This window comes from Musca autumnalis, unplaced genomic scaffold (assembly GCF_047663935.1).
Source record: "Musca autumnalis isolate F117 unplaced genomic scaffold, ASM4766393v1 scaffold_1, whole genome shotgun sequence".
NCBI classification, from domain to species: domain Eukaryota; kingdom Metazoa; phylum Arthropoda; class Insecta; order Diptera; family Muscidae; genus Musca; species Musca autumnalis.
In genome coordinates this window covers 155,224,938-155,297,026 of record NW_027411644.1, presented here as the reverse complement: position 1 = coordinate 155,297,026, position 72,089 = coordinate 155,224,938, and the positions used below count along the sequence as shown (strand labels likewise).

At 35.3% G+C, this 72,089-nt stretch overlaps 1 protein-coding gene across 2 annotated transcripts; it reads right to left on the bottom strand.

Annotated features, from left to right (window-relative positions):
* Window positions 1–12,023: 12,023 nt before the first annotated feature.
* LOC141390906 (uncharacterized) lies at window positions 12,024–67,860 on the bottom strand. Of its 2 annotated transcripts, none has more exons than XM_073963840.1 (5): window positions 67,621–67,860; window positions 41,486–41,782; window positions 41,030–41,387; window positions 29,633–29,815; window positions 12,024–13,172 (listed from the first exon to the last, which is right to left on the bottom strand). In XM_073963840.1, the coding sequence occupies exons 1-5, from the start codon at window positions 67,624–67,626 to the stop codon at window positions 12,304–12,306; spliced, it is 1,713 nt and encodes a 570-aa protein (XP_073819941.1). In that variant the 5' UTR covers window positions 67,627–67,860; the 3' UTR covers window positions 12,024–12,303. The 2 variants fall into 2 exon arrangements, with proteins under 2 accessions (XP_073819941.1, XP_073819940.1); XM_073963839.1 differs by lacking the exon at window positions 67,621–67,860 and adding an exon at window positions 50,508–50,587.
* Window positions 67,861–72,089: the final 4,229 nt, after the last annotated feature.

The following is a 72,089-nucleotide window of genomic DNA, read 5'->3' as shown; positions in this document are numbered from 1 at the left end:
AAAAAACTTGGATACTGAGAGGAGTTTTTGGTCGCGCTTGTGGAGTAGACATATCATGCGTCTAGTGGAAGGATACAAAATATGTTCGTTTAGTACCCACGTATGTCGGAATTAAAACTTTTAAAGAACGGAAAAGCAATTCACAACCATTTAAAACATGAAGTTATGATCGGAAAAATATCGACATATGCGTGGTGTTGATTTGATGGACAGCTTACTTGGTCGTTATCACATCAGAATGAAAACAAAGAGATGGACTTTGTGTATATTTTTTCACTTGATAGAAATGCCATTAGTTGACTCACATCTTCCTTACCATCGTATTCTTCGAATTGACGGTAGCGACGCTATGCATAAAAAATAGCAGATTTTCGTACGGAAATGGCTGATGTACTTTGTCTTTATGAAAACCCAAGAACTACTGGCGGGTCCCAGATCATAAACCCACAGATGACATCTGTTTTGATGGGATTGGGCATATACCTGATATTTTAGATTGCAGTTGTGAAAAAGTATGTAAACTACAGGGATGTAAGTCAGAAACACAAACGTATTGCGTCTATGTAAATTAAACCTATGTTTATCAAACAATAAAAAACGCCTCCAAATTTATGATAAAAAAGAATAAAAATAATTATAAATTAAAACATTCCTTTACTACGATTTTTTATTACGTTACCAGGCAGGTCTGCCATTTGGCGGTCAAAATATTTTCTAGACTAGACGATCACTTTTAAAATTTCAGCTTTTATTATTAACATACATATCGTCACCTGAAATGCCCAAAGACGTAACCCTCTAAGAGTTACGTTGAGGGTTACGTATTTGGGCATATCAGGCGACGATATGTTTTATTTGCCAAAAATATACAAAAACAATATTTTTTAGAGGGACAATCTTGTAGAGAATTTTAAAATCTATGGGACATTATTATATGCTTTCTTTTAATACACTATGCAACACTGAAAATGCAAACAACTTCTAGTATGCATTTTTTGAAAGTACATATTTAGACTACAAAACCCCTAGTAGGGTTTTGTCCTGTCAGATCCAGTTCGGATTTTATGGCCTCATCTAATCCGGGCTAAATCTACACTTTTTTGCATTTATCAGGCCTTTATCTCAGAAACGAATAGGAATTTGGCTTTGTTGTCTTCAGCAATATTGTAGCCCTAAACTAGTAGAACTTATCTTTTGAAAAAACCACATAAGGAAAACTCCATCTAGGGCATCAAAATCTATAAAATATAGAAAATTTTACATAACTGCTGAAATTCTGGTCAGTATCAGTAAAGTTCTCAACAATTCTTTAGAACATTCTGAAACTCTAAAATGCTTACTTCATGTTGTTTCAGCGGTATTTTGCATCATATCTTTTACAACACGTATTTCAAACACAGTTCACACCAACATTGACATTTTTATTAAATCGTCGTTGAAAAATGTACTGGAAACAACGGCATAGAGTCATTTTACAACAATGACATGTTCTGAAGAGTTGTGTATTACATTCCAGGGAATATTTTTCCAAAAGATAATATTCAGAAAAAATTTACGGGTTTGGAGATACGGTGCGAAATGTATAAAAATTGTGGCATTTTTGCATATATTTTGAAATGTGAGGCAATAAATGTAGTTTTTCGAGTTCATTATTTCTCCAAATATTTTATTCTAGTCCTTACCTACAAATTTGCTTCAGAGGTCAAAAGAAGATTCGCATTGGTTTCAGAGATATAGCCCCGAATTTCTTCAAAAACTCAATATTTAACCATGTTTAGATGGGGCCATAAAATTCGAGCTGGATCTGACACAACTAAACCCAACTAGGGTTTCTTGTCGTTTGGGTCTGTACTTTCAAAAAATCCTCAGTTCGAATTGTTTGCACAAGATCACCTTAAAAATGTTGCACAGTGATATTGGATGGATTTGAAAAAGCAAAAAAGACAAATTTTGAGGCATTAACAATATAAGTTTGACATTAAGTGTTAATGGCAAGAAGGTCGTCCTTGAAATGATCACTTTTAAGTTTAAGTTAACCGGAACACTACAAATCTGTTCGTATAATCCAACCTTTAACAAAACTAGACTTGGGGTATATCTTTTGCTTTTCTCACTTTATTGTAAGGCTTACCGATATTGTTAAAAAAAAACTTTAAAATTTACATTAAAACCGAATAACTTTTTTTGTACATTTGGTATCGACTAAAGTTACTGGTGTCCATTTAGCCATGTCAGACCGTCTGGTGCATACTATAAATCTCTTTAGGGACATTTCGGGCCCACATCTCAGAATGTATTCCCTTCACCTAGGAAAAATTGGTCACAACGACAACTAAGTATAAAAATTTAAACACCATCTGAGGAATGGCCTTAAACCGGATCAAAACGCAAAAATGTTGAACGTTAGCATCTCGGAACTGGATCTAATTTTTGGAATCATTCCTTTTTATGTTTATAGTGCCCACCGGCACACTAGTATTTTTAAAACTGCTTTAAAGCGAACTTTTGTGAGGATGTTCGGATGTGCAAAAGTGGAAAGAATATCTGTCGTTCCTTTTGATTATCGGGACCGCAAGCCATTTATAATGTCTCCTGCAGGATTATTTTAAAGCTTTTGGACTAGAAACTATGGACTTTCACCCCGAAAAATGTACCGTCGTAATAGAGGCCATGAGGACAAAAATTCAAAGCTATCTGAGTCATTTTCTTACACTACGAACATTTTTGATTTTTTTTCTTAATTTTGTCGCATCCATAGGCCACAGCGCACTATGGGTTGACATCAATATCTGGAGCGAGAAAAACAATTCTAAAACTGACTAAACTTGAAAATCTCTTCGCAGCAACAACTTACCATTTTGCAAAGGTTTTAAAATAAAACTCCCAAGACGTTATAAAATAACAATATTTTTTTATTTTTTACAATAGACAATATAAAAAAGTAATTATTTAACAATAAAGGGATGATTGCAATAGGAAACGGGATGCAATAAATACTTAACTCGTAACAAACGAACTGCAGCTGGACTAAAGCTGGGTACACATTGTCAGTTTTGAAGGTCGATATTTCGCAATAACTGTCAACCCGTCCAGCAACCACAAAACATTTTGTGGTTGCATTATGAATGGCAAAAATGAACGGCCACACTAGCAAGCAGCAACAAAGCTGTTATTCAAAACTGACAATGTTTACCCAGATTAAGGGGTAATGCTTGAGTGTGTTGAATATTATTATCACTAAAAATAATCCACCATTCCTTATGTATTTCCTGTTTTAAACTTATGGGGTTTCCACACGGTATGTTTAATATATGTTATGCATAGTAACTGTCACTGTTTTTTCACTCATATGTAATTCCTTCTGCACGGCAAAATTTTATTTTTTATTCGTTTTCTGTTATTTTCGTTATTTGTAATGTGAACACACAAAACAGCGGTGTTCCTTTTGTTGTACAGAATAGAGCGCGTTCTTTTCGTAAAACTGCATATGTATACCCATATAACTTTGAGGCATTGACATTTTTGTATGGTTCACACCATGTGTATAAAATTCAGATCTGTAAAGAGTGACAGTCGTTATGCATAAAACATACCGTGTTGAAGTCCCATTAGAACGCCAAACGAGACTTCCAAATGGCATAACATATGCTGCATACTTTTCGGCTTACGGCTTAACACTAAATTTTCGAAATAATTATTGATCGCAACATCGGATTCACAAACCATGCTAAATTGCTTTAAATTTTATGATTAGATAAAAATAGTTAATAGATACGTTTGAAAGTGGGATGGGAACCGCAGACTTCTGGAACTCGAGTGCAAGGAATATTTACTTAATGGTAGAAATAAGCTGAAAGAGAAGAGGAAACAAACACATATTTTATTTAATTAATGAACAACATTTTAAATGGTAGGAATAAGTTGAGGCAAATTTGTTATTAGTTTTACAATACACTAATATCACATTACGAATACTGTGCAATAAAAGAGGAGAGAAAAGCATTTGGTAAAAGTTTCTAGAATAAAAATATAATCTGTTGAGTCAACAACAAAGCTCTCGAATTTTTATTTAAAAATTTTAGCAAAGAAAACTTTATAAATTCTGCTGAATCGAATAGGAGTTGCATAGCCTGCAAAAATATTTATTTGCTTGCCGTATATTTTTATTTCAATTGAAGCCACAAAAACGAGACACTTCTATGAATTGTATGTCCATCTACTACTACACGTGAAAATAAATAATACAGAAACAAAATATATACAGCATATGTATACGAAAAGTTTTTATATTTATATATTTGTTTGTTATTATTTTTAATATTTTTTGGAACTGCACATAAAGCCTTGGGAAGATGTATATATGTTGTATGTACTACTGGTAATACATCTCAATCTTAATGTGTTTACATACATACAACAAATATTATTTATATCATGTATGAATGCATAATCATTTCCAAAATAAAAGCTATGTTGTAACTATTTTGTTTTTAACAGTCGAAGTCGTTAGAAAAATTTAGTATGTATACAAATTGTAAGGGCCTGTTTCACTATGTCGAAAGAAAATGAATGCGAACGAAAAACACCTAAACTTTGCTTTTCATGGTAATATTGACTTTGTTTTTGCTTCGAAAAAACTACAAAATTTGAAAATCGTACACGAGTTAAGCAGTTTTTCTTTCGTTTTCATTTTCGTTCGACATAGTGAAACAGGCTGTAAGTAATAATAACCAAAAATTTAGCTATTTATGGACGAGTAGGAACCAGAAAAAGTACGGGCACCCAGAATATGTTTTAAAAATAGTCTATTAATTGTGAATGAGTTATGTCCTCTAGCTTTGCTTACTTAACCGTGTAATCGATCAAGTTTGACAAAGGGGCATGGTCGGTCAGAAATCGTTAAAAGAACTATTATTGAGAACTGATAGTGTCAATTTTACGTTAATTATAGAACGAAGTTATCTGGGGAAAGCACTATTATATTTGAATGACAGTCATCACACTCGTAAAACAATTTTATTGAAAATAAAAAATTGTGTTCAGCTAAAATGTTTATATTACAATATGTAAACAAGTATTGAAAGATTAGAAAAAATAATTATTTGGCTAAAGCTTGAGGTTTTTTGATTATTATTATTATTTTGGAATCTAAATTGTTAAAATACCTGAGCCCGATTGCAAGGTTTAGGTTTAGATTGACACCGGACGGATCCAGAAATCGGAGAAAAGTCCATGGCCATAATAAAATAAATTATAAAAGCATATTATCGCTAGATTTTAAACAATACATCGTTTGTAAAAATTTAGTTGTCTAACTAAATTGTAAAAAATATAATGGATGTTTTATCTTCATAATTTTTTTAAAATAAATATCTCCTTTTTCACAAGAATTTATCCTTATGTATTTCTATAATGCTTATTAATATAGTGATAAAGTTGTATTCAACCCGAATACGAATTTTTTCCACTGTACTCATACATCTTATCAATTATCTTCCTCTTTATTCTGTGACAGGACTGTGCCGGTATTATTGACTGGACCTGACAACGAAAATCTCTACCACACACACTCTCGGCATATCCTTACCTACTGTCACACGCATAATAAAATACTAACAACAGCCTATGTATATACATTGAAAGCCGATGCGAAAAGGACAAAAAAAAAACACAAAATGCCGGCAAATTTCCAATGAAACCTAACAAAATATTATTAACAAATAATTTAATACACAAATAATCAGGTTGAAGTAAGTTGAAATCGCCCCCTTTTTTGTAACTATTGACATAATCATTTTTTGTGCATGCAAAATTTTACAATGACACAATCATTTTTTTTGTATGCAAAATTTTACAAATTACACAATCATTTTTGGCAGTTGTTGTTTTTCAGTCATTAGATATTAACTAACACGCCTAAATGTATGCACTGTTTTTATTGCCAATATAATGTTAACTCTAACACCAGTTTATTTTGGTCTTTGAAAAACTAAGACAAAACAATGCATAATTTTAGGCTGAAGATTAAACTTTATGTACGAAGTATAAGATTTGTAAATATGAAAATGTTAATTTTGTGGAGGGTATTTATATATAAAATGGGATACATGTGTTCACGTTTTGAGGTAGCCACTGTAACACAGTACCATCATTATCTAGCCGAAATTGCAGAAATCTGATTTCAACATAATTTATGGTGGAGGATATAAAAAGTTCGGTCCGGCCGAACTCAAAGAAGTTTTTACTTGTCAAGTCAACGTTATGTTAGGTATAGCTATATACATCTGCTTGTTAGCACCATCTAGCAAAAGGAACGAATAGTCGTGGTTGGAAAACGAATAACATCTATAAATATGTACTTACCATCTCTTAGGAAGCTACCAAGCAAATTTTGACAGCCCTTGAAAGTCTCAAATCAAACACACACCATTCATTCATTCATTCATCATTCTTTGAACAGACAATGTAGTACAAAGCAAAAAACTAGCTCAGTACAAAGACTTTATATAAAAGACGTGTAGTTTTGTTATATCACTCAGAAGCATCGGTGTTGGAGAGAAAATGGAAGAAAGAAAGTAACATTCGGTTTTGCCAACAGAAAATGTTAATGTTGGATGCTATCGTTTATTATTCTTACAAGTTCTTTTTAGAATTTTTCTAAAAGAAAGTTTGGTTGTATATTATTCAGACGAATTTGTATTCAAATCATCTTAGTGAAACAGACCATTAAAAGAAACTGGTGTTTGTTATTAAAGTAATAATAATATTGAAATTTTGTATTTTATGAATGGAAGACTCAATAAACAATCCCCTGTATTCCAGGTAAGGCAAGGGATAACAAAACATCACATTTAAGATGTACATAAGACTTGGCCTTAGCCCATAAAAGTCGCTGTTTAATATTGTCACAATTTTTAATTCAAATGCATGAAATATTTTCTAGTTTTAAGTGCATTTATAAATAAGACACTTGCAAAACGGTGGCAGTCTAAAACTGGATATAATCCCAAAATTGTGGATATATATGTGGATATTTATACCCTAATGATTTAACTTAAACAATAAACGGACAGGCCGAATATCGGATACTCGAATAATATACTAATTCCCCAATTTGTTACAAAACTAAAAACAACATTGTGGGTGGTGGATTTAGGGTGATTGCTATTATACCTCCTGCGAAGCACAGTGTGTCCAAATACAAATGTTAACAAAATTTTACCAAAATACTCATGCGATAGAAAACAATCTAGCTAAGAGAGAAAAAATTAAAATTTTGTTGGTGATGCCGTTATATTTGAAGTAATGGTACCTATAACATGTATTTAAAAAAAGTTTAAAAAATACACAAAATCGTATTGAATTCGTCGATTTTGCGTAGACATTTTTACCACAAGTTATTGGAATTTTTAATGGTTATTTTTACTATCCGATAATTGTAACATGAAGCTTGACGTATGTACTAAAATGTACTTAGAAGTATTTGTATTTGCGTGCAGTTCCATAGTGCAATCGGATTTGTTTTGGAGCCTTTTTAAGTGCATGTTTTTAATTAGTATATTTTTCAATAGGATATACGATGTCTGGCATAATTATTTTGACAAAATCTACATTTGTCTTAAAAGGCATATAATTATAGTCAGAATTCGTAAAACGGGATATTAACAGCTTAGGGCTTTTCTTTGACTTCTCAGCTAAATAAAAATTAATGGATTAAAGAAATTTCAGCTTAATTTCTGATTAGGTAGGGGAATGTTTAAATAGGGAGGCAAAAGCAAAACGGCATAAGTATTTTGACACGTCATAATTGTGTTACTTTTGGTACTTAATCGTACCTTTTGGTACCAAAATTAATTGCTTTAGCTAAATTATTAATATTAAGTAAAAATGTACTTGACAGTCATAGATTTTAAATAAAAATAGGGAATTTGCTGTCAAAAGTTGTAACGAAATTTAAAATGACAGTTTCGGTGATAATTATAGCTAATGATTAGATATTGCTGCAGTTATCTGTTTATTTTGTAACGAAAAATATCAAAATACTGAAAACGATGTAAATATGCACGACCTAGGCAGAAAATGTGAAATTACAGACGTTGCTCTCCGGTAAATAGAGCAGAAGTACAAATCTAATCTTACTTATGGACACACATCCTCATCTTCTGAGCAATTTCGATGTCAAAACAAGTTTTCTATTAGGACTATAACCTCTAGACATTTGAAAAAATTAATCTGATGTCATATTTTGCTATTCCACTCGGTTGATAAGGCATAGCTACAAAAATTTTCAATTAGATTTTAAATAAAAATTATTTACCCCCCCACAATCATTGTGGCAGAGCATATTGCGGACTGATAACAATTTATTTGAACATAATTCATCTAAAAATACACTTTTCGGTAAGCTTGAGTCAAAAAACCGCCACAAAATTGGATATCTTTTTGAAATAACTGACCTTCTGATGCTAATTAAATGCCCAAGTGCTCCTAGGAATCAGAATTGTCTGATCCACCATTTAAAATACTGCGATATTTAATTTTGATATTTAATGCTGTGGACTATAATGAATATTTTTTTGCACTTTGAACGAGCTTTCATAACAACATGGTATTAACCTGATCGAAGTGTTATGTATTCATTTGCAGAACACCGCTACTATGGTAAGGCTTAATTTTGTGGAGCACGTTTGGAGCGCATTTCGGGTTCAAACTTAAAGTTATTTCCTTCAAATAGAAAAATATGTTCTTATTCTCATAAAAAAATCGAAATCCGCAAAATATTCCGAGATAATGGGAGAAAACCATAGAAAATATTGTTTAATGATAAATCTTTTGAATATCCCTATATTCTTGAAATATCGATCCGAAAATTGGTCAATAATGGTACAGATGTGTGCGAAATATATTATTTTTACCGTAACTGATAGTAATCAAAAATATAAAAAAGACATTTTTAATTGCTGAGTTCTAAAAATCAGTAGAACAATTTTGTCAAAATACTTATGCCACGCAGTGTAAATATATTTCCTTTACAAAAGTGCAACAGTATATTTGAATTGATAAAATTTATTATTAATTTTAAGTACTCTAGTAAAGGATTAGCCAGAACATTTTTTCATATTTTTGTAGAAGACTAATCCGGAAAAAAACCAAACACATCATTTTTTCAAACTTATCAAAATAATTATGCCAGGCACTGTAAATCTCGTGTTGTTCCGCTGTTCTAATGGTATACAAATTGATGGGACCTCTTGTACTATCAATTTCTCAATATATTTGCTGCGGCTATCTGCGACACCGAGTTATAGACCACCTATAACGTACCACTCAATAATTACACTCCTAAATGTATGCACTGTTTTAGTACCAAGGGAATTTAATCTTCATCACGAGATTATTTTTGTCATTTAATAAACTAAGACAAGTCAATGCATAATTTTAGGCTGAATATTTAACTTTATGTATGAAGTATAAGATATGTAAATACATCAAGATCTCCATGAAACACAACTCAAAGTGAAACGAGGCAAAGCGAATTATAATTTTCTATGGAAAGCCATGTAAAGCTCGGAGATAGGTTCCAGGGTAAAAACAATATTTTTTCTTATGCCCACAATTTTAGGTGGAGAAATTAGTTGAACAACTAGGAACCTTAAATGCCAAATTATAGCTATTTTGGTTGAAATAGTAAAAATACTTGAAATCGGGCGGTACCGTTATATGTGCGGTATAACAAAACATGGACCTATGTTCATCATGCCAAATTATAGCTAATTCGGTTTACCACTCGATTTTCAGGATTTTACCAACAAAAATGATAAAAATTGAAATATAACGCTTTTAGGAGCAAAAAATATCTGTACCAATAAATGTCAATATAGGTCCACGTTTTGATATAGCCCCCAATAACGGTGCCTACCATTTTAGGATTTTAAGATTTCGAGGTAGATTTTTGAACCAAATTGGTTAAAATTTTATATTTTGGGATCTAAGTAAGTATGGAGTATCCCTGGGAAAAAGTTTCAATATAGGCCCACGTTTTGATATAGCCACCATATAAGTTTATACGTTTTGGTAGGAAATCTGAATTTGTACTATTTCAAAATATGACAACACAGGCATCATTTGACTGTTTTCTCCTTTATAAAAGATTTCATTTCACATTTTCATAGAAACAGAATTGAGCCCCAGGCGAGATTCAAATGCATTCAAAATGTGGGAAATTGTACTCCCTTGTTAACATTAACAAAATCAAGTTGTCACTTAAATATGCCGGCTACTTCAGAAGCTATGCCCTCTTGAAAAAAGATTTCCAAAAATGGATGTTTTTTCAAATTTTGACACTTGTCTTCATTTAGTCATATCTCTAAGTTTTGTTGAGTTAAACCAAAGTATAAAGTACATATCTACATATGTTAAAGTGAGATTTTCTTCTCACAAAAAAGGGCTACCGCGCCTAAAAAACAGTAAAGGTAAGAAAACAAAGCCTTATGAGGCAAAAATATTTTTCGATCTGTAGTGCGATTCCCTAACTAATTTTTTGAGTTATGGAAAATTGTCGGTAAAATTAAAATTACTAATGTTTTTCAGTAAATTAGCGACGAATAAAAAGTAGTCGTATCGTACCGATAACAAGAGTGTTGTCAACATTTATTTTAATTTTTCATTAACCGTTGTTGGCTAGAGCTACTACGTTTCCGCTCAATGTGAAGTCTTTTAAAGGATTAGTCTACTGTAGTATTGGTATTTCGGATTGTCAATGGGTAGAAAAGACCCACTGATCAATATTGGTTCATATTTTGGTAGTACCTCCAGATATTACGTATTTTAAAGATTGTGCACACATCGATCAAATGGAATTACTTTAACATGGTATTTTGGATTCTGAATGGGTAGAGAAATCGATGCCTCATTGGTATTAAACCTTGTTTAAAAAAAAACGATATTCTTCAAGTAGCGCGGTGGAAGAGCTTAGTCCTTTCATAAACAAAAGGAAAAATAATAATAAAAATAATAATAATAATAATAATAATAATAATAATAATAATAATAATAATAATAATAATAATAATAATAATAATAATAATAATAATAATAATAATAATAATAATAATAATAATAATAATAATAATAATAATAATAATAATAATAATAATAATAATAATAATAATAATAATAATAATAATAATAATAATAATAATAATAATAATAATAATAATAATAATAATAATAATAATAATAATAATAATAATAATAATAATAATAATAATAATAATAATAATAATAATAATAATAATAATAATAATAATAATAATAATAATAATAATAATAATAATAATAATAATAATAATAATAATAATAATAATAATAATAATAATAATAATAAAAATAACCCATGTAAAACTTCTCTACAAAGTGGTGTTTTAAGACACGCCGTTCGGACTCGGCGATAAACAGTAGGTCCCATATCATTTAGCTAATATGAATCGAGGTGCACTCATTGAGAGAAGTCTCCCTTGCCCCGTATGGGATGTTTGTGGAACAATTATTATTATAATAATAATAATTGTTATTGGAGTTGAAATGAGAAGAAATTATAATATATTATAATATATCATATATTATCATATCATTTCAGTTAAAAACATACTTCTTTTACGTACACTTATCGAATTTTCTTCCCATTTCCCCTATGCAAAAACCACCATTCCCTGTCCGTATGATATTGAAATTCATAATTTGCTATGGGTGTCTCAAGGCTGCATCTATGTTCTACAGACTTATATATTTTCTTAGTTTGATTTTGAGAGTTGAGGAATAAAGTGAAATAAAATTAACAAAAAAGCATTGGGGATACAAACCAAAAGCTATATGTGCAAAGGGTACCAATTAAAAAAGAAAAGAAATGAACATTGTGCAACAAGCAAATTTTAAGAAAAAACTGGTGATCATAAATAATTTCTGTGGTGCTAAAAGCAAACTAAATAAACAAATTGCATAAATAAAATACTCCATTGACAAAAGACGTTTGTATGTGTTTGTGTATTTCTTTCTTTCGAATTGTATTGTGTTAAAGTTTAATTAATAAATAATTTTTGTTTTAATAAATAAATTTGATGAATGCATAAATGATAATTATCGATATATGTGTTTTTGTATAACATGATTGAAATAATAAATTAACAATAATTAAATAAATGCAAATTAAAACAACACAGGAATCTAAAAAAAGGTACAACTTAATGACTTAGACTAGGCACTACAATACAAATGGTTTCTTTATCCTTCTCAGGATTTCTGCATTTAAAATTCTCCCATTATGGGATTGTAAATTAAATGTTCCTGGTTTCCATAATCATGCGTCCTGAATAAAGGGGCCTTACGTTTACGACGTGTCATCATTTGAGTATCTGGAATGTGTCTCCTAACTTTATAGGGACCATTGTATGCGGGTTTATTATATTCACTGGTGTGAAATTCCTGATATCTGGATGGTGTAGGAGGATAATAAACGTATTTGGTTTTCTTTACAGCCGGAGGTATGAACGGTGATCCCTTGTTTAGAGGTGGTACCTTGTGGACATTCTTTTCCACGGCATATGAAACCGTGGCTTGAGTTGGATTTTGACGTTTGGCCACTTCTAAAGCTGCGATAATGGGCGTTAAATCTTTCAAAGCATCATTTGGCGAGTTTCCACTTCCCGTTGGAGCATTGTAGCTGTAGCCTCCAGAATTGTCATTATTTGCTGGCTTATAATCATAACCTTCCTGAGGATGTTTTTGTAGATACTTTTCTTCCGGACTAAGTTTTTGGTGTTTGGTCATTTGATGATAAATATCAGCAGCATATGCCGCGGTAATAGACTCGGTATGAGACAGCGACTCCAATTGACCCAAGTTGGTGGGCAAGCCAAGGGAATTAAAATCAACTTGATCTCCGGAACCTGTGTGACCATAACCTCCATAACCGTTGTTGAAGTTTGAAGTATCCAAAGCCACTGTCTTGGAGGCTGTGTATTCTGTCTTCCCATCAGGCAACATATTCAATATTTCTTGCAACTGAACAGCAGCTTTGCGGGCTTCTTCGTCGCTTAGCTTTTGATGACGTCCATAGATATTGAATTCTTGACCTGTAGGGGGAGCTGCCACATAATGGTTATGATGGTGGCTTGCTGCTCGTTCGTTGGAAATAGGAAGTGTAGTGTAAATGTAGATGTGTGTTGTGTATACGTGTGGCATAATGTTGTTGTAGTTGTTGGTGGTAATGCATAGAAAAAGTTTTGAAAAGAAAAAAGTCTCAGACATATCATTAAACGATTTGTTTAAATGTTTAATATTATGGTGTTAATGTTATTTTTGTTAATTTGTTAGATGAGTTGTATGTACAAAGAATGGTATGTAGGGTGTATTTTACTAGCATTGCTGAGTACGTGAACAACTAAATAAGTATAAGAGCCCATTATAAGTCAAACTACGATTACAGACCTGCAAAGGGAGAGGCACAAAAAGAAGAGGCCACAGTCAATAATATTTCTGTTCAGTCATTACAATTCAGTTGAAATTAATGAAAATTCAACATGTACTGTTCATGTTTCCCTAATATTCTATACCAGCTGACCTAAAGTAATATTGTAAAAGGTATCGAGCTACAATGAGTATACGCTCCAAGGAAATAAGGCCGCAAGACCAAGTTGAATATAATATCACAAAACATTGTATCCAAAATTGGAGAATTAAAGTGGAAAATCGGTGCGTTTGGAAATCTGTCAGTAGTTGGGGCTATGGAAAAAACCATTCTGTTTTGAATATAAAGTTATCAAAGTATGAGATATAGATATATCCCTTCATATACATGTATGTATTTTTCACCAAATTAGATATGAGGTAAGTCTCCTTATTAATTTGCCTCCTTAATTTGCATCAATAGATATTATTTTCCCCTAAAAGAAATCAAATGGAGTAAAGAAGTATCACTTCCAATCTAATCAAATCGAATCACTGGATATATAAATCATGTATATGTTTAACTCTTTTCACATTTAAGTGACACCGAAGCTTTTATACATCATAGGATGTTGTCTAGCAAAAATTGTATTGGCCTTCCTGCCCCCCAATTCAGTAACTTTTTAACAACTTTACTCATTGTTTATTTTACAACAATTTCATTTGTTTGTTTTGTAGTTGTTACAAAAACAAAAGAAATTTTTCGATAAAAGTTACAGAATTCCTACACTGGTCTTGTTGTTTAATATATTTTTAATATCGATGACAATTATAACAGCAAATGTTGCATCAAACTAAATAAATTATAACATATTTATATATTTTTAAATTTTGTACAAAAATCATATCGTCCATCCTATGGTTGAGATTCTTCAATATTTCATATTGTGTATTTTAAATGGTACAATATGGATACATATGATGTGTTAGTGTTCATATGTCTATGTTAGTGTTGTGTTATAGTTTTATTTTCAATTCAAAATATATATTTATAGTTGGTTATTTACATAGAGCAAGCCATATCTTCTGGACATACTTTCATGTAAATATTTTTATAATTTTCTATTCTAAGATATATGTTTTAAATGCTTATTGCAATTCAGCTATTTATGTATGTACATATGGTTGTGATATTCAAACAAATTCACGGGAAATCATCATAAAAGATGTTCCAATAGAAAGAATAGAAAGAATACAGGGATATTTTTTATACCAATAACATAAAAAATATGAAATAATATATGTATATACAAAAATATTATATGAATATAACTTCATTTTGACAAAATAAAAAAATAAAATTAAAAATAATTGTTAGATAAGGAATGAAGATATACTAAATATAAGCCCACTTCATTTAATTATATCATGTATGTCAAATTTAGTCCTTAAATATAATTAATATAATTGTTTAAGTTAGAATTGATCATATAATTTAAATTGGCCCTATGAATTGTATAGGTGTATTCGTTGAAATCTCCTCATGCCCATTTATTACACCCCTGTAATAGTATGAGAGATTTCAACGAATATTGATTTAACAACCGCCCTCTTGAAGCATCTATGCAGGTGTCAACATAAACAAAACAGAGAATCGATCGACAGCTTGACTTGCAAGCAACAACCGCGCTTTATCGTAAGCATTGTACATATCGTTGTGCATTAATTAGAAAAGGTAATATCGTTTACCATTAAATAAACACCGGCAATTGAGCCAAACTTTTTACTCATAAAACTATCGTGTTTTATTTACTTCTTTCTTTTCATTGTTATTGACGGCCACCCGTACGCATTGGGTGTACTGGCTCTATTGGGAGAGCCTTTGATACACTTTCCCCCCCCCCCAAGTCCCTATAGTGCGGACTAAACATTTGGTCCTTCGAGCCGGATAAACATTTGGTCCTTCGAGCCGGATTGGAATTGGAAGCAATCATCCTACTGAAATACAGTCCACTACCCCCTTGGATCTCACTATTTTATTGGTACGTATAGTGCAAAGTGAGCATTGAAATAAATAAAAACAAGTGTTCGTTTGTTTGTTTGTGGCCATCTCGTTTTACAACGTCATAGATTCCCTCTTTTTTGTCAATCGGTCAAAGTCCAAATCGTGGACAGACATACGGGAATAATAAAATAAAAACAAAAATAATAAATATTTTCTTCTAAATATTTCGTATTATATTTCGTTTATTTTCTTCTACAATATCGTTTACCATTAAATAAACACCGGCAATTGAGCCAAACTTTTTACTCATGAAACTATTGTGTTTTATTAACTTCTTTCTTTTTATTGTTATTGACGGCCACTCGTACGCATTGGGTGTACTGGCTCTATTGGGAGAGCCTTTGATACACTTGTTCCCCCCAAGTCCCTATAGTGCGGACTAAACATTTGGTCCTTCGAGCCGGATAAACAATAATCGTATTTGCAGCAATATTTTCAACCGCAAATTAATCTTCTTCTTTTTTTCCGTTTAACTCCTTGAGAAGCATAGGGCCTCAAAATTAATCTTCACAACTTTAAATATAATACAGTTTAATCCGCTGAAAACCGATGGTCTGATACGTACATTTTATTTCTCTTTAGTTAGAGTAACAATGTACAAAAAAGTTATAACCCTAATATATAACTCAAATGATTCACATTTTCAGTTAAGCCCGTAAGCCTAGCTAATACCATATCTTGCTGTCAAATATACTTTGTTTTGAGAAAGTAATAAAAAAGTATTTCAGTTGAAACAAAAGTATGCTTGTACCATTCCTTATTTTGAATTTTGCCAATAATATTTTGTTGTTTTAATATTTTTAGTGCATTCCTCGCTACAAACGCTTTTGATATTAAGAACCTTGATTTACACATTCCACTGATCCAAGCACAACAGAACGGCGAATTAGAAACATAAAAAAGATCCGGGCCATTAGAGACTGGATAAAATATATACTGAGGACTAGATGACTAAGGTTACCCTAAGAGACAAAGTTGGTCAAGGCACGCAACAGGGAAGAATCATATCATTTGATCACTTAACCAATGGCGGATTTGGACTATGTAGTCTATTATGCATGAACTTTATATAATACTTCTAAAGGGGTAATAATTCAAATAGCCTTCATATGACTGTGTATTTTTGGTATTTTGAGGATTTAAGCTACATTTTCCATGCATATATCAGCAAAATTTGCGGCTAGTTGCAGCTAAAAGTTGATTATTCGAAATCTAGCAAGTCAAATTTAATTTCTCGAAGGAGAATTGGACTGGACATTAGAGAACATTTGTAGTTACGGTCCACTTAACAAAAGTATATTACACTAAAAAACACAAGAAAGATAATCATTTTTGAAAATTTATTGCTATATAACTATGTACCTCCAGGCCCCAAACAATTTTTTTCGATTAATATACACCCTCACATATTAATTAAAAATCAACTTTGTTTAGTTTTATTACGAATTTATTTAACAGTTAAACAAATATGAAGTTAGATATTTTGCAACAATTTTCCTTCTGATGCAGCAAAGTTTCTTGCATTGGATAGTGAATTGCTGAGAGAATATTTACAACAACTACAAAGTAAAAACAAAATGTTAGTCAGAAGAGTGTCTGTAATCGATACAATGGAAAACATTTCGCAATTTTGTGGTTTGATTTTAGGCTAGAAAGGGTATATACACTAGGGCTATAACCAAAAAAATACCACCACATAGCCGTGTAGAGAATGGAAAACTATTATGAAACACGGTGTCAATTTTTATCTATCGCGAAAAAAGCTGTTAGCTGTTATGACAACATATTTGCTTTTAATTAAATTTTTTTATTTTTTTGTAATCTAATTTAAAATCATTATCAAAGCATTCTGGACCAATTTGTTCTCAAATCGCGCCATTTCGGACCATATTAGGATTTTTTGACACTATTGCAATTTTTGGTTTTTCTTTATAAATTCGTGAATTTTATGTTTATATTTTTTTAACCTATCGGACAAGAGAATATGGGGTCATTTGCAACGAATTCGCGAAAGTTACAGGCTGTTTTTGTTGACTTTGCTTGTGATTCGGTGGTAAAATGGGCCAAATATCTTAAAAATTCCTTAAAACGACGACGTGTCACGCGTCATTTTGTATGGGGGCTATACGAAAGCATGGACCTACATAGCCCGCTTTCAATACCAAAAGTCCTACGTAAATATAACATATTTTCCCAAAATTTCATCAACCTACGTCAATCCGTTCGGACGCTAGAGTGATTTCCACAGACGGACAGACGGACAGACGGACAGACAGACAGACGGACAGAATGTAGAATGTAGAATTGCACACTGATTAAGAATATATATACTTTGTGGGGTCTACAATGATTATTTCGAGTAGTTACAAACGTAGTGACAAACTTAATATACCCCCATCCTATGGTGGAGGGTATAAAAAATGCATTATAGAACTTCAATGCATTTGGTGCGGAAACTTTTTTCGCGGTAGAGAAAAATTGACACCGTATTTCATAATAGTTTTTCATGCTCTACACGGCTATGTGGTGGTATTTTTGATATTTGCAAAAAAGTGCAAAAAGTTATATCCCTAATATACACATTGATACGAACAAAAATGTGCCTCATCGAAATAACGGTTTTAGACCCAAAGTATGTTTGGATGAAATTCGTTTCAGACAATTTGGAGCCGATTTAGCCATGTCCGTCCGTCCGTCGGTCTGCCCGTCTGTCTGGCTGGCTGGTGCGCACGATAACTCTCGAACGGATCAACCGATTCGATCCAAATTTTGTGTATCGTAATATTTTGTCCAAACTTAGTTTAAGTTTGGAGATGGGCCATATCGGTCCACTCCTTCGGATACTTCTCCCACAAAAGTTCAAAATGGTGTGAATGATAACTCTCGAAGGGAGCAATCGATTTGGTCCAAACTTTGCACATCGTATTATTCCTTTCAGATATAGATCGGAAACATGTACTACAGGAATTGACATTCAAGAAAACACAACAAAATAAATAGTGCAGCTTCGAATACGGTTACCCTGCGATCGCTAGGCGAATATAACTAATAAATATACAAATACCATGCAGGCAGGCCTTGGCCCCCATCTCCCTATCTCTGGACGGTATAGAGATTTAAACCGATGGTTAAAAGGTGGAAACTGGAAAAGAAATAGATGCCTATAGCCATACCCTCAACCTACTACCTAAGTTGAAAAAAAAAGAAACAGAGACAACCGAGCATTTATTGTATGTACATGGGTGTACATGCGATCCAATCTCTGATAGTCTTCTGCCAAAAATAGCTAATTATTGGGATCGTAACCCTTGAGGTAATCCTGGATGGAACACTTAAATGGAGTTTCTATATTTAGGAAAGAGCAAACAAAGTCCATAGGTATTGTTCAAACTGGTTTTTTAAAGGCGTAATTATACCTTTCCTTATTATTTACGTCCTTGCGGACAGTAAAATAGCAATATTAACAGGCAAGACAGTAATATCAAAAACTGCGTTGGGCTAAATAAAGTCAATTAAGAACTACTCCCACGGTCGTTAATTGTGCCCATATAATGGTGAATCGCAATGGTAAGAAATTCCTCAAAACTCACGCAAGATCTTACTTGGGTACCGATATCTTAATGATTAAAAAGTTAGTTACTGACTTCTTGCACAGCAAATAACTGAAAATTTAAACGATAAAATATTTTTTTTTTCGAAATGGAAGTTTTACTTAAAATTTATTTTAATTACTTCTACATAAACATGTGTGCACATTATTTGCATCAAATATGCTGGAAATTACATTTTTGTCAACACTTTTTTGTGGATTATTTTTGCAGTCCTCACAATTGAAGTTGAGTTTTATTAACTAGACCATTATAGGCCACTCTCAAGTTTTTTTTTGGAAATTCTTCAAAATAGTGTCAATTTTACAAAAAAAAGTAGTTCCAGCGGCATATAATTACAAAAATCATGGTCAACAATTTTAACGATGCATCTGGTCGTTTTAGTGAATATGCTGTATTGTTGTGTTGTTTTGTTTTGGAATTCAATTTGTTGTTTTGGTTTTTTTATACCCTCAGCATTCGAGGGTATATACACTCTCATACGGGTAAAATGTGCCTCATCGAAATAATGGTTTTAGACCCCAAGTATGTTTGGACGAAATGTGTTTCAGACAGTTTGGAGTCTATTTAGCCATGCCCGCCCGTCTGCCTGTCTGGCTGGCTGGTGCGCACGATAACTCTCGAACGATAACTCGTCCAAAAATTTGGCTTTCGTAATATTTTATTCAAACTTAGATTATGTTTGAAGATGGGTAATATCGGTCTACAGCATCCGGTACCTCCGCCACACGATAACTCTTGAAGGGAGTACCCGATTTCGTGCATACTTTGCACATCTCTGCTAGACTTAGATGAGGTTCCAATATGGACCCAAACGGTCCACTCCTTCGGGTACCTCCCACACAAAATTTCGGAAAAGTTTGTTTAGGCCCTGAACTCGAATTGCTTCAACTTTTGTTGTAACAACTTGTATTCACTGCCCCCCATGCGACGGTACAAATTTCATCAGGGGCAAGTTCATACTTCCTGAGAAAATAGCCTGAAAATTGCAAGAGAAACCCCTAGTTGGAGTTCACTTTAAGACCTGCTGTCGAATCACTTTGATTTCTGTTGAAGCAACTTGCATTCGCTGCCACAGTTACGACGGTAAAAGTTTTTTTCAGTGGCAAGTCAATACTTCTTGAAAAAACAGCCCGAAAGCTGTAAAAAACCCCCTATGGCACCATATGTAATGGTTGGAGAGCACGACAAGTCTCGAACTGATTAACCAATTCGGTCCAAATTTCACTAATTCATTTTACTAAAATGGTATGCACGATAATATCTCTTGAAGGTAACCAATTTGGTCCAAACTTTGGAACTCCTCATATTTTGTCCAAATTCAATGTAACTTCTAACTTTAGGGTCTGTAGAGCCATATCATGTTTTCCGTGGGCAAGTCCATGCTGTTGCAAAAGTTATATGATGACCCATTGAAATGACTAGTGGGCTCGATATCTATGACTCTCAAAGGAAGATCCACTTCCATAATGGACCATTCTTTAAGTACATCTTCCTCAACACTTTTGAACTTTAACCCTAATCCACATTATTGTCGGCAAGTTGAAATATCCAAAAAGGGCCACAAAATTCTGAAAAGACCCCAATAAAATTCGATCTGTCGGTAGATGAAAGTTTCAACTCAATTCAATAGGCTAAGGGTATATCTCTGTCGGCAAAGCCGACTGACACTTTTTTACTTGTATATTTCAGATTTAGATATTTTTCTTTTATTTAGATATTTTTTATTTTACAATAACACTTGTATATTTTTGATATATGATGATCCATACAAATTGAAAAACAAGTAAAAATCTTAAGTTCGGCAGGACCGAACATTATTATACCCCCACCATGAAATATTCGGACCGCATACGGAATAATTAGTTTCCTTTACTGGTCACATCATCAGGTGTAGACGTTTTTGCACCACTGAAAACCTCATAACCAAATTACAGCCGATTTAGGTCGAAAATGTAGATAAAAACTTTAAAGAACCTGAAATGTGACTGTACCGTTATATGGGGGGCTCTACCAAAACCTGGACCAGTGTCCACCCTTTTTGGTTGGAAAGTTCCCCGATCAATGAGAACCCCGAATACCAAATTACAGTCAATTCAGGCTGAAAATATAGATAAAAGCTTAAAAAAACCTGAAATCGGAAATAGGAAAAAATAGACCCATATTTATGATTTTTTCGCTAAAGTAGTTTTTACTTATTTTAAGCGTTTAAATATAGATAAAAGCTTCAAAATACCTGAAATCCGGTGGTACAGTTATATGGGGAGCTATAGAAAAAACTAGACCCATTTTAATGATTTTAATTTAATTTATTTTAAGCGTTTCCTGAAAAGATCAGATCGATCCGGCGATTCGATATCTTCCCATACAAGTGGGACCACTGTGCTGTGATTTCCCAATAAGAACGAATGTGTTTTAAATCATATCTGAGTTTTACATTCCTGCGAAAATTGCTATGATTATTGTGGATAACATTATAGCTCATTTAGATTAGCCATAAATCCTCAACTGGATTTAATAAATCCAGTACAAATCTCATTGCAATTAGATATACCTTTGGAGGATTTAAATGGCAGTCAGCTGATTTTTATTCATAGCACAAATACCAAGGTAGATGCATCAGCCCATCTAGGCGAAGTTGAAACGTCAAAAGAATTTGAATGAAGTTTCAAAAAAACATATGGCAAATTATAAATTTATTGTTTAATATTGAAAATGTTAGCACATTATGTGGCTAATGCTAATTATCAAATAAAGAATTATTTTATCGTTTAGACATCGTAAATATTAGTCTTGGTTGATTAAAATCAACTTTGTATATCAAAGCAAATTTAATTGTTTCGCCTTGTTTAGAAATTTTGACATTTTAAATTATTGTTATTGTAGCAATTCACCAATGCATCCTCCTTGTTTCTTGTGAAAGCTTGCAACTTTTTGTATTTTCTAGCAACATGTTGCAAAAAACAGAGTTGTATACGAGGATTTATGCCGGATTTAAAACAAATCCACTCAATACGAGGATTTATTTGTGTATGGGAAATCTGGTAGATTATCGCCGGATTATCCTGATAATGCGCTAAATGCGGCTAATGAGGTCATATCTAATTGGCCTATTAATGTATATCGAGGTTTCTGAGACAGTCATTCGTGGGAACGATTTAAAAATCAAATGGTTTTCTATCAAAATTCTAACTTTTATAAGGTGAACATTTAAAAAAATTAACATCTAATTTTACTAAAACCAACCTTTAAATTGATATCTTTTTCCCTCAACTTCCCACTTTGTCAACAACCACAAATATATGCATACATACATACATATACCTATTAAAATTCTTTTGAACACTATTTCAAGGTCTTTTATGCTTTGCATGTTTGCGCATAAATATAAATTATGATGTAACTATCAGTTTACACATGTCTTATGTCGCTGACAGCAATAACAAATTTTGAATTCGCTTAAATGGGGCTAAATAAAAACAAACACAAAAATCGACTAGGAAATGTCCGATCAAAAACTCCAAAAAGAAATCACAAACAAACAAAATTGCATAATAATCAAGCAGACAAACGGGCGGACAGTCAGCAGCAGATTAACCAATAATGAATGAATAAAAAAACTGTTAGCCGAAATTCAATGGGGCTGAGCCACCACATATGGCTAACAAAATGTATAAATTTAAAATTTATACAACTTGAACAGTTAACATGACGATGATACACACCCATAGACACAAAACGGTATATAAAGAAATTAACAGACAAATGTTAAAATCTGCTGCACATTGTATCTTCGTCTTGCGTCTTTGAACACCCTTCATCTATCTAACTTACAAAGCACGCAACAGCAGTCACACGGAAGGTGCCATACGTCACTGAACTGATGAACGAACATTCAGAAGAAAACCAAGCTAAAGCGCGTTGAGCATTTAAGCCGACTTCTACAATTAACTATTAGGCAGCACACAACAAGTGAGTGAGCGGCATATTGCTCAGACAGACAGACAGACGATCATAGAGTTGAGTAGTTAAAAGCCGGTAGTCTACATTGTAGACATCAGACGTAGTCGTCAACCAGAGTCTTTGTATGCTTTCACTTTCATACATACGAATGACTAGTTATGTACGTCATAATATTTGAGTACATTGGTAGTAAGTTAGTTAGCTACTATGTAGTAGTAGTAATTCAAGTGGCGAGAACTGTGAGATTGAAGGCCTTTTGTTTTGAAAAGCACTATCTATGTTGGGTGTATTAGAAGAATTAACTCAAAAGTAGACAGCGGAATCCTATGCAAATTCATATATGGTTAGGATGATCGTAGAGAAAATCTGATTAGACAGAAACTCGTTTTATCACAAAATAAAACGAATTAGACCCAAAAATGCATATCTTGCATATTTTTACATATTTGCATAAAATGAGCATATGCAAAACCACATGCAAGGAGTTGTGGCCTGAATATCCCACTGAAATGGTTGAAATTTTGTATTAAGTCTTTGTTGTGGCTATAAAATTTTCCAACTGAAATTTGTCGGTATAGGTCCACGTCTTCATATCGACGCCTCCAAACAATAGTATGCTAAGTCGACTTAGCATGTTTTCAAGTTCTTTACATTTTTATATTTAACGTCCTTTAATTTAAATTCTGTCAAATTTTGGTAATGATCGGACAATCCGAACAGAAGTTATAAACAAATATTTACTTAGCATAGTACTGAAGGTAAAAGAAATTTCCATACTTTTAGAGCTTGTCCTGCAAAACTCGCTTTTCAGATTTAGCAAACTATTATTTGGAGGTGTCGAACGTCCTTTAACTTAAATTCTGTCTAATTTTGGTACTGATCGGTCAATCCGAACAGAAGTTATAAACAAATATTGACTTAGCATAGTACTGAAGTTCAAAAAAATTTCCAAACTTTGAGAGCTTCTCCTACTATTATTTGGAGGTGTCGATATAGCCCCCATAGAACGGTACCTCCCGGTTTTCGGTATTGTGAAGGTTGTGGCCTCAATATCCTTCCGAAATGGCTGAAATTTGGTATTAAGTCCTCCTTGGCGGTATAAAACTTTCCACCTAAAACTTTTTGGTATAGGTCCAGCCTCTTCATATACATATGGCTGTGGATATATATTACTCTATTTTATTGACTTGTCTGAAGAGAATTTTAAACAGAAAAATTGTACACACAAACATGTTTGTGCTTATTATTGAAATATTTGTTGCATAAGGAAATATGTAAAATGCATAAATGTTGTATATGCAAATATTATTTTTTGCATATGCAAAATGTATGTATTTTGCATAGTTTTGCATATGTCCTATGTTTCGCTTGCAATTTAATCAGAAGCCAAAAATATACCCAGCCCCAAAATTTGACATGAATCGGGCCAAAAATAGGGGTTGCATAAAATCCCGCTGTCTACTCATAAGAAGCAGTGCTCTGAAGATTGAGTGACATTGTTGGTGTTATTTGAATATGATTGGAATAATTCTTCCGAGTCTTGACGCCGCAAACTGCTGATATTCTAAGAAAATGCTTTCAAAATTACACTGAGAGGTTTTACCACAGCAAAAAGGTTTTTGCAGAGATTTTGTAACCTTCTACTCCATACTATCCTGATTAGAAATGTCGTCGGTCACAGATCAAATAACCAAATACCAGTGCCATTAATATTCGATCAATCACGTCGATTTGTCAGATCGTGAGAAACAATATCTTACAGATGTCGGTAAATATGGGATTGAGCACTCTGAGGAATTGAAGGGAAGTTATATACCAGGTCTTCAACAGTTTATGATGGTTCAAAATGAGCATCCCTTAGGAAAAACGCAAAAAAAACATTGCGAGTATCCACAAAGGAGACTGCCGTAGAGACCGACAACGGCCTAACCCACATGAGAGCCTCAAATATGAGTATAAAAGTATGAAATTCTCCAGATCTTTGGGATTTTGAAAAAGATTTCTTGATCCTTCAGAAGAGGATGATGACTGCAGAGAAGGATATGTTTCGGGACAAACAACGCTTCGAGTAAACTAAGTAAAGTATCTCACAAAGGGGACAGCGATGAGGATCCCTTGAAGTAAATTCGAAAATAGTACAAGGGAATATACAATTTTCTGCTGAGCTTTAATATTATGAAAAAGTAATTTCCTGATCCTACAGATATCTGCGGAAACGGCAATGTTCTGGAAGAACAATGAGGCTAGCATTTTGCTTTCTGTGCGCAAAGCGAACCACATGTTCTTTCCATATATTCATCGGAACTATGTAGAAACATACATTGTAGGGTGGTAATTAAATAGAATTTTGGACTGCAAGTTTACCAAAAAAGCTCTCAAGGAAATAGCTTGCTTAAGGCGTAACCCTTGCTGCATATCTTCGGTGTTATATATATTATATACATGTAGTGGTATACTACTTGTGGCGACCTCTTCTATGTTTCACAGCCTGTATTTTCAAATGTGTAAAGGCAAGACGTAGGGGATGAAAGATACCAAGCAACGGTCCTGACCGGCTTCAACATGGCAAAGCCCAGTGTTTATCTTGGTCTGTCTTTCTCTCAAGTAGAGCTACCTTTAACACCCGTTAAAGATAGTGAGCTAACATGTGCCACGCGATCCCCTTAAGTATGTTAAAAACTTGGGTTGGGCGTTGGGCTAGTAACCCCTCCCTCCAAAAAGCAACATACTATGAAAAAACAAAGGAAAAGAAAAGCAAACCACTTTTAAGTTGACGACTCCCGAATACGTTTATATAACCATGATCTGCGAATCTGCACCTGGAATGTTTGCACTCTTTGTAGAGAATTGCAGTTTACTAGAGTTGTGCCAAATGAACTATATGGAACTATCTAGTTCTTCACGCAATTCCAATGGCCCACATCATTTGTATGAACAAACTGCGTATACGTAAAATCACACGTTAGATTTTATGACGTTAATCATACGTTGTGGAACTAGTACGTGGAACTAGGAGCTATGTTACCCAACACTGCAGTTTACGTAGTGGCAGATGTTCTTAAAAAATACAAGGCCAATATTACCGCCATACGGGAAATACGATGGATTGGGAAAGGCGTCACAACAACACACAGAGGTTGGCGCACTCTATTTTAGCTGGCATGACACAAAGCATGAATTTGATTGCGGATGTGAAGTTGGTCGGAGGTTAAAACATCTGCTCTCAGCTTCACCCCAGTGAATGAAATACTTCCTACAATGCGGATAAAAGCAAAATTCTTCAAAATTAGCTTTATTTGCGCTCATCCTCCAGCCGAAGACAAGGACTAAGAGACCAAAGATATATTCTACGAGCGCTTAGAAGAAACATATGACCGTTGTCCTGCCCATGACGTTAAAATTATTCTAGGCGATTTTAATGAAAAAATTGGAAAGGAGAATATTGTTGGCCCAACAGCCGAGAAATTCCATCTCCATACTGAAACATCTGACAATGGTATGAGGCTGATAGACTTTGCAGAGGCAAAAATCATGGTAGTTAGCATAACCAGATATAAGATGCGTGTTACGATCAGTAAGGGAAATAACTGATACCTTTAAGAAAGTTGAAGAAAAATCTACTAAAGTGGGCCTGGCGGTAAACGGCGACAAGACCAAGTTGATGGTAGCGACGGGGAATGTGTTCATAGAACTCGGACCAACTGTGGAAGTTGGTTCCTATAATTTTGAGGTAGTTAAAGACTTCGTCTACCTCTGTACAGCCATAAAACAACATCAGTTGTGAAATACGAAGAAGAATTGTATTGGCCAACAGATGCTACTTTGGTTTAAGTAAGCAGTTTAAAAACAAAGCCACATCTCGTCAAACAAAATTAACACTTTACAATACACTGATACTACCCTAACGTATTGTTCCGAAGCATAGGTACTTGCGCAAGCAGATAAAGCAGTGCTTGCTGTGTTTGAAATAAAAATTCTACGAAATATCTATAGGCCAAATTTGCGTTGGCGGTGTATATCCATGTCGTATGAACAACGTATCGTGATACAACCATTACGTTGGCTAGGGTATATCACAAAGGTGTATAAATACAGCCCGCATGACGTCACACGCAACTGGAAGACCAATGCTTTAATGGAGCGAACAAGCGAAATACGTCATCAGAAAAGTCCATATCCCAGATTGAGAAAATAAAGCAACAAACCGAGAGGAATGGAGATCTTTTCTTAGTTCGGCAGCCGAACTTCGGCTTATGGAACAAATGTTCTGAAATGGGCCAGCAAAGTAAGTAGTATAAATGGGCCAGCTAAGTAAGTAGGTAAGGCAAGACGAGTCCTAAACAAAGATGAATGGCAGCTAGAATATCGAACCGCCAGCAACAAATTTTAAGCAAGCTAAGCTCAAAACGCGGTATAAGGTAACCACTGCCAAACAAGTTAAGTTCCTGGATTCAGTGCATATTAATACAGTTGTCCGACCAAAAAGTTATATAAAAACAAGCATCAATGCAGAAAATCATGACTTTTGTTGGTATTCGTCAGAAAAAGCTATCCATTTGCCGATGATCAGCATGGGTATGGTAAGCAGTAATGTGCTGCACGAGGACTAAGCGCAAACATGCCCATACCCGATTAACAAAAACCTCTGATACTGTCAAGCACTCCATACTGACTGAGGACTTCGAGTAGACTACCTTTTGTCTAAGATCAGACGTTAGTCGTACGTTTAATTCAAGAAAAACAAATCGAAGTCCCTAAGAGTGGAGCAGAGAGTTTCCCAATGTGGAGTGATATCTCTAAAACTGTTTAACTTCTACTTTTCCTGTTTTCTGCGATCCTCGGAATATATCCCCCATATATTGCAGCCGAAGAACGTCAGCTGGTACGACAAACCGGGATGATTCAGCCGCCTCAATTCCTGTAGGCCTGTATTGACGACGCCGTGTAAAAAGTCTATCCAACATACCCGCACGACGCACTGTACCTTTTCGGCTGTCCTGTCAAACATATTAAACTAACTCCAGTAGCGTTGGCGTTACAACCTAATGAAGCATTCCTGGAGATAGAGACAGATTATAATTAATTCGGTCAGAAATTTCATTTAACAACTTCAAAACATGTGAAATCGGAAATACCGTTATATATTGGCTACTCCAATTCGAGGACCTTTTGTCCACAATTTTTGGTGGAGAAGTGAAATTAGAATACCCTTACTCCAAATCGTGGGCCTATATCGCCAATTTTCGGGGAAGAAGTTTTTTTGGCCACTTTGAACTTTTAATGCCACATTACACCCTGCATAAATGTCAATAAAATATTCAAAATACCTGAAATCTGGCCGTACCAAAACTGCTCCTAAACATGGACCAAAGTCCACAAATTTTGGGTGAAAAGTGGAAGAGCTTTTTTTACCACTTTGAGCTCTAAGTGCCAATTCACATCTAATTCTGACATAAAATGTAGCTTAAACATCGAAAATGCCTGAAGTCGGGCGGTGGGGGCTACACCAAAATGGGGGCCGATATAGCCCATCTTCGAACTTGACCTGTCTGGGTAATATGGTCTGTTATAATTTATTATGCGATTTCAGACACATTTACTTCACAAAAAGGCCTTTAATTGGGCTCATTCGTTACTCCCACTTCGTGTTGTAAAAAGATTTTCATTTCTCAAAGGCATGATACAGTTGACAGTTATGACAAGATTGCAATTGCAGCCAGGGTAAATGTGTTTACGACTGCAACCAACGGAAGTTTGCTTCTTCCGATGCCGGATACGAGAGATATACATACGTTTGGACCGCAAGTGTAGTTGAATTTTCAAAACGACAGTTCGTGTTTGAAACTGAATATGACAGTTTCTATGACGAAATGGAGGAAAATACATAATTTTTTTTTCGCATAAATAACAACAAAGACTACGTAAAAAGATTGTTATGATGTTGTCGTTATATTTAATGGGGAAATATGATGATAATCGGTAAATGGATTTTATGAGAAATGTACATAATAAATCTAATACATATTTACACAAATATTTGCCAACAAATCATTGTTAATGGTATTTCCTTTATATATGCATAACTTACAATATTTACTGAGAATATATATTAAAATTGGTATTGATGCATAAATTAATGACAATTTGAAAACTACATAGTTTTTTTAGGAAATAATTTGTAAAAATATTATATTTTATAATTTGTATTTCGATTTTGAAACTCTTAGGATAGTAGTTGACTATTAAATACATCAATTATGTTCTCCTTATCTTAAAGTATTTACAAACAATTTAATAAATGTGTTTTTTGTTCACATACTTAATAATTTATTTAAAAACTATTTTCCGGTATTTATGAATAATAAATCACTAATTGTTTTAAATTCGCTTGACTTATAGTTAAATCAATACTATACAAAATTCTACATACATATATACAAAACCAACAATAGTACAATGACCCAATCACCACAACCCTTTACCACAAATCCATAAAAGAGGAAAAATTAAATATGCATGGCATTAATATTTGTTTGTCTTTCTTCGTACGTACCATCTGGTCCATAGGCTGTTGGCAAATAGTTACTTGATGGCTCTTCGAATGCGACATGACCACCGCCATAACCGCCGCCGCCCGATGGTGGCAGATATTGATGTGTGGCACTGCTGTACGATGGTGGTTTCGATGGTGGACCATAACTGGTATGGCCATTTGGGACTTCGTATGAGGTTAAACCTGCAACAAAAGAAATACGAAGAAATTTTAAAATTACATAGAAAAAATAAACGAAACACTGGAGAGTCATGCAATTCCATTGCAAGTATGTATTTATCTGTTAATAACGTTTGTGTATTCAATGTAATAATGTGCAAATGTATGTGCCGTAATGGTCACATACAACTGCTTTGTGTTCCTAATATATACTAAAATAAATTACCGACACTAGTTTTTTTTCACGTTTTCAATAACTGGTGGGATTTTTCACTATTAAATTGGATATATCCATGTTTCTCAACAATGCTACAATGGAGAGCTTTATGGCGAATCAATTAATTGCGGTTAACCGAGGCGACACTTTGGGGGTCTATTAACTTTTGACGGTAACATTTTTGCTACCATAATAATGATGCAAAAAGTAACGAATATGGCACATTTTAACACCATTGAATTACATTTTTTCAAGTTTTGTGTGATCTGATTTTTGTACATATGCGGCGGCGTTTTCAATTTTGTGACAGGTGTTACATCTCTAAATGGAGATCAATCAGCAGCTCTGATATAACAACAAATTAGCATTCGCCAATATTGAATTAACTTGTTGATATTATGGCAACTAATAATGGACAGCATTCTCTCATCTTTAATTTAAAATTATGATTGGAAACATATGGGTGCACTATTATTATATGGAAATAATGTCAAGTTCAATTACCTAGCTATGATTTTCGATCTTTAAAGAAAGCAGTTGAACTTTGTAGGGTGTTGAAATTATGATGAGATTAAGATTGAGCGCCATATATAAACTTTTTATGTGTAAACAAATTCTTTTCTGCATTTTTGGAAGGAGTATGTCAAGACTAAAAAACTTAATTGGATTTTTCTTTGCTAGATTGGGCTTAAATTTAATGGCCTCATCTATATCTGCCCAGCAAAAATTCGGATCCATTAGTCACTACGTAACCCATTACAAAGTAATGTAAACAAGCTTCTTTTCCCATTACAAGTAATCTGTAAAGTAATGGGATACTTCTTAAAAAAATTACAAGGCAAACCTACTTACTTTGCTCCTCACTAAGTAATGAGGACGGTGGCACAGTGAGTGTGTGTCCGACTATAAACCCTAGGGTTGTGTGTTCAACGCTCACTGTCGGCACGCGAGTTTTTTTTAATTAAAAAATAACAGTTCGTGGTGCACGTGTGCACTGCACATTTAAGTTCTTAAGCAACCCTTAATGTTCGTGTGCGTGGCATAGTAGGTAGTGTCTTTGGCTAGAAATCAGAGGGTTCGTGTGTTCAACTCGCGCAGCGAGCGAAATAAAATAAAGTAAAATAAAAGTAAGAAGTGTGATGAAAATAAAAAAAAAATCTCTACATTACTTAAAAATCTCTAACTTACTTTTCAACTTCTAGTGGCCACAGAATAACTAGTTATTCTAGTGGTCATAAAATAACTACAAACTGAGTGCGACATGCCCTTGTAAAAATAATGGGGAAAAAAGGTGGTTTGCGAGTAGTTACGGCTACCAAAAATCCCTTACAAAACCCATGATTTTGGGAGGACTTTTTTTGCTGGGTGGATAATTTTGGAATTGGAAATTTGGTTTGGATTAAATAAGTATACTGTTATCACCAACAGTTGAGAAAGCCCTCTAGGCATAAAATAAGAATTTTAAATAATCCAATTGTTTATAAAAAACATGTAAAAAAGTTTCAGTCGAATTTACTGACAGAGATATACCCTCAGCCTGTGTGAATTGAAACACTTCTTTTTCAAAAAACATATATAATTAGGGGGTTTTCAGAATTTTGGGCATATGAACTTGCCGATTAAAATATTGATTTGGATTAAAGCCCAAAAGGTTTGCGGGGGAGGTACTTAAAGGAGTGGGAGTCATTCTCCTCTATAAATATCGCACCCACCAGTCATTTCAGTTGGCCACCATATAATTTAGACCCACGAAAAACATATTATGGGTGTAAACAGGGACACTAAGAGTAACTTCGGTAAACATTTCCAAAGAATCCTCGAACAGTACCTTAAACAAAAATGTTGAAAATTTATGTGGATGGCAGTGGACCGATAGGTCCCATCTTTGAACATAACTTGGACACAATATTTCGAGATCCAAGATTTAGACAGCAACTACACATGCTGGCCGTAGGGGGTTTTCACAGCTTTCGAGTCATTTTATCAAGAAGTGTTGACTTGTCACTCAAAAAAAAAAAAAATTGTACCATCGTAATAGGACCTTCGAGAGTTATCGTGCACACCACTTTAGCGAAAATCTTGAACTGTTGTGGGGGAGGTTCCCAAAAGAATGGACCGATATTGCCCATTATAGAACATGATTTAAGTCTGCACAAAATATTACGACTGCCAAATTTTGGATCGAATTCGTTTATTCGTTGGAGAGTTATCGTGCGCTGCATTCACTACACATGGTGCCTTAGCGGGTTATTACAGCTTTTGGGCCATTTTCTGAGGAAGTATGGACTTGCCCCTGAAAAAACATGTACCGTCGTGATGGGGGCAGCAAATACAAGTTGTTACAACAAAAATCAAAGCGATTCAAGAGCAGGTCCTAAACTGAACTTTTCCGAAATTTTGTGTGTGAGGTACCCAAAGGTGTGGACCGATTGATTCCATATTGGAACCTCATCTATGTCTGGTTGAAATTTCACGACGTGTAACGTATAGACCAGATCGGTTACTACCTTTAAGAGTTATCGTTCGCACAATTTTTCCGATCATTTTCGAACTTTTGTGGGGGAGGTACCTGAAGGAGTGCACCGATATGACCCATCTTCGAACAAAGACCTTATACACTGTGCCACGCACACGAATATTAAGCGTTGCTTAAGAACTTAAATGTGCAGTGCACATGTGCACCACGAACTGTTATTTTTTAATTAACAAAAAATCGCGTGCCGACGGTGAGCGTTGAACACACAACCCTAGGATTTATAGTCGGACACACACACACTGTGCCACTGTTCTCATTTCTTAGTGAGGAGTAAAGTAAGTAGGTTTGCCTTGTACATTGTTTAACAAGTAACCCATTACTTTTCAGATTACTTGTAATGCGAATAGAAGTTTGTTTACATTACCTTGTAATGGGTTACGTAATGACTAACGGATTTTTGCTGGGTAGATTCACAACTTCGTCTGTTCTCTTCTTGGCACCCATTGTTTGAACACATTCACATTTTGGTGTGTTCTCTTCTTTTCTTTTGTATGTGTGTATGTGCATTTGTGAATCGATTACCATTTTGCTTGCTTCAGCGAGCGAGTATAAATACGGGATAATAGCATGATGATGAGTTGAGTTGTAATTCAGACAGCTAAGTAAAAGGTAAAGTAAGTAGAGTAAAACTGTGTGCTTTGTAAAGTTAAGCTGTGTGCTTAGTAAAGTGAAAGTAAAGTTAATGAAGTGACGTTAATAAGTCCTTGTAAGACTCGTAATGCAAAAGAACCAGAGTTATACATATTTGGTACAAATCGTATCGAGAAAGGAACATGGTGTTAAGTTAAACCTGATTTCGTAACAGTATTATGCACTCAGTTTTTAAGCTAACGAACGTATTTACAATTTTATATGATCAGAAAATATGTCTCATAAAAAATGGTATTAGACTCCAAGTATGTTAAGTTAATTTTGTTTGCCGATATGTGGCTTTATTTTTAAACTGCTTACTTAACCCAAAGTAGCATCTGATAGCCAGTACTATTCTTCTTGTTATTTCACAAATGATGTTGTTTGTTGTGTATATGGCGATACGGAGGTAGACGAAGTCGTTAACTACCTCACGCATCGATAGCATCAACTTTGTCTTTTCGCCGTTTACTGCCATACCCACTTTTGCAGATTCTCCTTCAACCTTCTTAAAGACATCAGTGCCTTCATTCACTGATCGACCCATGATGTAAATATCGTCAGCATAAGCAAGTATTTCTTTTGACGTTTGCATCTCTTAAACCTTTTCCAGCAGAATGTTGAAAAGATCACACGAAAGGCTGTCTCTTTGTCTGAAACCTCTTTTGGTATCGAACTGTTCGAAGAGGTTCTTTCCTATTTTAACACAAGACCGGGTATAAGATAGAGTAATCTTACAAAACTGGATGAGCTTTGTGTGGACACTAAATTCAGACATGACTTGGAATACCTATGAACGTAAGGGTCTGTCGGTGGCTGCCCTATAATTGACAAAAAAATGGTAAGTGTCGATCTGCATCTCTTCCACAGTATTTGCCGCAGGGTAAATATCTGTTCAATGGTGGATTTGCCAGGTCTAAAGCCGAATTGGTATGTCTGTGTTTAGACACACAAATTTCTCGGGAAAGTAAATTGAGTTTTTTGGAGAGAGCGGAGAGGAAAGAGCTCCTCAATACTCTTTCCTACCCCCTATTGCCTAAAAACTGAATTTACTTTCCCGTGTGTGTAAACACGGACTATGGTATGCTTTAGTCGTTAGCACAATATCCCTGACACTATCTTATAAGCAATAGGGAACAGGCTTATTAGAGCACACAGTCTTATATCCTTTCTTGTGGACAGGACACAGGATGTTCAGGTTCCATTCGTCGGGTACGCATTTTTCCTGCCAGATGGTGCTAACTAGCTGATGCAAACAAATCAGCGTGTCGCCTCCGGTTTTGAACAGCTCGGCTGGTAAGCCATCGACTTCTGTTGCCTTATTATTCTTTAGCCGGATTATTGCTGTCTTTACCTCAACTTGTCCGGGCGGTATTCATTCAATACTATGTATTCATTCAATACTATGTCTTTCGTAGAATTGTATACCAACAGTTCGGAAAAATGCTCTTTCCATATCCTGAACACACTATCGTTATATGTTACCAGTTTTCCCTGCTCATCTCTACAGGAGAATGTTCCTATACCAAAGCCATTAGTTTGATTGTTTCACTCTTTGGTAGAATTTTCGGACTTAATTACACGCTTTTATATTTCTCTCTTTTTCCTGTGGAAAATAAGATTCTCGTTCCTTTTGCAGCTGGAGTGAACAATACTTTTCCATTGTGCTGATATGTTATCGGGACGAGGAGTGTTTTGATTAAGCATTTGGGCCAGTTAAGTGGAATATGCTTTAGCCATCTGTTGTGATTACAACATACCGATGTCCAACTTCCGTGTTGTGTCTGTTCGTACTTTACTTGTTACTTTTAATCGGGTGCGTACCATTGGTGCAACATGGTGGTGATCCGAGTCGATCTCTGCTCCTCGGAAAGATCGTACATCTAACACGCTTGATGAATGTCTTCCATCTACCACAACGTGATTAATTTGATTTCGTGTTTTCTGATCTGGAGAAAGCCAGGTTCCCTTATGAATGTCGTGATGCTTAAATCTGGTGATGCTAACTACCATGTTTTTTGCCGTTGCAAAGTCTATCAGCCTCATTCCATTGTCAGATCTGTCACTGTTGGGCCAGAGATATTTTCCTTCTCAATTGCGGTCTCTAAATCACCTAGAATAATGTTAATGTTATAGGCGGGACACCGGCTATATGTTTTTTTCTACGCGCTCTTAAAATACATCTTTGGTCTGCTCGTCCTTATCTTCAGTGGGGTCATGGGCGCAAATAAACCCGAAATTAGGTTAAAACTGATTTAAGTTTTATCCGAATTGCAGCAAGTGTTTCATGCACCTAGGTGAAAGTGGATACCAGATTTCTTAACATACGACTAACTACAAAATCGCAACCAAGCTCGGGCTTTAGGCGTTCTTGTGACGCCTTTCCCAATCCATCGTATTTTCTGTAATATCGGTATTGTACTTGGCAAGAAAATCTACGAGTGCGTAAACTGCACCTTCTCTAAAAGGGGTCCGAATATTCCAGGTGCAGAGGTTTAATTCTTTTTTCATAGTAGAGTTCTTATAGGGGTGGATTATTAAATCTACACCCAAGTTTTTATATTTCTTAGGGGTGAATGCATGAGTCGCGCATTCATTAGCTCACTACCTTTAACGCCAATGCCAAACTTCATCCATTTCGGATAATGAGGCTCAAAACCCTAACATCAGGAGGGAGGTACCGTTCTATGGGGATATATAAAAAGCTGGACTTATATAGCTCATATTGAATACCTAATAGGAATAAACTTCTTCTTTGCCATCGTCGATTTCAAAATACATACGTTTTCCTATTTTGGGAAAACACATAATTTTCTCAAATTCCTGAAAAAAAGAATTATAGCGAAAACTATAAGCAATATTAGAATAATTTTCTCCTTGTTTCTCCACGTCTTACCAGTAGTTATTCCTGGGGGTGTTAGAGAGAAAAATTCTTTGAAAACTGAACACCACTACCACACAAAAAATACTCTTGAAAACTTATTATAGATCTGCTTAAACACATGAAAACAAGATGAATAACATCCTTAAAAACTTCACAGAATGCTATCCACAAAAAATATTTGTTCGTTACAATCCCTATTTTAATGGATTACAGCTTCTCTTGAAAACAATTTAAATTTTCCAACTCACATTTCAAGTGAAATTATATAATCATTTGTTTTTTTTTTTCAAGGGAGAATATTGAGGAGGCGTATATAGAACCCTTCATATTTGGTTGAAATGGAAACGGAGATAATTGACATTTTTGGGGAATGCATTATAACTTTGGTTAATTAAACAAAATTAGAACAAAGTTACTAACTAGTTCAAAAAACCATAGTCACATCTAAGATCAATCGGTTTGTATGAAAACAAATGTGGACTCTATTACATTTTGCAAATCAAGAAAAAAACCTAACCAAGTAACTATTGCAGCATGTTCCAAACAAGAAATTTAAATGTGTGTTCGTGTTTCGCTTAAAATGCTGTCATCGATTGGAAAGTTGTCATTGAAATCTAACGACTACAACAAATGTCAACAGCACTAGCACAGAGCTCCACCAAACTAACTCAGCACATCATTAGATGTGGTTTTTTGTTTGGGTCAATGTACATCACTAAATAAGCAGTAACAGCGACGAAGTATTACCAGCATCTGTTTAGAGCTTAACATTCTCTTGACAAGAAAGGAAACAAGTGTGCTACGAACGAGCGAACGAACAATGCAAGTATGGTAAGACTTTAAGCCAGCCTGCCATGACAGCCAGTTGCAATAGAAGAAATCCATAAAATAGTTTACAACAGCATTACTTGACGGAACGCTATGCTCTTAAGTGGTAAATAAATAACATTTTATTCCTAACATGGAGCATTAAACGGTTTTTAGAAAACAAATTATTATTTTGTTTCATCATAACCAATGACGTCATATGTGAGCATACATATGGCTACAGGTGTATGTGTAATAAAGTGAAGATTTTACCTTATGTTTGCAATCGATCAGCATGTTAATGTATGTATAGCTTAAATCGACATCTGTGAGATGGTTGGAATCATCTGTGAAGAAACCGTTGTATAAAAGAGTATGTATGAAATGTGTTAATACAAAAGCCATATCATCAGGAAATGCATAGTGGAGACAGGACCCTTATAGCTACCTCACCACAGAATATAGAGCATTACGCAGTGTCTGCAATACTAAACCCTTTGGTCGATCACAATTTTCTTCATTTAAAACAATGACAATTTTGAACTACCAAAAGTTATCCAAGTTTGAACATTTGTGTGAGAGGGGGGAAGGACATGGCTAAATCAATTCCAAGTTGTTTGAAACGGATTGTGTCCAAACATACTTGGGGTCTGAAACCATTATTTCGATAAGGCATAATTCTGGTCGTTTCAAATTCTATAGCCTAAAGGCTGAGGGTATGAAAGAGATCTCCTAAAGTTTGGGTGTTTAGCGGGGGTTTTCAAGATTTTCAGTATGGTAACAAATATATTTAAATGGAATCTCTTTTATACCTAGGTGCCTCAACGAGTAAAGGGCTTAGTTGCCAAGTCCCTGCCGCGGTAAGGTTGACCTCATTTCCTTCCAATAATCAATATCTCATGGATATACGAACTTTTACTAAAGAACCTCCCAAAAACCTAAAACCAATCATTCGACTGATGTAAGTGTGGATACCTTAGCATATCAAATCTTCACTTCCACAAGTAAATAAATGCCCTGACATTTACAACTATAAACGCCAGCACGAGTTCCTGTGCAATACAAAAACGGACTATAGTTATGGGCGGCTTAAACAGGTAGAACAGAGGGTACCCCTCAACCTTATCAAGGTTGATAACATTTTGGATATTTCATAATTAATGGAAGAGCATGAAGCTTTGGCCATAGGAGTAATCCATGTCTCAACCTCTAGTCAGAATACTTCATTATTTCCACCTTTAGTCAGGATAGTTCATCCCAAATCGTCGGAAAGGTTGCTGATCCGACCTGTTAATAAACCCGGCAAGCCTTTACTTCTTAGACAAAAATCATTAGATGAGGAAGTTCGAAAGGGAGATTCGTTCATTAAGCAGGCGGATGGTTTGCCGGTACCTCTGACCGAAGTGAAGTATCTTGCTCTCGGTACATAAATAATGATCCAAAAACCATCAGCGAAAGGGAATTTCATAACTGATAACAACGAACTTCAAGTTTATCAGGTTGTTTGAAAAGAATTATCCTCACATAGCTATGAGGGAACTTCCTATCAGCGAAATTCCCGCTGTAAGTGCAATTGTCGAGGCCCCTATCGAGGTTACGACTGTAGAAACCTCCTGTTCTGGTGGCAGTACAGATTTGGCAAATCGGCAAACTGGGGAAGTCCACCTGAAATGGAAATCCAAACTCAGTTTCAAGCTGAGAAGGTGGAAAATGTAAAGACCTTTAGATCCTAGACCTTAACTAATGTGGCTAAGCCAAAAAATAATAATAAACAAATAATAAGTCAAAAAAGGCGAAGGCTGTACTTAAATTCTTTGAGACGGTTTCGCTTGGCTCCTCACCTGCCCCACATCCATGCCAGATTGATGGACGGAAAAATGATAGGTTTTTGACAGGGACGGAATAATGATAGGGTTTTTTGCAAATGACACTAGTCCGAATTTAACCAATCCAAAAGCATGACCAGTGATCGTAAAGAGGATGAGGTCGTCTGAGAAGAAGTCAATACTGTCACAACCGGTCCATCGATCTGTTTTGTCTGCCTCATTGGCGATGAAGATCACTACTGAAGAAAACAAAATCCATTCAGTTTTAGCAAATTTGTAACCCTGAGTAGGCGAGCAAGGTAAGTAGAAAGCCCAGTTATTCACAGAAAACTTGCGGCGGTTGGTTCTGAATGATCTGAGGGTTGCAATCACTGCGTGATTCCAAGGGTGCATTAGTGATAGTCATTGGTTGCTAATCGACGGTCATCTAAGGGACATCCTTATTTAAGACGATATGTATCAGAGGTGCATATGGCTCGGTCTGTCAGCCCTATACAAAGGAGTCAAGCAGAATATGGCATTGGTTAACTTTGGGAAGTCAGTAATCAGGCGGAAGTGAATATGGCTCGGCCTGACAGCCCTATACAAAGGAGTCAACCAGATTATGGTATTGGTTCACTCTGAGAAATCAGTAATCAGGCGGGCGTACCTGTTGCTGCGATTCCATGTGGTATGATGACATCAGTAAGGGTACCTCCTCCTTCTATGGAGCTGGACAGGATTCTAAAGTTAGTCAAGAAGCAGAATGTCGGTCTTCGGATGGGAAGTTGGAGGATTATAAATTCCTTTCCGAAGAATGGCGGACTAGTCCTTCGGAAAGGTATGCTCCGGAAAGCTTTCGAAGCACTAGAAGGACGAAAGCAGCAAGATAGTAGTTCTGAGCAGATAAATTTGCATCATTGCAAAGCTGCTGCTGCTGGACAACTGCTAACCCTCTCTACATTGGACATCGACGTCGCCCTAGACCGGGAACCTTATATGCACAAAAGCAAATGAAAACGGAGTTCTGGTCGCCCGGGTCTGACTTTTTATGCACTCCAATATAATGATTTTAACCATTTCGGTTGGATAATGTGACTAAAACTTCAGAAATGCAGAAAATCGGCCGAAACCGTTCTATTGGAGCCATTATGTGCAGGCGTAGTTTATAACTAAAATGTAGACTAAATATGAAATTTCAGCTATTTGGGTTGGATAATGTGGCTAAAACCTTAAAAACACTAAAATCGTACCGTTCTAATCCCCCAGCTATTTCGATTGGAATCTTAAAATTCCCAAAATCGGGAAGTACCGTTCTATGGGGACTATATCAAAACGTTCACCTGCGTCGACAAGGAGAGGGAAGAGTTTTTATCCCCAGCGAAGAGTAAATACCAAATTTCTGCCTTTTCGGTGGGATAACGAGGCTAAAACCTTAAAAATAGTACCGAAAATCAGGAGGTATCATTGTATTGGGGGCTATATTAAAACGTGGACCCCTATAGTCCATATTCAATGCCAGCCATACTTAGATTAATAGAAATTTCTCTACCAAATTATAAAGCTGTATCTTAAATATTAGTTACTTTTTCTTTATGACAATAGACGGACGGACAGGCGGACATCGTTATCGGGTCTCCGACGAATATTTCGATGTGTTACAAACGGAATGACAAAAATAGTAAAACCCATATACTTAGGGTGGATGGTATAAAAAGGTAAGTGGGCAAGTCCAGGAGACATTACAGTGCTGCGTCCAGGCCATTAATTTTGTCCTCTATTTACATAGCGTACAAGGACCCCAACTCACCAAGTAAAGTTACGCTAGAGATGTCAATCCCACGGGTTCTTTGTACCGGATTAACCCGAAACCAAATCGTTTCGGCCAGCGGCTGTTTGTCCAACATATACTGCCACAACAACAATGCTAGTGATGTTAAATGTGCTGGGGGCAAAGGTCTGGTAAAACTTGGATTCTACTGTGGAAGCTGGATTACGGATATTTCTTCATCTATATTTTCATTATCAATCAATAAGCCATGGAATCTTCTCTTTATCATCTACAAACCTATCAAAAATGAACACAACGGACCAAAGTTCTCCGAGTGAAGCGGCCAGGTGCTATTACCAAAGAGAAGATACATGACTACCCTCCAACAACTAAAATTGTTAACTTAAAATTAAAAAAAAGATGTACAATTTGAGTAAGCAATCACTATCTTCAAAAATGTCCCTAACTATGAATGTACGTGTGCTTGTACGTCAAACTTTGACAACGCTAAACACCGTTCATTTCTAATTAGCGTTAAATTGATTTCTAATTACGCTCATTAATAAATTATGCAAAACTTCTACTTACTCTCAGTGTGCACAACATGGTTTGGTTTGCCGCTACTACTGCTGCCACCGGACGATGCGCCAGATAGGGAGGCAAATTTAGCAAAGGGGCCACCACCTCCGTGGCTGCTGCCATGGCCGCTGGGTATGGGATGTAGTTTGGATTGTGCCGAATTAATAATGTACTTGCCAACATCGGTAACTTTGTCACCGGATGCCGCCACCAAATTACCACTGGCACTGAGAGCATAGCCACTGCCCTTAATCAGTTGACCCTTAAGAGCTGTGACGCCACCGGTAATCGCCTTCACCGCCTGGAAAATGGTGTTCAAGACAGTCTTTTTCAACGACCAGGGATCGAATTCAACATGACCATGTATCTGGTAAAAGAAGGAGAAAAAAATCACAAAATGAATTAACATGCCAGTCGTTCGTTCAGTATCACATTGTATAACACATTTCAAATGAAAAATCTTACATGATGTCCATCGGCATGGGGCTTATAATTGTAACCGCCACTACTGCTGCCACCCGAACTACTGGATGCTAGTGAGGCAGAGGCATGTCCCAGACCGGACAGTAAACCGGATTTCAAATGTAACGCATAATCAGTACTGCCTGAACGCTTCTGCAACTGTGAATCTTTGCCACTGGCAGCTTCATCGTTATCCACAACCCCAACATCATCCAGGGGTAGAGATTTTTCTTCAGCAGCAGGATATGTGTGTGTTAGCAAAGGCAACGTTAGTGTCAGCGTCAGCAACAGCTGTAAATACTGGAAAAAAATGAAAAAAAAAAAACAAATCAGATTGTGCAAGTTAAAAATGTTCGCTTTTGCAATGGTGAATTTTATCAACAAATTAAAGTGTCTCCGTTGTCGTCATCGTTATGTCATTAAATTTCTGTCAGCATATGCGGTTGCAGTATATCCAGGGCAATGAGGGGATGTGATGCGAGATTGCGTTTATTTTTTACTGGTTCAGTCACGTAGAGAACATTATAAGCGCATTTCGTTTAAAATTCGTTGAGAAAGGCTTTCAACGGTTTGCAGCTATTCATTAATTGTTGTCTGTGGCGCGTTAAGTTTTGGGATGTATGCCAAGTGTTTTAGTTGTAGTGAAACTTCTATTTTATAATCTATGACAAATTGAAAGGAAACTTTGAATGAAATCACTAAAGGGATAAAATCGTGAATAGCTACAGATATTATTACGACCACTCCCCCGGAGAAACAAGGGTAGACTTCTATCATATCAATTAACTTGATTCTATTTTATATTTATTTATGAGTGCACCCCGATTAATATTAGTTCAATATTATGGGACCTAATTTTTATATCCTAACGGCGTGTCCTAAGACACCACTTGTAAAGAAATGCCGACAACATTGCGCTAGAAGATATGTTTGCCACTGTTGAAAACTCCCTTGCCTGGTAATCGAACCCTCATCTCATATAAAGTGAATTCGTGTTAAGTTAGGCTATGCCGAACTTTTTATACTCTCCACCATAAACTAAATTGAAAGCCATTTTGGTTGTATAATGTGGCACTTTATAAATACCAAATGTCAGGCGAAAACGTTCTATAGGGGCTAAATCGAAACATGGACCTATACCGACAATTATCTGCAGAAAAACTTTATAGCTCTAATAGAGGCTAAATTCCAAATGTTAGCCATCGGGAGGTACCGTTCTATGGGGGGTATAGCAAACAGTGGAACTGTACAGACCATTCTCTACGAAAATGTTTTACTACCCCAACGAAGACTTGATACCAAATTTCAGCCTTTTCAGTTGAATAATGTGGCTGAAGACTTAAAAATTCCCGGGAGGAAACGGTCTATAGGGACTTTCTCAAAACGTGGACCTATACCTACAGTTCTTTGCAGACATGCTTTTTACCCACAACGAAGGCCAAATTCACAGTTTCAGCTATTATGGTTGTATAACGTGCACGCAGAGAAGATATATTGTAGGAGCAATCATATTTTAAGAACAAAATAGTGTATTGTAAAAATCTGAAAATATATATTGTTGGCCCAACAATATATTTTTTGTCAATATGGTTCCTGACACAAAAAATATGGTTGAAAGAACAATTTATATTTTCAGATTTTTAAAATACACTATTTTGTTCTTAAAATATGATTGCTCCTACAATATCTCTTCTCTGCGTGTGATTAAAACCTTGTAAATAACGAAAATCGGATTGTACCGTTCTATGGCGGCTATATCAAAACGCGAACCTGCACTAACAAATTTCTAGGGGAAGGTTTTGTAGTCCGAAGTAAGACTAAATATTTAATTTCAGCCACTTCGGTGCTATAATGAAGTTAAAACCATCAAAATATCGAATATCGGGAAGTACCCCTCTAGGGGGCTACCGAAAATCGGACGGTACTGTTCTATGGGGGCTATATCAAAACGTGGACCTATATCGACTATTCTCAGAGGAAATTTTTTGTATCCCCAAAGAAGAAAACAAAATTTCAGCCATTCCGGTATGATAATGAGGCTGAAACTTTGAAGATGTATTGACAAATTTCTGGTGGTAAGTTTTATAGCCACAACGTAGACAAAATACCAAAATTCAGTCATTTGGGTGTGATATTTAGGCTAAAACCTTCAAAATACAAAAAATCGGGAGGTACCGTTCAATGGGGGCTACATCAAAACTTGGACCTGTACTGACAAGTTTCTGGGGGAAAGTTTTGTAGCCCCGAGGAAGACTTAATACCAAATTTCATCCGTGTCGGTGCAATAATGAGGTTAAAACTTTGAAAATACCGACAATCGGGCGGTTCCATTCTATGGAAACGTGGACCGATATAGCCCATTTTCAATACCAAACATCCTAGGAGTAATAAAAACTTTAGTACCCAATTATAAAGCTATTTTTTAAATATTGCGAATTATACCTTGATTCCAATAGGCCGACTTATGGACGGACGAACGGACAGACAGACCGACATTTTGGGGTCCATATCTCAGGAAGTATTGGCTTCACTAGCAAAAAAAAAAAATGTAATATTGTAGTCATGATCACAAAGATTACCCTCTAGTAAAATTTCAACACGATCCGTGATGTGAACTTAAACTGAATCAAAGCGCAAAAGTGTTGAACTTTAGCGGAAGAGGTACCAGAAAAAAATAGACCTACGTAGTCCATCTTGGAACTAAATCTAATTTTGGGAGTCGTTCTTTTCGATAGTTGTTATTGCAATCAGTCATTAAGTTGGTCAGCTTAAGATTAGACCTTTTGGGTCGTTACGTCAGGAATCACGGACCCACTCACACCAAAAAGTTATATCGTTATAATCAGAATCACAAGGATTACCTTCGAAGACAATTTCAAAACAATCCTCGAACGGCACTTAAAGTGCAGTTAATCGAAAATTTTGAACTTTTGTAAGGGAGGTACCCGAAGCTGTTGTTTGATATAGTTAGGTTTGAAAGAAGTATTACGAGGCCCATAGTTTGGAGCAATATTTCCATTTAAATTGGTCACATTAGAATTTTGTATAGCTATTAGACTGTTTTGTCGGAAAGCCAATGAAATATTATATCGCTGTAAACAGGACCACAAGTAGTGCCTTGTATAAAAATCTCATAACGATCCCCAAACAACCCTTAACTTATTTTGGACTTTTGTGAGGGAGGTGCCCAAAGGTGCTGTTCGATAAAGACATTATTTGAGTTTGAAGTGCAAAATTTCGTCGAAATCGATTGTGTTCATCAGTAATTTTGGTTGGTGCCGTCAGGTGTTTTAGAGCCCCCTGAAGTACGGACTTGCCCTCTAAGGGCAACCTGCTGAAAAAATTACAAAAAGAACCAAAATATATCCTCAAACGGCACTTTTGCGAAAATTTTTGAAATGTTGTGTTGATGGTTCTCGAATCAGTGGACCGATACATTCATTCTACATTCGAACCTGATTTAAATCTGCAAGAAATATCGTGCCAGACAGACGGACTGGGCTAAATCGACTGCATTTTTAACGGATTTCCTTCAAACCTATGTGGGGCCTAAAAACCGAAGGCTGAGAGTATGAAAAGAGATATAGCTGAAAAGACAGCCACCAAATTGTGCAACCGATTTCACTTTTACTTTGGCATCAGGCATGTTGGGTGTGGAAGTGTCTCCTTTGCGAAAGTAAGTTATTGTAATACCGTAACTATGACTGGTAGTCAAGAGTGCACTTCGACTTATTCATGGCCGAGCTCTGAATATGGTCACGCTGCAATTCTACGACGATGAACTCTACCACTGGAATGGGGGGAAGTCAGTGATTATGTCTCACCGCAACTGTACTCTACGGCCAATTTAATGTACACATGACTCACAGGAAGGCCTGGACCCACAACTTACCACTTCTACTCGGCATAGAGTTATATATCTATAGCTGCAAGATGGAAGCTGGAAAAGGAGTAGTCTCAACTTACGGCTCTTATAAGTTCAACGAAAATTGAAGTGTCTCCCAAGCCGAAATCTTTGCAATCAAAAAGGCTGAAGAAATCATAAACAATATGAAAAGGAACAACGTTGGACCGGCAACTATCTACGTAGATAGTCAAGCGGCGCTTAAATCCCTAAGGTTCCACACTATCAAGTCTGCGACGGTTTTGGACTGCATGAAGACTTTAGAGACACGGCGTTGGGACCGGGATCAATGCAACACGGAAGGAAATGAAATAGCGGATGAAATTGCGCGTTGCCGATCGGAGTCAACCAATCTCTTGTGGCATTTTATGCGGTAGCTAGAACAAAGATATCGGGATAAAGGTACCAGATCTGACACAAAGAATATTGCTGAAAGGTATTCAAGGAAATCTACCCAATCCTCTCCACGCGAAGAGATCGGTTATTGAACTAACGGTGGGTATAACTACGGGGCACATCAGAATAAGATCATTGTCTGGCAAAAGGGAAAGAGATGAAATTCCTGACTATGGCAGATTATGGGAAGATGAAGAAAAAACGGAGACCAAACGAGCACTTGTACTCCGAATCATGGGTGAACACACGATCCAACCTCTAACAACTTTCTCCAAAAACGAGCCAACAAGTCTACTTCTCCTTGTCAAGGTTCTGAAACGGTAAACTATGTCTTCTTAACACTTACACTTTTTAATAACTTTCTTAAAATTCAGTTAATTCCTATTTTCCTATAACTTCTTTATTTCAGCACGCTATGAGGTTGAACACAATGGATCACAAGATAAATTAACCTAACCTAACTATGTTTTTTCCAAATACAGTGTGGTTTGGAAGGACGGAGGGTTTCTCGTTTCAATCTGCAATCGCTCCCATGGTAAATGCTTTATTAGCGAGACCTTTTGAAGACATGAGCTTTAGTGTTGAACTTTGTGTTTAACTTTTAAAGCCTGTTTCTGACACACACTGATGATGACTATGACCAAAAGCAATCCGATGTGGATCTTTTCATTGCGCTGACTACGGAAAGAAATACAATTAATTACCATAATATTTATAATTCCCAGGCATATAATTTGGTGACATTTATAAACAGTTTCTGTGAAATCATAAAGTTGTCGACCGTAAACCTTTCCCGTTCTCAAGATAATTACTTTTTGAAGCACATTCCCCATGTTGTCAGCCCCTGAGATTGCAGTTGTGTGTGGGTCAATAGTTTGTTCATGTTGTATAACTATCAGCAATTCAAGTGTTAATTGAATGCAGACCCACACTTTTAATTAATGCCAATTTGCTCAGTTTGAATTTCCTATCTACTCATAAAGTTTATAAATATAACCAATAATCAATGAAGCATTTTCAGCAAAATTTTAGAAATCTGTAATAATTCTACAAAATGTACATAATTACACATACAAACTGTGGAGCAGGTTTATTTTTGTGTGTCTACGAAACATTGTTGCAAATATCATAAATGCTTCCTCTGTATTCTTAGCCAATATTCAAATAATTGACTTAATTGTGAACTCTGTCAGACAGCATGTGAACGAACGAACACATTTCCATTGGGTATACTTCTTGCAGTCAAACGACACTGTACGTTCCAAAATATAAATACAATGCATATATACATATATGTATGCGTACGTATGTACAGTAACCACATTTGTATGAGTGCCATTAAAATTATGACAAGTGTATTTTGTTTGAATGGTATTAACGAGCGTTTTGTTACACAATTGAAAAATTTCATGAGTAGGCTTCATGAATACATAGTATGCCACCAGTCTCCTTTCTTTATTTCTTAAAAAAATATTACTTGTTGTTGCTCTTATTACAAAATACATACAATATTAACTTTGATAAATTTTTTGGTGTAAATACCAAATTATTTATTTTACCGCTATATTTCTAAATAATTTAGCAAGATCTCCAGACAAGAAATTAACTAAGACTGCAATGGGTGAGCAGAAAATAAACAACCATGTATCAGTCTAATTTGCCTACAGAGATACACCCTCAGGTGAAAATCAAATATGGGCTGTTTTCTGCACACAGATCTTCCACTTCTGACTTTTATCAAATATTGGCTTTAAATCAAGGATGTTAAACATGAAGCAGGCCACATTTTCCTTAGAATATTTATTTCGAAAATCTCCTATTAAATTGGAAACTGGGAATTGTGTAGACCGTATACCGCATATAGAAACGCAATCCTTTTGCCCAACAATTATTTATTTAGAGGGATTTTAGAATTTTGTTGCCTTTTTCAGGGAGTATGACAAAATTATTCGACTTTTTTAGATCTTTTGGGTATTTATCTTAACGTTTTGAATAAATGCGGAAATTTGCTTATGAATTTGATTTCCTGTCTGAACTCTTGGTGCAGATGTCAATTTATAGTTAATTCGGCAATAAGTTATAGCGTTGTAAATAGTACCGGAAGAACCATCCCATATAAATTTTACAATTTATCCGCGAGCAGGTCTCAACCTATGCTCTAGCCACAATTTATAAACTTTTGTGGGACAGTACCAGCAGGAGTAGACCGCTGCATTGATGTAAATTGTGCAAACTTTGAACAAAATCGGGTACTCCCTTCAAGTTTTTATATATTTGACACTAACTTTCTTAGTTTGTTGCCGTAGGTTTTTTAAAACGTTAGTCTAATTATTTCAGGAAGTATGGAGTGCCACCGAAAACAAAATATTTCAGAACGATCCGAGATCTGTTATTATGGGAGGGTATCCCAACTAATGGATCGAAAAATTCAATTTTCGAAACTGTAGTGGAATTATGTAACATTTCTTTCTTATAGACAAAAATCGGAAACATTTAAGTGCAAGTTATTAACAAAAAGTACCAATAAAAGTTGAAAACAATGTTGATATCGGCAGGACAACTTTATTTTGGTTGCTAACTTGCCGACAAATTTTGTTAATTACCAAAATCAAAAGCAATTTAATTTTACCGAGTCTTGTCGGTAACCAAGAAAAAAATGAATTAAAGAATTCCACTTCTGATCTATGTTTGGTAAAAATATTACTATATTTAAAGTTTGGACTAAATCGGTTACACTCTTCGGAAGTTGTGGTGCGCACAATCTTGTGGAAGAGCTACCGGAAAGAGTGTACCAATATGGCTCATCTTCGAACTTCATTTCAGTTACGAGGTGCAAAGTTTGGACCAAATCGGTTAATCCCTTCAAGGTTATCGAGCGCATCAGCCGGACAGAAGCTACATCGACAACAAATTGTCTGAAACGGATTTAGTCCACTTTTTATCGATAGCCTAAAGACTAACGGTATAACGAGACGTTTGACGATATACACAGTATGAGAAAGTCAGGCCTCCGATGGAAGACGTAAATATTAATAGCAGGGTATACAAAACTAAGGAAAATCTGAAAATCTACTCTTATGGCGGCTTATGTGACAAAAGTTCTGCATTGCACCGCATAAGCCGCCATAAGAGTAGATTTTCAGATTTTCCCTATTTTTCTATTTCCATTTTTCATTTCTTAGCATATTCAAAAACATATTTCTAGCATAAATACGACTTCTCATGACAAATGTTATCGGTACATATAGGGGGCCGCATTCATATTGCCCCCATAGAACGGTACCTCACGATTTTCGGTATTTTGAAGGTTGTGGCCACAATAATCCACCGAAATGGCTGAAATTTAGTATTTGGTCTTCATTTGGGGTACTAAACGATCCATATAAAATTTGTGTATTTGGTATAGGTACACGCCTTCATATAGCCCCCGTAGAACGGTACCATCCGATTTTCGGTATTTTGAAGGATTTAGCCTCATTATCACACCGAAATGGCTGAAATTGGGTACATAGTCTTCGATGGGGGTATAAAACTTTCTCCCAGAAATTTGTCGGCATTGGTCCACACCTTCCGATTTCCGGTAATTTGAAGGTTGTATCCTCAATATTCCACCGAAATGGCTGAAATTTGGTATTTAATCTTTGTCGGAGGCAAAAGTCTTTCTGACTGAAATTCGCCGGTCCACGATTCGATATAGCCCCCATAGAACGGTGCCTCCCGATTTTCGTAAATCTGAAGGTTGTGACGTCAATATCCCATCGAAAGACTGAAATTTGTTATTTAGTCTTCCTATATACTCCAATAGAAGCGTACCTCTTGATTTTTGGTATTTTTAAGGTTTTATCGAAATATCGGAAATTTGGCATTTAGTCTTCTTTGAGTCTAATAACGTTCCACAAGAAATTTGTAGGTATAGATCGACGTTTTGATATAGCCCCCATGGAACGGTACCTCCCGAATTTCAGTATTTTGAAGGTTAGTTACGTATTTAGTCTTCTTCATAAACGAAAGGAAACTAATTGTTTCTTTTTACTTCAACACAACTCTTGGTGTAGGGCCTAACGAGTTCGGCCTGGCCGAACTTAATGCCGTTCTTACTTGTCGATATTATGAAGATTTTAGCCATCATTAGCCACATACCGAAAAGGCTGAAATTTGGTATTTGGTCCTCTTTGGGGCTACAAAACTTTTTCACAGAAATCAGTCACCACGTTTTGATATAGCCTCCAAAAAATGTTACCTCCCGATTTTCGGTGTTTATCTTACCGAAATTTGGTGTATCGTCTTTTTTGGGGCTCCAAAACTTTTTCGATAGAAATTTGTCTGCCTAGGTCCATAGAACGGTAGCTCCCGATTTTCCATATTTTGAAGGTTTTATCTGCGGGTTCTCAGATTTGAAGGTACTACAATACCACTCTGTGTGAAGTCTTTTAAAGGTTTAGTCTACTGTAGTGATTGTAACTTGGCATTTCGGATTCTCAATGGATAGAAAAGTACCACGAAGAAATTGATCAATATAGATTCATCTTTTGGTACATTCACAATAAGAAGGTACCTCCAGATTTTACGAATTTTGAAAGTTTTGCACGCAACGTTCAGATTGATTTACTGTAACATGATATTTCGGATTCTGAATGAGTAGAAAATATTGATATGTCATTGGTATTAAACTTTATTTAAAAGAAAGAGATATTTTTCAGTTTACGTGGCGGAAAAGCTTAGTACCTCTCGTGGTAGAGGGTATAAAACGTTCGCCCGGCCGAACTCAACTTGTTCGTAATTAGGATTGCAAATGGTCATCACTAATTACACTGTGATACAAAAGTTGACAAAAAATTTTTGCAGGTGTTCTGATGCATAAATTCGGTTTTGTGGGAGTCCATAGAAGACGAAAATACCTTTGGTTTCTTTGGGTCACTTCGGTTTTTGGTTTTATAAAGGTAAGTGTAGCGAAAAATAGGCATTCTTGGATTTTCAACTTTAAACGAACATTACTTCTTTTCTCCACAACCGATTTGCACACCCTATTTTTCACTACAAAGGGGAGAATAATGTCTTTCGAATAAGCCATAGATTTTTAAAATCGGTTAACAAATTTCTAAGTAATAGTGGTTTATATGTGACAAAAACCCATTAAAAACAGTGACATGTTTTTCCCTGTGATGTAGGCTGCGTAAACGATACCTAACAGTACAATTATTTACAGTCAGCAGATAGGAAATTTAGTTGGCTTTCCAAAATGGGAAAAACCAACGAAATCGGTTGAAAAATTAATGCGCTATGGCATTTTTTGTGTTTTAACTTTTTGGTTTTTTTCATATTTTCCTTTATAAAAGATTGGTACCTTGTGCGTAATTGTTAAGCAAGATAATCACAATTAGAATCATACATGCTAGGGTACCAATCTTTTATAAAGGAAAATATGAAAAAAATCCAAAAAGTTGAACACCAAAAATGCCATAGCGCATTCATTAAATAAATTTACTGTTAGGTATCGTTTACGCAGCCTAGAGCACAAGGAAAAACATTTTACTGCTCTTAATGCGTTTTTGTCACATAAAAACCACTATTACTTAGCCATTTGTTAACCAATTTTAAAAATCTATCGCTTGTTCGAAAGACAGTATTCTCCTCTTTCCAATAAAGGATAGAGTGTGAAAATCGATTGTGGAAAAGAGAAGTAATGTGTTTAAAGTTGAAAATCCAAGAAAGCCCATTTTTCACTACATTTACCGTTATAAAATCAAAAACCGAAGTGACCCAAAGAAACCAAAGGTATTTTCGTCTTCTATGGACTCCGTTGTATTTATGTATCACTAACTTCAAGTTTAAATCACAAAAACCCTCAGTAATGATGAATCTTATATTAAGTTATTTTACAAATTTGTATAAAACCAACTTAACCGTTTGTAAATACACTAACTTCACAATACAATTTTATAATAACATACCAATTTATACATGAATAAAGGTATGCAAAGATTTCATAACATTGAATGAATGAATTCAGAAAAAATATGTGAATTTATGGTTCAGTGATTCTTTAGTTCAAACGAGGCATTTAATTGAACATTTATCGCAGTTTGGTTTATTGAAATTCAATTGAAATTGTTGTATTCTTTTTTGTTTGTGGAAAATCATAAACAACGTTATGCATGCAAATCATTTTGAATTTCCCTTTCAATTGAATGACGACGACAATCAGGGTAATACCCTCAAAAATGCAAAATATTTTTTTAGGTTTCCCTTAACTGGGTGGTTCGCCGCCCGATATGCGACAGCGGAGATGGAAATTTCCGCTGTTATAATTAGTGTGTCAAAATCAAATCATTTGAAACTAAAAGTGGTCATTTTTTATTTATGTAATAAATATTTAAATGCCCCACTTTGTGTCAATGCAATATGAAAACACGCCAAAAAATAGTTTCATTCATAATTAAATTATCACATTGATATTCGGTAGTAATGTCATAAGTGGAATGTTATCCACTACCGTTGATAACAATGAAAAATGAACACTAAAAATGTAGAGAACGACAAAAAAACTTTTTTGTTAAGTTGCATAATTTTGAGGCAAACGCTGGTTCATCACCAACGTTTCGTCAGGAGGCAAATTGTGGCTTTTGTCTTCTGTTGATGTTAAACGATTTTTTTAAGAAGGAATGCTTCAAAAAGAACAAAACAACAAAATTCGATGAAAAAAGATGTACAAATATGTATACTTTTCGCTGATATGAAATATTTTTATTATTTTGAAAGACAAAAATATATTTCATAGCAAGAGAAGCCATCAGCTGTTAAATAAATCTTGCTCACCGCTATTGTCGCTCTTTACAATTCTAGGTTTTTTGGGATCCCACAGCAAGTTCGAAATGGGTACATTGACTATGGTACATAAGTGAACTCAAAGTGGTAGTTTATATGTCGTTTTATACCACATATAATTTAAGGTAGATTTTATATGCAGTCTAACCTTTCGATAACGAATGTCCCAATAATGAATAATTGAGCCACATAAAGGTGGCTTTAGATCTGACAAATTCATGTAGATACATACCTCCTTTTTTCGACTACAAGATTGTTTTACTAAAAACGGGTTTAAATACGCTGGAAAGCTCAAGTGAAAGAGGTCAACCCATAAGCATAGAAGACAGAGACGCTTGAAAGTCTATTCTAAATTCGGTCTGAAGATCAAACTCAACTTGGGAAAGCATAAATCAACATAGAAAGTGTTTCTTCTCACCATAAAGAGACCACCCGCCTTTATTATCTCTGAACACCACACTCTCAACAATCGTGAAAAAGTTGTCCAAACTGATAAACAACTGCCCAAATTCAGTGAGTTTACCAATCACCGCTTTAGCAAAAGCCCAACCAGGGTAAAAGAATGGATGTTCTGGGTCTTGATTGATGCTGCACTCTCTCGTTATATATTTATTGGTCGTACACCCAAAGTGAGATAACATTTCCCATCAAAGGCGTCGGTAAAAGGAAAAAGTGAAAGCAACAAGTAAAAAATTATCCATCGGCTATGTGACAGAGATATACCTCAGGCTATGCGAACTAAAACTGTTATCTATGGACAATATCGAATACCGGCTACCGGTCCAAATTCTTTTTTTTATACCGTACACCACTATGTGGTAAGGGGTATTATGTCTTTGTGCATTTGTATGTAACATACAAAAGGAAACGAAATAGACCCATAGTTCCTTTTGGGGATATACATGTATACATATACATATTTATGCATGTCCGTCCGTCTGTCCATGTATTTTTGTTCGCAACGTACAGGTCGAACTTTTTGTCCGATTCAGCTGAAAATTGGGGACTACAACGTTTTTAGCTGTAGGAAGAACGCTATTGCTTTTGGTGAAAATCGGTTCAGATTTGGATATAGCTCCCATATATATTTTCGAAATTTTGAATGTGTGACTGAATTCCGTCTAGAAATAAGTGTGCCAAATTATATAGAAATCGGTTCAGATTTGGATATAGCTCCCATATATATTTTCGGCCGATTTCACGTATTTTCTGTACCAAACACGCTTCCGATTTCGATGAAATTTGGAATGTGTGACTGAATTCAGTCTAGAAATAAATGTGCCAAATTATATCGAAATCGGTTCAGATTTGGATATAGCACCCATATATATTTACGGCCGATTTCGCGTATTTGCTGCTCCAAACAAGCTATATAAGTCCGATTTCAATGATATTTGGAATGTGTGACTGAATTCCGTCTAGAAATAAGTGTGCCAATTTATATAGAAATCGCTTCAGATTTGGATATAGCTCCCATATATATTTTCGGCCGATTTCACGTATTTTCTGTACCAAACACGCTATATATTTCCGATTTCGATGAAATTTGGAATGTGTGACTAAATTCAGTCTAGAAATAAATGTGCCAAATTATATCGAAATCGGTTCAGATTTGGATATAGCACCCATATATATTTACGGCCGATTTCGCGTATTTGCTGCTCCAAACAAGCTATATAAGTCCGATTTCAATGATATTTGGAATGTGTGACTGAATTCGGTCTGGAAATAAATGTGCCAAATTATATCGAAATCGGTTCAGATTTGGATATAGCACCCATATATATTTACGGCCGATTTCGCGTATTTGCTGCTCCAAACAAGCTATATAAGTCCGATTTCAATGATATTTGGAATGTGTGACTGAATTCGGTCTGGAAATAAATGTGCCAAATTATATCAAAATCGGTTAAGATGTGGATATAGCTCCGATTTATATTTTACATATTCACAGTGGTGTAGGGTATCATATAGTCGGCCCCGCCCGACTGTGATCCTTTCCTTACTGGTTTTTTTTTGCTTAGGTGTTTTCAGATTTTATGGCCTTTTTGGGCGTATGAACTTGTCGAAAAAATATATATGTATTTCGATTAGAACTCAAAATATTGCGAAAGAGATACATACCTAAAGGAATGAGTCGAAATAGCCAATTGTGGAAGTGGATTCTATTTTGGGAGTCATTTATTTTTGATAGATAGCGCACCTTCCAATCATTTCAGTTGGTCACCGTATAAATAGAGCTTTTTGACCACAATGTCAGGAAGCATGGACTTTCCCACGAAAAATAAAATATCGCTGTAAGCAGGACCACAAGGAGTAGCATCGGTATAATTCCGCTACAGAACCAATATCCTTTTCCCCAAAAATTATGTATTTTAGGGGCTTTCAGAATCTTGTGGCCCTTTTTGGACGTATGAACTTGTTCAAAAGTGTTGAGTAGAGGGTTCCTGAAGCAATAGACCACATAGTCCATTCTGGAAATGAATCTAATTTAAGGTCACCTGACATTGCAGTTAGAGGAAGCATGAATTGGCCCTCGAATAACACTATATCGTTATATACAGAACCACAAATAGAAGCTTCTGCAAAAAATTCGGCACTTAAACAAAAATGTTGAATTTTGTGAGGAGTGACGAACAGCTTTCGTTTCATTTTCTCAGGAAGTAGGGACTTGAGCCTGATAAAAACTTGTACCGTCGTAATGGGAGTTCCCAGAACAAATTGTTGCAAAAAATCAAAACAATAAGAGAGCAGACCTTAAACTGCACTGTTCCGAAATTTTGTGTTCGAGGTAAACGAAACAGTGAACGAAATCGAGAAAAGCGAAAATTGTTGAACTTTTATTTATATAAGATTTGCAGAAATATTACGATATGCAAAGTTTGCACCAACGCGGTATCCGGTTCGAAAGTTTTTCCAGCTTTTTCTAAGGAAGTATGGACATGTCCCTGAAAAAACGATTTGAGAACAGGCCTTAAACTGCACTTTTCCCAAATTTTATGTTAGAGGTACCCGAAGCATTGGACCGATATAGACCCTATTCGAACTTAATCTGTTTCTAGTCTAAAACTATTATTTCGATGAGCCACATTTTTGTCGTACGGAAGTTTATACAACCACTTGCTTAAAGGCTGAGGCTAACGCATACAAAACCTTGGGAACTGAGTTGAATGAGCCAGGAGTCGAGTGCCTTATGTAATTCATGTTATCAGGATAAAAGAGGCGGCCTCACAGCTGAAACAAAGGTAAGAATGTCAGCAAAGGAGAACCGAATATACTAGTTTCACTTTTGTCGGCCGTTACATCGAACCATAAGGTGTAAACCCTTTAGTGTATAATTTGTGCCAAGAATTCCGAGGAATATATTAATTTCCTGAGAAATATAAGGAAAATTTGTAGGTATTTTATGCACCAGAACAACTTCAAAGCTTTCTAGGAACTCAAGATTTTGATTTGACACTAATTTTGTGGTTTTTAGAAAGTACAATACCTAAAGAAATAAGCAAGGGTTCGCTTTAACGAGATATATATGAAGTCTGGCCTTAAATAACGACATCCACCAAAAAGTATTTTTTTCTAAAATTTATCGAGAAGAAATAAATCTGCATACTTGGAATTTCATGAAAATTATTACTTAACCTAAAACCCGAGATGTATGGGGTGTATGTAAACTTTTGTCCCTCACTGTTAGGAATAAATGCTGTTCACATATGAAGTCGCTTATGCCAAAAGCTATTACCGTGTAAATTCCGTCCACGGATTACATCTCCCATTTATCATAGCAGAAGGACGTCAACTGCAGCGACAAATCAGAATATTTTTGGAATGGAGCCTTCGTTAACAATTATATTGGATAAGGATTAAGGATAGAGTGCATAATATATGCGCAGGATATGATGCAGATCAAGACAATACACATCACCTTTTTAACTGCCCAGACAAACATACTCAACTAAATCCATGGAAGCAGCCACATTAACCACAAAAATGTTCATAGAAATTTCTCACATCGAAAACATTTCTCTATACTGTCTCCTGTGCCAATGTTTTGTTTGAGCGATTTGTAAGACACACTTTGATAATTTGTACCGCTTATAAAGCCAAAACCAAACTAGTTCATATTGGAGTACAGTATCTTTAAATACATATTTTAGGGTATGATGGCACAATTTAACTAATTTGGTCACTCAATATCATTCATTTGCTATGACACGCGATTATGTCAATTTATTGTTAAATAGGTCTTCGATAAAATCACCAAAATTGCTATGAAAATTCAAAATATTTATGACTAACCTATGACCTGGTTAAAGGTTTCAGCTAAATTCTTTGCCTTATCTCATTTCAGACATTGTGTGCCTCAGTACTTTTTTCCAACAAAATAAAAACGAAAGTAGTAATTTGTCCCCATTAATGACACTAACCTAAGACAACACTAGTTTGACATCGTGAGAATTGGCCGATGGCTAGAAACATTTTGTTTTTATTAATGATGAATATATTTCAAGCAACTTGGTTAGGTGTTGGTTGCCAACATAAAACAGGTGACGGTTAACTCTTTCTTCTACCGGAATGTGTGAACAAAGACGTCATCTCTTTATTTTAATCGATTTGGTTTTTGTTATCTTCCGCTCGTTTACTTTTGATCGCTTTCACTTGCCAAGGGAGTGGTGCTGTACGTACTCCATGCTTTGTTGTTTACATATTTTGTTTATTATTTTGTCTTATGGATGGATTTGCCATGGTTTTTTGCACTTTAACTTAAAACTCACGAACTTGCTAATGGAAGTATTGTATTTTCTCCTTGTTCGCATATGTAAGAGTAAATAATCTTATTTTAGATTTTTCACTTCGAAATCTGTATGCAATTTTGTATATCCGCTGAGTTTAATGTGTAATTACTTCATGTGAGTAAGGGGGTAGGTAATTCATGTTGGGTTTCGCTGTGGAAGTTATTACTTGGCATGCAAAAAGCATTTCCAATGTAATTATTTTAAATTTTCATAGTGGACTATTTACGCAAGTAGAGCTTATTTAATGTATATGGTGGTTTATGTTTATGTGGAAATTTTTATGGAGATTGGTAAGATTAATTATATCTCAAATAAAGGCATATCGTATTGTTTCCATTAGATGTTAATTAAAATTATGTCAAATACTCTAACACAAAATCCGAAATGAATACGAAAACATGTAAAAAATGCGTTAACTTCAGGGGGACCGACCTTTTTATACCCTTCACCACGAGTTGTATTGAATAAAAATGGAGACTAAGGACCAAGGGTTTATGTATAGGTGAATAAATTACAATCAAATGATGTTTATCATGCGTTTTTGCACACGTACACTGTGAATGAGAGAGAATAGTAAATGCAAAACAACTCAGTTGGCGCCCTCAGTATAGAGATGGGCGACCCTGACCCAGAGCGACAAATTTCGGGGGAAAGTTTTGCGCTTTCAAAAAAGACGAAATACTAAATTTCCATCATTTCGGTGTGGAATGTAGGCTAAAACCTTGAAATACTGAAAACCGGGAGACACAGTTCTATGGGGACATACAGCAACAAAATTCTGGGGGAAAGTTCAGCGCACCTAACGAAGACTAAGAATTAAATTTCAACCATTTCGGTGTGATCACGAAGTTAAAACCTTTAAAATACCGAAAATCGGGAGGTATCGTTCTATGGGGCTATATCAAAACGTAGACCTGTACTTACAAATTTCTGGGGGAAAATTTTTGTAGCCCGAAAGAAGACTAAATTTTCCGCCTTTTCGGTGTGACAATGATGTTAATACTTTTAAAATACAAACAAGGAGGAAAAGCGTTAAGTTCGGTCGGGCCGAACTTTTTATACCCTCCACCACAAATTTCAGTCATTTCGGTGGATTAATGTGGCCACAACCTTCAAAATGCCGAAAATCGCAAGGTACTGTTCTATGGGGGCTATATGATGGCGTGGACCTATACATACGAATTTCTAGGGGAAAGTTTTATACCCCAAACGAAGACTAAATACCAAATTTCAGCCATCTCGGTGTGATAATGAAGCCAAAACCTTCAAAATACCGAAAATCGGCAGATATCGTCCTATGGGGGCTATATCAAAACGTGGACCTATATAAACATTTTATGGTAGAAATGTTTCTTAGCCTCTGGAAATGCAAAATACAAAGTTACAACCGATTCTGTTGTCAAATGGGACTAATACATTCAAAATGTATTAAAATGACGCGTACTTTATATGGGGGTAATACCAAAACGTGGACCTATATAAACCAACTTTGGTAGGAATGCTTTTTGGCCTCTGGAGACACAAAATACCAAATTACAACCAAATCGGTGGTAAAATGGGACAAATATTTTAAAAATTCCTTAAAACGACGACGCGTCACGCGTCATTTTGTATGGGGGCTATACGAAAGCGTGGACCTACATAGCCCGCTATCAATATCAAAATTCCTACGTACATATAATAGATTTTCCCAAAATTTCATCCACCTACGTCAACCCGTTCGGACGCTAGAGTGATTTCCACAGACGGACAGACGGACGGAAATGGCTATATCGATGTAGAATTGCACGCTGATCAAGAATATATAGTTTGTGGGGTCTACAATGATTATTTCGAGTAGTTACAAACGTAGTGACAAACTTAATATACCCCCATCCTATGATGGAGGGTATAAAAATGCATAGGTACTGTTCTGTGGGGGCTATATAAAAACGTGGACAGATATAGCCCATTTTCAATACCAAATATCCTAGTGAAAATAGCACCTTCTGTACCTAATTATAAAGCTCTATCTTAAATCTTGATTTCAACGGACGGACATGTAATTTTATGTTTATCAAGAAAATACATACTTTATATTTCGATGCGTTACCAACTGAATGACAAATATAACTATTCCCTTCATCTTATGGCGGAGGGTATAACAAGAAAACGTTGATTCATTGAAGCAACTGTTTGACATCATTAAGGATGTATAAAGTGGAAAATAACGTCTACAAACTGCAAATTGAGGGCATTCAAACGAAGGAGGGCAATGGAAACGACTTTGCCCACTCATACCAACTCAGCGATACCTGATTGTCCTGAATGTACCCCGGACTCATCCGACAACAGTTCAGATAGTCCTTGAGTAACTGACAATGCAGCTAACGAGCTTATGTAAGCATAATCCAATAGACATTACAATACGCTTTGTTATAAGCTTAAAGCAGTAACGGCGTGCCACCAGCTTTTCGCATAGAAATCCCAAGCCCATGTCAGTCAGGAATCTGAACATGTGTAGGAGGGAGTGGAGCCTGCACTGTGATGGCAAACACCTTGAGAGATTTGAATATAATGTCGTGGCTTTAAGAATAAATCTATAGAAATTATGTTGGGTGCGCTCAAACTTAAAGATGGGAAAGCTCAAACAATCGCAGAAGGACTCCAGAATGTGTTAGATGTGTTCAACCTGCGGGAATTAATTGTGATAATTCTTGCCGATATAACACGCGTAAATGCCAACTAAGTGACAGGCATGGTAGTTCGTCTGCAGCAAAGGTTTGAAGAGAAAGGTCACCCCACACACTAGTTCATCAGTTGGGTTCTTAGCGTTGACATGTGCGGATTTGATTAACAATTATGCTAGAATTAATGAAGCCTACAGCAATGGTAAAACTGAGATTAAGCAAGTAAAAAGAGTTAATTAAGTTCCACCAGTCCGAAACACTGGAAACCCCAAACACCTAATTTTAACATTCGGTCAGCTAAGAGCTTGAAAGTACCTGAAATTTGCGGTACCGTTATATGGGGGCAATACAACAACGTGGGCCTATGTCCACAATTTTTGATGGAGAAGTTGTAACCCCTGGAAACCATAAATGCCTAATGACATCCAATTTTGCACGAAATTGTAGATAAAAACTTACAGAAAAACTGAAATCGGTGGTACCGTCATATGGGGGCACACCGAAACATGGACCTTTGTCCCCAATCTCAGTTTTTCAGGATGTCTGACTGATTACCATAGGTGGGCGGACTTTCATATATTGACTCAGAATTTTACCCTTATCAAGAATGTATATACTTTATATGGTCAGAAGTGATTATTTCAATGCGTTACAAACGGGAAAACAAACTTAATTTACCCTCCATACTATGGTGGAGGATATAACAAACAGGTGGACATGAAGTTTCTATTCCATCCCCCTGGTATTTTCCTCACTTCGCTGAGAGTATTTCCAATGCATGGTGGAACTCCCGTGTCATCCTAGATATCCTTCTCATTCTCATGACTGGTTCAGAACTAATTTTGCCGCGCTGGCGATTTTGAATAACTATCTGTTGCTCTGAATGACTACCCTAAAGCTCTCAAGTGCTTGATGACCCATCCGAAACAGATGATGCTGGAATTAGCATTACCTGAAGCAATCGGTGCACAGTGGATGCGCCCAACGACAAAAATCCAAAAGTTCGTGTCATCATTTTAATAACACTATGCAACACTGAAAATGCAAACAACTTCTAATATGCATTTTTTGAAAGTACATATTTAGACTACAAAAACCCTAGTAGGGTTTTGTCCTATCAGATCCAGTTCGGATTTTATGGCCTCGTCTAAACCGGGCTAAATCTACACTTTTTTGCATTTATCAGGCCTTTATCTTAGAAACGAATAGGAATTTGACCTTGCTGTGTTTAGCAATATTGTAGCCCTAAACTAGTAGAACTTATCTTTTGAAAAAAAAAACTACATAAGAAAAACTCCATCTAGGGCATCAAAGTCTATAAAATATAGGAAATTTTACATAATTGCTGAACTTCTGGTCAGTATCGGCCAAACTATTGGGATTTGAACCAAGTAACCTTTTGCAAAAATCTTCCAAATAAAGTTCTCAACAATCCTCTAGAACATTCTGAATCTCCAAAATGCTTACTTCATGTTATTTCAGCGGTACAGTTCACACCAACAGTTTATTCTCGCATTTCGGATTTCACTACATTATTGACATTTTTATTAAATCATCGTTGAAAAATGTACTGAAAACAACAGCATAGAGGCCTTTTACAACAATGCACAGTGGATCCACTTGTATGGAGAAAGTGGCCAAAAATATTTAGAGTGTAACAATCAAGCCAATGCGCCGGTTACAGCTTTGTGCTGCTGCGAAGAGTGTTTTAAGAAACCACGAGCGTGACATTGTCCCCCCTATCCCCTCTGGAGGGGGTATACGGTAAGAATTGTTTTATGCTGTTAATACAAAATGACATGAACAAAGGTCCCGATTATCTTATGATGCAAAAATAGGCTTGGGGAAACCAAACAATCTCCAAAACAACATAAAATCCAACCAATTTAGCGGATTAAAAAATCAATATTTTTGTCTGAAAATTGGTAAAATGTTAAATATAGATCTTATAGCGTTCTTCCTGGACGGCACGTACCGCCAACATAAGACTAATTTGGAAGAAGATTTCTTCATCTTGCCACTGATGCCAATTATATTAATGTACGTGGTCAGATAATAGAGTTATACGCTAATATATCCATAGAAACCCTATTCTAGGGCAGCTTTAGTCAGCGACCCACTATTTATAGTCTGGCACTAGATGGCAGCTGAATACTGAATAATCTTAAACCCATGACCTACTTTGGAAAATTATTCCCAAGGTGGGCACTGGTGGGCATCATGACTAAAACCTTAGGTCAAATTTAAGTATATGATCGAATTAGCATTACAAAATACACTAAGAAAATATGCAGTTAACTAGAATTTCACAACATGCTAAAACACCATTTTTTTATTGAAAATTAAGCTCCTCCTCCTCCTTCAAAATCCACTACAATATTTTGCTCTACGTATTAGTTTCGCGATATTTTGAATATATTTATTTGCACTTAAAATATAGATTCTACTCACAACAAAAAATAGTAGTCAAATGTTCCGACTTTTGAAGCTATTCTTAAGAAGATCGCGTTCGAATGAAACAAAAAAAGGTTTTAAAAAGGTTCATGTTATAGCTGTCAGAGTTGCCAGATGTTGTACCAAAATTTTGACATTCATTTTTCTATTTTTGGCCAATGGGTGGATCCACTGTGCAATGACATGTTCTAAAGAGTTGTGTATTACATTCCAGGGAATATTTTTCCAAAAGAAAATATTCAGAAAATATTAACGGTTTTGGAGATACGGTGCGAAATGTATAAAAATTGTGGAATTTTTGCATATATTTTTGCAAATAATTTGAGGCAATAAATGTAGTTTTTCGAGTTCATTATTTCTCCAAATATTTTATTCTTGTCCTTATCTACAAATTTGCTTCAGAGGTCAGAAGAAGGTTCGCATTCGTTTCAGAGATATGTATAGCTCCGAATTTCTTGAAAACTCAATATTTAACCATGTTTTGATGGGGCCATAAAATCCGAGCTGGATCTGACACAACAAAACCCAACTAGGGTTTCTTGTCGGTTGGGTCTGTACTTTCAAAAAATCCTCAGTTCGAATTGTTTGCACAAGATCACCTTAAAAATGTTGCACAGTGTAATTTTAAGATGCAAATCGCTTTCAAACATTCCACATTTTTTTCAACTTAACTTATTTTTGCTATTTTTCTCGGTTCTTAAGGAGAAAAATGCTTACAAATTAGTAATTTTGGAGAAAAAATTTATTTTGAAAATGAGAAAACATGGTTATATATAAGCAAGTTTCTGAAACATTGGTCAATTATTCACGCCCTAACTTAAGTTGTATGTTTTATTAAATTTACTAAGCTTAATAATTCCTCTAAATCGCTGGGGTTGCCAAACATTTTGGTTATAATATTGGGCAAAATGAAAATACTGAATATAGATGTATATATTTCCTTAAAAGTTTTAGTTACTTTCCAAGCATATGCAAGAATCGCCACCAAATTGAAGCCAAAGGTCTGTAGATTTCCAAACTGTTCAGACTTTTTGCGGAAATTTACGGATTGGGCAGTTATGACTAAGAGTTTGACACCGTTTTTAGGTGCTGAAAATAAATTTTTTGGGATATTTTTAAGTATTTTTTTATATTTTCTTATATGTATGTTCAATATAGTATTTTTTTCGCTATTAGCGCTTTTGTTATCAAGTAACTAGGAACTAGTCAAAAATGAAAAGGTTTGGGGGTATTCACTTTAATAAATATTTTTTGGGACACCCTAATGTTCGACCGCACTGAGAACCAAAAATACACAATGCAAATAATTCTGCGTAAAAATGTGATTATATCTTATTAAGTACCGAAAAATGGATGGTAACCCTATATGGAGTGGACCGATATCACATTTTTTTAAAAGGTGGTGTTCAGAATTCTGAGTTCATTATTAAAACCTATTTGGTTTGAATAATTGGTTAATATCTCCGAAATAAATGGAGATATTATTCATATAGGGAGTATACCAAATCATGGACCAATAATTTAAATTTTTATCGCGGAGGTTTTCTATGCAATATGAACTCCTGGCACCGGATTACAGCAATAACAAGTATGTGTAAACAATGTGCTTATAACAGTAAAATACTCCACTTCTGGATGATTATCTACAAGAATTTTCGTCACGCCTTCCCTTGTAAGTACCGCCGCTGTGCAGTGTTGTGAGCGTGCGATAAAAGTTATGCAAGACTTATACTCTCACTGAGGTTCATCCTCTCCAATGACAACGGGAATATATAAAGTTTTGTATGTTTTACTAGGTTTACATTTACGAAATCCACTCGATTTTAACTATCAATTCCATTTTTTAAACGTCAAATGAAATCCAATGGATTTTAGTATCATTTGACGTATACGCAAAGGAATTGCCAGTTGAAATCCACTCGGTTTCGTAAATGTTAACGTACAATTTGATGATCCTATGTAATATTAAATTTTTCTTATTTACTCAAAGAGTGGCATAACTTCAAAAATGAGTATAGCAGTTTCTATTTTTGCTACAACTTCTACTTTATCTTGTGTAAAATTTTTATGTTGATGTTCCTAAAACTCAACGAGTTACCGTTCATTTACTAGGAGTTTGACATACATATATAAATCAACAAAAAAGTCTTTTGAGTTTTAAAGCACTAAAACACTTCTAATCATGTTTGATCTTGCACAGAAATTTAACATTCATATCTGACTAATACCCGGTTTAGACCAGAGGTCCGCAAAATGCATATAAAAGGCACACTCTATTGCCTTTTCCCAAAAGCGAATAGTGCAGTGCCTTGCATATAAAAAATATGAATGTGCAAAAAGCAGATTCACCCCAAAAAATGATTCACTGCTTTAGTGCATGCTTGCTTGCTTTTACATTTGTATTCACACGATTCGCAAATGCAGTATGCACAATACTGCATGCCACCACACAGTATCGTACCATCTTCTGTTTGAATAAATTAATACATTTGCCAAATTTCGCTTTTTCCTTGAGTTTCTTTAATAATAGGATAAACTAAACTAGTAATTGTTTTTATTGTCTCAACATTAATTTTTTTATGTTTATTAACATGTAAATTTGACCAGAAATATCTGCTGCTTTTTGTAATGCAACGTGCTTTTTCGAAGGCAGCGAGCAAAAAAAAAGGCAACGAGCTCTTGTAGTGTGTTGTGTGTGTGCAATTGGCACACACTCATGAAAGTAAAGGCAAAGCAAGCAATAGCATTAAACAGAGATGGCAATAGCAAGCAATGAAAAAAGCACGAAATCGCGAATATGCATTAAAAGCGAGTGGCATTTTGCGGACGTCTGGTTCAGACTATGCTTGATTTAACAAATCCAGTGAATTTGAGTTGTCATTTTCTACAATAATGTCAAATAAATCGAGATAATGCACTTAATTATCGTATAAGTGTATAGTCTAAACCAAGTTTAACTCTGCAACTGACGGTTCAAGTAGATGACATGTTTTTTGTCTAATATTCATTTAAAGTTGGGAGGTCAAAATTCAATCGGCAACTTAAAACACGTCTTTCTCAAAAGTGAATTTTTGAGATATGAATAAAAATGTTAAAAACATTTTGTGCGCGAATCATCTTATATGTAGGTTTTTATCTAATCTTGAATAAAAATTCATTAAAATATGATGCAGGGATATAAGGCTGTAAAATATGGCTGCTTATACAACTACAAACATATTTTGTTATTGTGTTGGTTTTGAAACCCAAACATTTTGATAGTTTCCCAACATACCGTTCAGTCTGATTTTATAAAATTTACGAAAAATAATTCGTATAAATACATTCTTCAATTACACGGATAAGCTAATAATTGCCATAGAAATTCATTATTTTCAAGAGATTCAAGTTTCGTTTATTCTCCAGTGGCTACACAATAATTTATAATTCAAATGTGATGTTTTTTCGAATAATGTTGGTTTGTTGGTTGTCTTGTGTAATGAAAAAAAAAATTGTGTATTGAAAGTTTTCATTTCAAAACAAAGCTGCTCAAAGGGCGCACTTCTGATGTCGGTGTGTGTCAATTTGCTCACTCACACAATTGAAAAAGAGAGTTTTTGTTGCTAATCTTAAGTAAAAACTCATCAAAATATGATACAGGCATACGAGTTTGTAAAAAAGTCATAACCCTAATAAGTATGTATATACTTACACGCTTTTTGAAGTTAGGGAATGCTTTTCGAGTAAAAAGTGGTGAAACTTGAAAATTCTTGCATGTAAAGGAACAGGGCTTATACGTTCGCTTTGTTTACATACGTTGAATTTTACTACTTAACTTGCCAAAGTAGCATCTAAACTTCATTTTTAAGATATTTAAACTAAGATATTGAAGATTTGTTTAGTAAGTTTATTGAAAAGTAAAACTGAAAGAAACCAAACATTGCTTTATTTCTGGCGGGAAAACATGAAGCAACGAACAGGAAATATTACCAACCATTGATGAAAATGAATCATTGATACAATAACGGATTTGGAAGCACTATTGGGTATTTCATATAATATTGCAACACCAGTATTGTTGTTTATTATAAAAATATTTAAATTTTATTGTTAATCATCAGTGATGTCGGTCAATCTTTTTATTTGCACATTATATGGTGTTTGGTTTGTTTTTTTTTTTATTGTCAAATATTTCGGCAGTTGCTTTTTTACTTTGCATATATTTTAGTCATGAAATTCGATTACATTGGCTTATGGGATCTCTTCTCCATGGACTTATAACAGCTGAGCTTGAATTGGTTGGCATTACATAATTTCTAAACCACTCACGTCTACTTAGAGACCACACATTCATATTGTTTGTTATTGTTGTTGATTGGCCAAATGAAACGGAAAGTGGCAAAAAAGAAAACAAAGGAGAAAGAGAGACAGAAAAAAAACAAATAGCATTGCGTTCACTTAACGACTTTGATGATGAATGCAACAAAACGGGTTGATGGACCTGGTCAAAACCCGTCCATTATAAAATCCATTTTTAATAAAGTTGCAATTTCTTGTTTTTTTTGTTGTTTCTTATTTGCCACACAAGAGGAAGAGGTGAAAGAAGTAAAAGGAAATGTAAAACCGCAACAACATAATAATGCACTTGAACTTGTTTTTGAGCCATGAAGTGAATGTTGGTAAGAAAAATCAAATCATTGATTATGTTCAATTTTCACTTGAGTCTATAACAAATAATTTTTTTGTATTTCGTTTTAAGCTTTTCTGTTTATTTTGTTACACGAATTTGATTTTTTGTCACTTTACATTGGCAGCAATGTTTGTTTGGGTTTTTAGTTAAAGCAAATACTACAAATATTCGTGACATACGCACAATGTCATTGTCGTGTTGTTTGTCTTAAACATCATTATCACCATCACACTTTCACTGGTTTTCTTGGTATCCATAAGGCATATTCAGTGGAGGAGGGATCTTTTGTTTTATATTTCGTTACACTTTGTTGGCATTTCCTTGGCCTTCGATAATTGATTTGTTAATTTTGCAATGTACATTTTTTGAGTTCATGGAATTTCTCCTGTCCGCTTTATTGCAGTAGTCATTCTCCTTCACATACTCACCTTCATTTTTTTGCTTCGTGTGTTTTTTTGGTTTCAGTTTAATTTGTATAAAATCTTTCTCTGTTCAGCAATGTTTAAACGTTTCTTAAATTTCCGTTTTAGTTTCGACAATAATTCGTTTCTTTTAAACGACGTCCACGCGTTTACAGAGACGACGTCCGTTACGTTTGGCGTTTTCGTTAAGACTTTTACCGTTTCAAACCGGCGGCATATGATCGCAACAATGGTTGGGCTTTAATCTTTGTGTTTTGTATTTCACTTTGTTTAACCTATCCCAAGCTTTTTTCGAGTGAGTCTTTTCTTGTGTGTGTTTTCTTTTCACTTTCTTTACAACACTCTTGGAATAAACCAACACTCAAAATACTCTCAATTTGAGTTTTTTATTTTTCGTTTTTCGTTTTTTTTTTCTTTTTCTCTAATTGAGTTAAATCCCCACTTGGATGGATATTGACTCGTTTTTTTGAAAATGTTGTTATTCGTTTAATGTCTGGTAAGCATTTGAACGATTTTCCACAAAACTCAGCGTCTTTTAAAGAAAATCTTTTTAATGTGCCACAGAGCACAAAATGTTTGAAAATTTACACTCACACACTCAAATACACATGTACACAACAACGAACATACGCATTAACCATGGCACGCGTATAAATTTTATGTGTGGCGCATACTCATAGACGGACTAAGTTAGTAATTAAACTGAATTAAGTGGTTATTTAGAGGCCTCTTTGAACTCAGTTTCTTAATAATTACTCTAGCTTAAACCTTTTATTCGGAAAACTAAATACTCATTTTAGACATAGTCTTGAACTATGATATCTTCGATTTCTTCCGTAGAAACAGAGATTTCCGCCATGACCATATTTTGCAAGCAGCTATCCATATATCAGTGGTAAATTTATGTGTAAGATCAAGCATGAATTGACCTGTTCTAGTGCTTCATAATATCAAAAAACTTTTGTGTTGATTTATGCGCAACACATTGTAAATGAGCTGTAACTCGTCGAGCTTTAAAAATATCAGCATGAAAATTTAAAGCAAGATAAATTAGAAGCCGTAGAAAAAATAGAAATTGCAAACTCAGAAAAGGCACATTTTGAGTTATGCCACTCTCTGAGTAAATGAGTGATATGTTGTACTCGGGTCATCTTTTGACCCGTCACTTTTTATTGATAAAATGTGTAATGTTTTAGAAGGTTGTTACTCACTCTTGTCACTTTCGAAAAATAGAAAAATCTTTTATTAACTTATTTTGAAGTATAAGTAGCATAGGATATCTGGAAAAAAAGTTGATTGAAGGAGAATTAGCTATATGAGCGACGGAAAGGAAAACTTTAACGGTGCCCACTATAGCTTGAAAACGGCTGTATCTATCGTCATATATTTTTGCGGGCTTACTAAGTGCACAAAAATCTTGTCGTTAAAAGAGGGATTAAAAAAATTGACTGTTTTATAGCTTAACAAGTAAAAACTCGTTAGGATCGGCCTGACCGAACTTTTTATACACTCCACCATAAAATAGTCTCACTTAAAATGGAAAATTAGTTTCATTCACAATTTTAGGTGAAAACATTTTTCGACTTTGGATACCCCTAATGCCTTAACTATCTAATCTAATCTGAAAAGTGTTCAGCCAGGTGAAAGGTACGACCTACGCACTGTGGTCGAACTTGTTTTTCGAACATTCCCACGCCTCACTTTGCCACCCCTGCCGACCCATACAAATTACTAGTAATTTAAAGATAAAATTATATTAGATTTTATAACTTCCAAACTCATCCAGAAGTCCACATTATAGTACATGGAATTAAAATCAGTACACATTTTGCTAAGTGGTTCACCCATCGAATAATTGGTTCGGTGAAAATCTATATATAAGAATTGATAATATTTACTTCATCTAAAACTTGTAAGAGAAGAGCGATCAAAAGTATTTCCTGTGCAGATATCAATACGATATTTTCAGTAAAGGTTAGTTTAGAAACACAAATAAAAAAGCAAAAAAAAAATCAACCTAGGTCCACCTTTAGGTATAGCCCCCATAGAACGGTACCCCCTGATTTGTGGCATTTTGGGGGTATTGATCACATCATTCTATGAAATTGGCTAAAATTTTGCTATCGGTATTCCCTAGTATTAGAAAACCTTCTTGCAAAATATGTTTGAATTGGGTCCACGTTTTGATAGGGTACCCATATTTTTAAGGTTTTATATAAATTATTAATTCAAAATGGCCGAAATACCACTTAATCTTTCCTGGAGGTAGGCTACCCCCAGAAAATTGTCGAATTATGTAGGTCCACCCTTTGATGTTGTCCCCATAGATCGATACCGCCCAATATTCGGTATTTTTGGGGTTCTAGCCGTAATAATCAAACAAAATGGCAGATATTTTTTTAAAATTTTACATTGAGGACCATATTTTGACGTATCCTTCATATAACTGAACCGCACAGTGTCTCTTCTATAAATTTAAAAAGCTGAAATGTATCACCTGTCCATTTAAAAAAATGACAAAAACACTCTGAAGGGTATCCTTAGTATTTTGGGAACAAGTTCCAAAGATGCGGAAAAAAGCAGCTGATATTTTGAAAATAGAATTTTTAGACTAATCTAACTAATTCGTTGGGCAGAAAGAAGGGGAACATAACTAAAACTTTACATGAATTTTAATTATACTGAAGAAATGACATTACAAAAGTCCTTTAGTCAACACACGTATTCAATAATGAATCCAAAAAAATTAACAAACACAAAACTTCATAAAAATTAAGTTAATACATACATTGTTTTTCAATACTCGAATTAAGTTTGGTCAATATAGAGTTCATTTAGTTTGATATTAATATTTTAATTTCACCTAAATTTTGCACTGAATTCACCCCGAAATACAACCTGTTAATTTTCTCTTATTTGATGCTATCCTCAAAGAGTACAGTAAGAAGTAATCCATAACAAATTTATTTTAGGGAAATCTACCATGTTAGGAGTAGATATGAACACATTTGGTACCAAAAATTGGACTTTAATTTTTTTAATTTTGGCCAATGGCAGCGACCACTGTGCTACGGGGCTATATCAAAGTGTCGACTTATCTTTACAATTTTTGTTGGAAATGTTTTAAAGCTGCAGGGAATCTCAAAATTTAAATTACGGGTAGTTCCATCAAATAACTTGCCTAAGACCCCCAAAATACCGAAAATCGGAAGGTACCGTTATATGGGGGCTATACCAACACATTGACCTACATATATTGACGATTTTTGGCGGAGAAGTTTCGTGGCCCCTGAGAGCCTCAAATGTCAAATTACAAAAAGAGTTCGGTAAAAGTTTTAGCTAAAATCCTCAAAATTGTAGAATTGTAGATAAAATCCTCAAAACACCAAAAATCGGAAGGTACCGTTGGGGCTATACCAAAACATGTACCTATATTGACGATTTTTGGTGGAGGAGGTTTGTGACCACTGAGAACCTCAAATGTCAAATTATAGCTAGGTCGTTTGGGGCAATACCAATCCGAGAAATATTCCCATAATTTTTGGAATATACCCCAGCAAAATGTTCGATGCCAAAGATGCCATTCAATCATGGGTGCAAGTGATCTGGCATGTCATCTTTTTAGCATCTTCATCGATGAATTTTATATGAGCGTGGACCCCAAAAGATGATATTCATTTTTGGATCCTAAGCATGTCATTTTTACCAATGCTTTGGCATGTCATTTTCACCAACCCTTGCAATGACATTATCATTACGACGAAAGTTTTAACAACGTTGGTTGTGATTTCGAGGCTCCGACAACATCAAGCCTATTTTAAATAATTAATCTTATTTATTTAGAAAAGGTGTATAAATAAAAACACAAAATTCATCTCTATTGGATCGATGGAATGGGTTCAAATACTGATGAAAAGATCGGATCTTGCACTACTTCCTTTGTATGGGTTCAAATGCATGAGCTCAAATGCTAATGAAAATATCGGATATTTCAAGACTTCGTTTGAACCTATGCAAAGGATGCCATGAAATCACGTCATCGCATGTAACTTCACGTTTGTTAATCACTAGGAACCCTAAATGTCAAAATAAAGGTAATTCGGTTTGAAAATGTGACTCAAAACGTCAAAATACCTGAAATCGGGCGGTACCGTTATATGGGGGCTATAGCAAAACGTGGGCCGATATAGCCAATCGTCAAACTTGAACTGCCTGCAAACAAAAGACGCATCTTCCCAAAATTGCAGCGTCCTATCTCCAAGGATGCTACAGTGATTACCACAGACAGGGGGACGGACGGACTTGCATACATAGATCGACTCAGAATTTTCCCCTGTTCAAGAATATACATATGGGGATTTCTGAGTGAAATCGGACACTTTTTCAAGATGAGGTTTTTGATTTCCTTTATATTTTGCTGTGGTGATGCTGCTCATTAGCAAAACATTTTAGTATATTTTCAGATTCTTTGACTA

Coding starts and splice junctions, on each gene's coding strand:
- LOC141390906 (XM_073963839.1), bottom strand. CDS start 50,582: ATGACCATTTGCAATCCTAATTACGAACAAGTTGAGTTCGGCCGGGCG. Junction 41,783..50,507: donor TATACCCTCTACCACGAGAG/GTACTAAGCTTT, acceptor ATTTTTTTCCAG/TATTTACAGCTGTTGCTGAC. Junction 29,816..41,029: donor CCATGTTGTGCACACTGAGA/GTAAGTAGAAGT, acceptor CTTTTGTTGCAG/GTTTAACCTCATACGAAGTC.